This window comes from Trichosurus vulpecula, chromosome 8, assembly GCF_011100635.1.
Source record: "Trichosurus vulpecula isolate mTriVul1 chromosome 8, mTriVul1.pri, whole genome shotgun sequence".
Lineage (NCBI taxonomy): Eukaryota > Metazoa > Chordata > Mammalia > Diprotodontia > Phalangeridae > Trichosurus > Trichosurus vulpecula.
In genome coordinates, this window is record NC_050580.1 from 214,400,876 (window position 1) to 214,472,964 (window position 72,089).

General features: G+C 40.4%; 1 protein-coding gene and 2 pseudogenes across 1 annotated transcript; all 3 read right to left on the minus strand.

Annotated features, from left to right (window-relative positions):
• Positions 1–250: 250 nt before the first annotated feature.
• On the minus strand, positions 251–46,306 carry LOC118829847 (annotated as a pseudogene).
• A 9,734-nt stretch (positions 46,307–56,040) lies between these two features.
• LOC118827866 lies at positions 56,041–56,489 on the minus strand (annotated as a pseudogene).
• Positions 56,490–58,725: 2,236 nt separating this feature from the next.
• On the minus strand, positions 58,726–60,608 carry GPR135 (G protein-coupled receptor 135). The gene has a single exon (XM_036734199.1). The coding sequence runs from the start codon at positions 60,603–60,605 to the stop codon at positions 58,959–58,961; it is 1,647 nt and encodes a 548-aa protein (XP_036590094.1). The 5' UTR covers positions 60,606–60,608; the 3' UTR covers positions 58,726–58,958.
• Between the last annotated feature and the right edge of the window lie 11,481 nt (positions 60,609–72,089).

The following is a 72,089-nucleotide window of genomic DNA, read 5'->3' on the forward strand; positions in this document are numbered from 1 at the left end:
GCTTTGGTCAAGAATGGAATGAAATGGCCCATCAAAAAACATCACTGCTGATTAAAAAAAAACCTAATACATTCACAAATTATGTTCAAAGAAACAAAAACAAAACATCTGCAAAGGGTATTTTCTCAGTATTGACTTGTGGTCTTTCCTATCTTCATGCAAATGCTGAAGCAGCATTCTGTCAAGTGTGTGTCATACCAGAGAATAGAAATTCAGCTTCACATGATTCATAGCCCCTGGATCAAAGACTCTATAAAGTCTTGAAATCCCACATTCTCATCGTTCCATCAATGCCAATGGTGCAAAATTTGTGGTAGTTTTGCTTGTTCACTTTATAAATAGATACTTGGGTGATACTGTTTTGGTTCTTGGAGACACGGGTGAGAGTTGGGTGAATCAGGTGGACACCAAAGGTGGATGAGCAGCCCTGAAAAGGGCTCAGCCAGCCCTCACACCAGAGGTGCTAGTCCTCAGCCACCCCCTGGTAAAACCATCTTCGCAGACAGGAAACCAGATTAAGGATAATTGACAGGCCTCAAATCCATTGGTGAGTTAGGGGTATGTCTACCCCAAGCATATGAAGACTTCTCCTGATGTAATGAGCAGATGAGAATAATTTGTTCCAATGACCATGGTTGGTCAGTCATCAAAGACAGCAAGGTCATCTACTGCCTCCTGGTCCATCTCCAGTCATTCTCACTTTTGTCTTGCCACTGGACTTAAGTGACTTGGAAGAATGAGGCTGACAGCTTTGTGCAACTCCGCTTCACTTCAATTCATGCACAAGTCAAGATATCACCCTGTAATGTCATTAGTCCTCTTCAGAAACCAGAGTGAAACAACTGTTTTGGGGTCATGTGTCTAGAGCAGTGTTATGATCCTTAGTTGTGGCCTTCCAGTCCATGCTGCAGAAGTGTTCCATGGCACAGAAGTTCACTGGATGCTCAGATGTCTAATTTGGAGTCATGATCATCATAATTAAACAGTATTGGGCCACAATCATGGCCAGCTAGCTATTGTCATAAACAAACAACACACTCAGGAGTAGCAGGAATTCTGTTTTCAGCTTTGCAACCATCATATTTTTGGAGACATCAGAAACTGACAGAGTACTACCATGGCTGACCCAAGCAAAGCAGTTCCCACTGGCAGAGAAACTGACCCGATGGACTCAACCAACACTTCCAGTACCACCAAACTATGACATCGGTTGATAAAAAGGCATCTTGGTAATTCATGGCCATGGCTGGCTTTTCATTAACTTCTTTAGTGTAGGCAAAAAAAACTCTGCATTTGAAGTCACTAGATCTGGCAGCCAGTAAAATGCTATTGGGATGCCAGTCCAAACTAAGGACAGTAGAACAAATTAGCTTTTTTTATGTGTTTGCTCACCCATCAGTCATTCTCAAATTCAAAATAGCACATAGCAATCGATCAAGTTTTGCTACCCACAGCAAATTCATTCTCCAAAATTTATTCCCTCCCAGGACACTAGCAAATGGTAGAATCAGGACAGACTTTCTATAGGAAGTGGTACTTGAGCTAAACTTTGAAGGGTGGAGCAGAGATGAAAGAGTGTACTCCGGGCATAGGAAAGGGAAGAGCTTGTGCAAAGACACTCAGGAGATGGAATGCCGTGCATGGGCAATTGCAAACAGGCAAGTCTGGCTAGAATGTATAGTGTGTAAATTAATGAATGAATGAAAAAAAAACCCTGAGGTATTAAGTACTGACTGTGCAAAACACTATGTTAAGTGCTAGGGATACACACAGAAAAGTGAGGCAGGCTCTGCTCTCAAGGAGCTCACATTCTAAATAACGGAAACAACTGATATAGAAGGTTCTAGCTACAAGTCAGATGGAAAGGTCTCATGGTCCTTAGAATGTGAACAGCAAATTAGGTGGTGACATCTCTTCTTTCTTTTTATATTTTTCAGGGTGGAAGGCAGGGCAGTTGGGGTTAAATGACTTACCCAAGGTCACACAGCTGGTAAGTGAATCACATGTCTGAGGTCAAATTTGAACTCAGGTCTTCCTGACTCCAGGGCCGGGGTTCTACTCACTGCGCCACCTAGCTGCCCCAATGTCTCTTCTTTCGTGTCATTTCCACTGACAAAATGATATCAGTTTCAGATGTCAAACCATGTGACACTACCAAGGACTTTGGTCTTCTCTGGGTTGTCAGTAGAGCAGTAGCCTGGCCACATCTACCCAGGATGATGACAACAGGCACTATATTGGAATCATAGCTATTTTTTAGGCTCTTGGATTCAGAGTCCTGGGCTAATTCCATCAGGGTCTGAGGGAAGGTGGTAGTTTGACTTGCATGGCACATGCTGCCTCTTGTCTCTCCAGCATTATATCTTGCCTCTTCAGCTTCTTGCCTGGCATATGTATGGCAGCTGATTAGCACTTGATGGGGCTGGCTGGCCCAGTAAGAGCAGGGCTGGGGAATAATGTAAAGTAAGCCTGGAAATGTATGCTGGAGTCAGGTTGTGAAGGACTTTTAGAAGCCAGACAGAGGAATTCATATTTTATCCTAAAGGCAGGAAGAAGCAACTGTAGCTTCTTTTAACAGAATGACAAGGTCAGCCCTGTGCTTTAGGTTTATCTTTTTTTTGGCAGACATGCAGAGAATAGATCCGAGAAAGGAGAGACTATAAACAGTGAGACCAATTAGGAAGCAATTTCGATAACTCAAGCAAGAGGTGATGAGGGCCTGAATGGGATGCTGGCTATGAGTAGAGAGAAGAGGGTAGATTCAAGAAACTGCAGATATAGAGTTGACAAGAGTTGGTTATTAACTGAAGGGATGTGTGGGAGAGAGGACAATCCAAGATGATTCTGAGGGTGCAAGTCTGACTGCCTGGTAGTTCTGTTAGATATTGGAACAAAACCAGATGCTTGTGGAGTCATCCAGTAGTTAAGAAACAGAGATTTATTTAGCCATAGCAGAAAAACATTTAACTAGGATAGCTATTGAGAATATCTCAATGTGGTTCAGCAGGGGGAAGCTCCCTTTCTTCACTTGTCCATCATGATCAACCAATGTCCTCGTAGGTCTTTTTGGCTGCTTTATACTCAGGCAACCAAAAAGTGATGTCAACAACCTGAATTCCCTGAGCCAACTAAGACTCAAGAATGGCTTCTACACTTTTTAAGGAAAAATTAACTTGATTTGCAGGGAGTAGGGGTGGGGTGGGGAAGTGTTAGAAAATTGCTCCTATCTCAATGGTGGTGCCCTCAATAGGAATATGGAAATTAGGTTTCGGGTGGGTTTTGGGAGAAGGATAATGAGTTTTGTTTTGAAAATGTTGAATTTGAGATGGTAACAGGATGTAGAGTTGGAGGTGTAAAATATTGTTGGTGATGTGGTACCAGAGGTCAAGAGAGAAAGACCAGGACTATATTTGGGAACTGGTGGTATAAAAGTGATAGCTGAAGTTGTGAGAAGATGAGGTCTCCAGAAAAGTGTGCAGAAGAATGAGAAGAAGGACTGGAAGAGAGTTCTGAGTATACCCATGCATATGTGGGGAGACCAGGGTGATAGTCTTGCAAAGGAGACAAGAAAAGTGGCCTGACAGGGGCAAGAACATTATCATGAAAACTCAAGAGAAGAGAGTTGTCTAAGAGAAGACCAACATTGTCAGATGTTATTGCAGTGAGGTCAGGAAGGATGAAATTTGGGAAGATGCTATCGGATTTGGCAATTAAGAGATCATTGGCAACGTTGAAGAGAACTATTTCAGTTGAGTGATTAAGTCAGAGACCAAAATGCAAAAGATTTGAGAAAGGAGCAGAAGTAGAAGCATCATGTGTAGATGGCTCTGAGGGCTGAGTCCTAAGGGACAATCTAGAACATATGAGTGGGGGTGTAGAGAGTTATGAGAAGACGGATTCTGGTTCAACATAAAGAGCTTTCTAACTACATTAGAGCTATCCAATAATTGAACTGAGGTATGTTCTCCATCCTGGTAGCATTTAGACATAGACTGGGTACCATCTGTCAGAGATAATAGAAAACATTATTACAAGACAGAGATTCTGGTCTAGATAACCTCTAAAGTTCATTCCAAATCTTAGATTCAAGAACTGTATGTTAAAAGAAAGTATGGTTGCAATCCACTTGGAGCTTTCTTTTTGTAAAGTCTATGGTCTTATGTGTAACACCTGGTACCCCCTCACCCAGGCTACCCAAGAAAACTTCCCCAAGTAGGTCATGATATCTTCCAAAGCAAAGGTCACAAATCCCCACCAATGTGTTTACTTTTACTAGTTGGCCAGCAAATACAGTTAAAAACAAAGGCATTTAATGAGACAAAACAGTAATAAAATTAAAACAAAGCATACCTCCCATAAACCTTAAGCTCATTTTCCCACATGTATGGAGGGTAGACTGCATCCGAAAAGGAATCATGCATAGGATATACCCATGTGGGAAACATGTGGTCACAGCACACATGTAGAAGGCCATTTCACACACCTGTTTGTTTGGTGATGTTACTGAGCCTCTCTAGGCTCTCTACTTGGCCACCTCTTCACCATGTGTTGCACTGTGCTTTTCCAGTTATCTTCAGAATCAACTAATACCCTGATCAGCATCCACTAGAAATGTTGGGATTAATTAATCTCTCTTTCAGAGGAAGGCAGTACAACTTTCACACTCCTACTCTGCCTCAGCTGTCTACAACTGAGATGCCATGTTTGGGATTGGGAGCTAGGTGGAGTAGCAAGTAGAGCACCTGATCTGGATTCAGAAAGACCTGAGTTCAAATTTGACCTGTGATACTTACTAGCTGGATGATCTTAAGCAAGTCATTTAACTTTGTTTGCCTCATTTTCCTCATCTGTAAAATGAACTGGAGAAGAAATGGCAAACCACTCCAGTATCTTTGTCAAGAAAACCCCAAAAAGGGTCACAAAGAATCCAACACAACTGAAAAAAATCTTAGTGTTCACCTGCTATTTTGGCCTTCATTTAATGGGGATTGCTATAGTTAACTTCTCTTATATCTGTCCCCAGTCAGCCAGTGGTAATAAAGGTCTTTCTTTCAGCCAGTCAGCTCACCCAAACTAATAGATACCCAGATTAAGAGTATGTCTACTCTTTAAATTTGTCTTTGAATTCTTCTTTAGATTTACTTGTCATTTATTTTCTCCTTCTGAGTATCTGCCTAATTCTCCTATGACTTATGATCACAAATCTATTTTAGTTTAGGTTTTATTCCCTTGGCTACACAAATGTCCCCAGGGCTCTACTTCCTCAAGTGGAAATGTAGTTTGTTGATACTATAGTGATAAAAATGGCTTTTAACCTCTCCCATCATCCCCCTCTTTTCTATGCAAATGACAAGGACCGACCTGGTTAGGGAAGGCTTAAAAGGATGACAACCTTTGTCCTGCTTCACAGCCTGGCCTCTCTGTCATCTTTCTGTATATATATTAAGTATTACACATTATAAAGCAAATCCCAATTGATATTTTTGTATTGTACGTAAGATTTCAATTCTTCATGGCATATATTGCCAATAAGTCCAAAGTCCATGTCTATGGCTCACTTGCCCTCCTTTTCCCTGATAATGACTCAAGGGTATTGTATTATGCTTTTTAAAGGAAGTCATCTGATTGGCACAGGTTTCCTAACCATCAGAGATCCTGAGTGTAAAGGAACCAAAGGCATTAGAGGGCCCTGGTTTTCAGGGACTCAAGCTGGCAGCCAAATGCTAGCACCATGCATAAGGGATCTACTGGGCATACCTCATCTCCTACCAGTTTGAAGCTATGGGGCTGGTACCAGAAAGAGTTCAACCCACCATTCCATAATCACTGAAGTTGACATTTGCTACCTTCCAAGATCTTAGACTCCAGAGAGAAAAAAAGGGGAAAAAAAGGAAAAGGAAGAAAAAAAGAAAAGAAAAAGAAAGAAAAGAAAAAAGGGGAAATGTCCAAGGTAACTCACATATATCAGATCATCGAAAGAGATTCATTAGGGATCCTTAATGTCAGGATATCAAAGGTTACAAGGGTCTATGCTTTCAGATATCCATAGCAATGTCAAATCAATGAATTCCTTTTCCTAATAAAAATCTATCCTTCTATTTCTTTTGCTGCTGCAGCCTTCCTACCCTTGTTCATCTCCATCACATTTATTGTTTTCACCTCTCGCTGATCTCCCAGTCTATTACATCTGCCTTACTCACAGTCTTGACTCTATAGTTGATAGTTTCACTTACATGTTGGCCTACACCCTTTAATGACTTAGCCACTTGATTGACTGCCCTCTATACCCTGACAATCCTCAATGCTAGATTATTTCATTTGCTTTTTCTGATGCTACTAAATGCCTCTAGAGGATGTCACACACACAAGCATGCTTATTGCATCTATTATGAATTTATATTTATAAATTCATCACAATTGGGCTCTCACAATTGTGTGGCAATTCTTTTGTTCTTCCCTGATTGGCCATCATGCCATTCTAGACTGCCTCCTCTCTCCAAGCCCCCATATCCCTTCACTACCCTTTCTGTCTCAACAGATGCCCTCACATCCTACTTTGCAGAGATAACCTGTCTTCACCTGTCCTTTTCTCCTTTTCTCAAGTCTCTGTGGTGTTCATCTTTACAAAGGCTAATGTCTCTTTTTATCCTTGATCCCATCCCATCCAATCTGCTCTAAGAACTCTGATTCTTATCTTCAGTCTGTCTCCTCTGCTGCCTACAAACATCCCGTCTCTCCCATATATATAAAATCTTCGTTTGACTTCACCATCCCATCAAGCAATCATTCTATACCTTGCACTATCTGTCAGTCAGTCAGATGATTGTTGACTCACTGACTGACAAGTTAGGGAGATATAGAGGCCCTACCACTCAGTGGAATTTACTTGAATTCCCAACAGTTTCTTAACTATTAAATCTGATGATCTTTTCTCAGCCTTCATACTATTTGAAGTCTACAGCTTTTGATTATTCTGTCTTCCTGAATATTGTCTCTTCTCTTGGCTTTCTTGCACAGACTGTTTTCTTTTGGTTCTCCTCCTACCTGTCTAACCAAACAGGTTTTTGACCTCCTTTGCTGGCTCACCATCCATTTCCTACCGTTTAATGATGGTTATACCTCAGGGGTCTGTCCTGGTCCCTCTTTTTACTTTGTTCTCTCTCTCTCAGTAATCCTACCAGATAATTCCCAGATCTATGTGTCCAGCCTTAATGTTTCTCCTGTGCTCCAGTCTTGCCTCAACAAATGATCAAATGGACACCACCACCTAGGTGTTCCATCAGCATCTGAAACTCAACATATTCAGAACAAGCTCATTCTCTTTCCATGAAATTCACCCTCTCTTCCTAACTTCCTGTAATGTTAATGCAATGGGAAGATCTTTCTCACTCATTAATAGGCCTATATGACCTGCTTTGAGCTTGGGCCCAGTCAGCTGGGTCACATGGAAGCCTGAGTCACGTGGAGCATGTGGTGGGAGGAGCTTACCAAATGGGTGGGGCAGGAAGGGGTGGAGCAGGAAGTGTGTGTGAGACAGAGCTGAGAGAGAGGCAGAATTGGGAAAGAGCAGGCAGAGCAGCTAGCGTGAGTGAGAGAGAGGGGAATTTTGTCTAAGGGAGCTTGTTTGTGAGGAGGCCTGATGGAGGGAAGGCTCGCGGATGGCAGTGGTCCCTGCATTGATAATGTGTATGAACTTCTTTATTACCATGGCAGATTTGGCTCTCTGGTATATCAGTAAATATCTTGGTTCATCTTTGAGGAAGAGAGGCTGTTATATTTTGCTACTCACACCTGGAAATACACCTGCATATTCGTAGCAGCTGCTGTGGGTATTGCATTGATATATACTTCCCTGTTTCTTTGCAGAGTGCCACCATTCTTCAAGTTACACATGTTTGCAGCCTCAGGATTATCCTTATCTCTTTGCTCTCCCACAGCCTTCATTTCTAATCCATCACCAAGGCTTGCCCAATTCTACCTCCACAACCCATCTCAAGTCTATCCCCTTTTCTTTACTCATAGAGCAAATACCCTAATTCCGGGCCTTATCTCCTCTTCATCTCTCACCTGCACTATTGCAATTAGCTCCCTAAAACAGGCAATTTCTTTTTAACTTCCACACAGCTAAAATAACCTTCCTAGGACCCAGTCCTGACAATGTCATCTCCGCTCGAAAAGTTTCTGTGGTTCCCTGTAGCCTCTAACATGATATAAAAGCTCATCCTGACATTTAAAGCTCTTCACAGAACACTTCCAACTTACCTTCCCAGCCTTTTATCTCATTATTCCATCTCACATACTCTAACCTGCAGCAAAGCTTGATTAGTGGCTGGTCCCCAAATTCAATACTCCATCTCCTGACAGGACACATTTGCACAAGTCATTTCTCATTCCTGGAATACATTTCTTCTTAGAATTCTTAGCTTCCATCAAAGCTCAGTTCAGGTCTTTCCACATCTTCCTACCCCAGTGGTTAGTACTTTCTCCTTTTTCAGATAACCTTACACTTAATTATCTATTTATATGTTGTGAACACATAAACTCCCTGAAGGCAGGGACTGGGTTGAGTTGTTTTGGCCTTTCTATCCCCAGCACTTTTCATAGTGCCTTTTACCATGAGCATTTGACAAAATGTCTGTTGCATTGAACTGAACCACCAGATGGTACCATCTGTTATACCATTAACACACGGGGACTGGGATGTGTCTCACTGACAGCATGGATGACTCTTTTTTTCCTGCAACTCTTCCCAATGACCTCAGGAACAGCTGTGAGAATATATGGGATGAGTTTTCCATCATGACCTTAGGTTCTTCCCCCTGGGACTTACTTTCCTGAGACATGTGCTCTGAGTTCTTTGGAGCCCTCTGGGACATCCATGTTTTTAATTAGAGAGAGTTGGAAGCCTTAGTTACCTGGGATAACTTTAACATTAGATTTTGTCCAAACAAACAAACTTTTGAGAATACACATTTCTAAGCAAGGATTTCAGAATATTCTTAGAGTATGTGTTTAATTCTGTTGTGCAAGGCATGGAGTAAAACTTAAGGTCATATGGGGTACGTGTGGATGAGAGGCAATCTGAACGCTAATTTGCCTCTTAAGACTTGTTCTTCGGGCTATCTTGTGTGCTTATCTTTGAAGTGATAGCCAGATAAGGAATCAGGGGTAAAATCCCTGTTTGCTTATAAGAACAATGCCACCTCTATAGTCATGCGATTGGAAATGTCTGGGTAAGGCAAGGGCACCTGCCATCCCCTCCTCCTCCCCCTTACTTCCCCAATACTGGTAGAAGATCTGGAAATTACATTACTGTGGCATATGGATCTTCATCACATGACCCTCTAGATTAGTCCATCAGCCAGTCAACTAGCACTTATTAAGTACCTACTATGTGCCAGGCCCTGTGCTACCTGTTGGAGACACAATTACATGCAGATCAACAAGAAGGGAGACCTTCAGTAACTGAGGATTAGCTGTGTAGTGCCCCATTCTCTCCCTCAATCTTCTCCCCATGATAGGGAAAACACTTTTATCTCTGAAGTAGCTAATACTTCAAGATTAAAGAGTTGTCCGAGATGCCAGTGCTAAAGGCTGATCTTGCTGGATTGGGAAAGATGTTAATACGAGAATGTTAATATTCCTGGGGGCAGCTAGGTGATGCAGCAGATAGAGCCTCAGGCCTGGAGTCAAGAAGACCTCAGTTCAAATATTACCTTAGAAATTTACTGGCTGGGTGACCCTGGGCAAGTCACTTAACTCTCAGTTCCCTCATCAATAAAATGAACTGGCAAATGGTAAACCACTCCAGTGTCTTTGTGAAGAAAACCTCAAATGGGGCCACAAAAAGTCAGACAAAACAGTAACAAATATTCCTGGAGTAGGAATATCCTTTTTCTGATAGGGTTTGCATTCACTAATGGAGGCACATTGTCTAAATTTCCTGGAGAATAGGAATTGCTTAATTTTAAAAAATATTTCTATCCCCAGCACCTAGCAAAGTACCTGCCACACAGTAGATGATTAATACATGCTTGTTGATCGATTGACATGTGAAGCTTGATTCTTTTTGCTTTTGAAATAGCTACTCATAAAATCATAGACTTGGGAGACAAGAATGAATGAGTGAATGAATGAGTAAAACCAAATTATTAATGAAGCACTTATTAAGTGCTGGAGATATAAATACAAAACCAAGGCAGGGCCTACACTCAAGGAGCTTATGTGTTCATAGGGATAGATGACACATAAGGGAGTGATGGCCAAGGAAAGGTGTTTCCATTTAGAAAGTGGTGACTGGAGCCACAGGGAAGAAGGGAAGGAATGAAGGGAGGAAGGAAGGAAGAAAGGAAGTGAGGGAGGGAGGAAGGGAGTGAAGAAGGAAGAACTAATTAAATGTCTGCCGTGTACCAGGAACGTGCCAAGCGTTTTACAGATACTTAATTTGATTTTCACAACAATCGTAGGAGGTAGATGGCATCATTGTCCTCATTTTAAAGATGAGGAAACGGAGGCTGACAGTAGTTAAGTGACTTTCCCAAGGTCACACAGCCAGCTCGTATCTGAGGTGACATCTGAACTCAGGTCTTCCTAACTCCAGGTCTAGCATTTCATTACCTAGTTGCTTTTCTTTGTATCCTCAATAGTTAGCACAGTGCCTGATAAAGCATAGGTCAGGGGTGGGGAACCTAAGGCCTTGAGGCCGCATGTGGCCCTCTAGGTCCTCAAGCTCAGCCCTTTGACTGAATCCTAAGGGCCATTTCCAACCAGTTGCCAAATCTTGGCACCACAATTACCTTCCGTTGGGCCTTGACTGAGTGACTGCGGAAGGTTCCTAACTGGTCTCCATTTCTCCAGTCTCTCCCCTCTCTATTCTTTCCTACTTATAGGTGCTAAAGTTGATAGTCCTGAAGATGGCTCTGAACAAGTCACTCCCGTACTCAAAAAAGCTTCAGAGGCTTCCCATATCCTCTAGGACAAAAGGCTAATCCCTCTGTTTGCCATTTAAAGCCCACTTTTCTAGGCCATGTCTACAGTAGACTGTAGAGGGCAGATATTCTTTAGCTTTTGTCTTTGTAGACCCAGTACTTAGCTTCAGCACTGAACAAATGCTTGCTGATTGAATAATATCCTATGGACTTATAACGGTATTATCAACATTTCAATTTTGAGAGCTTCCCACCCTTTTTGAGTCATCCGTCTAGGCAGGTAGGCCACATTGTGTACTCACAATGATACTGCTTCTCTCTTTAACTTCAACCAGATGTTCTTCACCACACTTCCTCTTTCAGGTTTACGGGTTTCCATGCAGGTAAATTTTCTTAACATATAGTGCTACTGTGCTACCCCACCTATTGGATTTGTCCCGTTTGAGCGAGTCACCTTTGCAGTATTGTAGACATGACTCCCATATAACCTCTTAGGTCTTATAGAAGAGACTTGCTGTTATTTACCATCACAAGACAGTGGGTTCAAATCCCATACCACCTGCTACTTCTGTGACCTTTGACAAATTACCTAACCTCTTTGACTGTCAGTTTCCCCTTCTGTAGAATGTGTTCAGACTAGATTTGAGATTTTAACCTTTTTTGTGCATCATAGACACCTTTGGTAAATCTAGTGAAGTCTATGGATCCTTTCTGTGATTAATGTTCTTAAACACATAAAGTAAAATACAAAAGATTGCAAAGGAAACACATTTTACTGAAATAGTTTATTTTAAAAATATATTTTCTTTTATATGTGTGTAAATCATATTTTATTTTTTTACAATTACATGTAAAGACAATTTTCAACATTCATTTCGTATAAGATTTTGAGTTCAAAATTGTTCTCCCTCTCTCTCCCCTACCCCCCCCCAAGACAGCAAGCAAACTGATATAGGTTATACAAATGCAATCATGTTAAACATATTTCCACATTAATTATGTTGTGAAAGAAGAAACAGAACAAAAGGAAAACACACACACACACACACACACACACACACACAAAACCCCAAAGAAAGTAAAAATAGTATGCTTTGATATGCATTCAGACTCTTATCTGTTCTTTCTGTGGATGTGGATAGCATTTTCCATCATGAGTCCTTTGGAATTCTCTTAGGTCATTGTATTGCTGAGAAGAGCTAAGTTTATCATAGTTGGTCATTGTACAATGTTGCTGTTACTGTGTACCGTGGTCTCCTGGTTCTGCTCACTTCACTTAGCATCAGTTCACATAAGTCTTTCCAGGTTTTTCTGAAATCTGCCTACTCATCATAAAATATGTTTTCAAGAAACAAATTTACAAACCCTAGGTTACAAAACCCTGGTCTCTAAGATACCTTCCAACTCTAAATTTATAATCCTAAAGCTTGCCATTCATCCTGCATTTTAGAAACTATCTTTTGGACGCAACTCAAAAAATATTTATTTATTGACTGCTACATGCTTGGTACTTTTTTATTCTGACTACTTTTTGTGGTGATACTTCATTAGGGATTAACATCCCTATATTATTGGATATTAATGAGCTGTATTCTACCAGACTGTAGTGTTTGAGTTGCTATTATTTTCCTCCAAGCTCTTCAGCTTGGAGGTATCTTTCCAATGAGCAATAACAATGGTTTATTATGTTTTCATCCTCTGTGGACTTTCATGTATCCTGGTTCAACTCATGGGGATTTCTAATGGCAATTTACCTCTCTTTGGCTCATTTTTCCCCAACTCAGAAAACTGGAAGTTTTGGGGTCTCATTATTCAGTTGTTCTACATACTAACAGTCCAAAGCAAGGAGAAGCATTGAACAACAATGCTCCTGCCAGTGTTTGCTACCTTTATCTTGTCCTTGGGTTGCTTTGGTTTCTGATGGAGCTTCTTGTCTTAGGTAATCGTGAGTATTCCCACGTGACATGGTCTTTATGCTGCCACTCACCCAGCTCATGGTTGCTTCCTTATCATGAACCCTAGGAGAGACTTCTGTTAAACCTCTATTTTCTTAGTGAGAAAACTTTTACGTTTCTCTCATCCCCAGATGCTTAGTGAACCTATTTCCCTCTTGGAGAAAGGGATGAAGGGGGAAGTTTGTTCATAGGTTAGCCCTAAACTCTGAGAGCCAGAGACTATATGTTTCTATGGCATTTGTCAATCATGCCACCTTTAGATATTCATGGGGCAGAATGTCAATATTTAAGACACAAATCCTTTGAAGAAGTTTATGATTTACTTGTCTCTCAGAAAGAAGGAATTGTGTCAAACCATTTGGAAAATGAGATTGAGATTTGCCACAGCTGTTCTATCTTTATGGCAACATTCTGATTATTAGCATTGGATTAGCTGACAAATCTCAATTTGAAATAATATTAAATGGGGAAAAATCCAAAACCTTCATGGAGTATTTCCTTGATAGTAAACACAGGATATCCTGCACCATAAATGACTTCAGCAAATTGGTTGTTCTCCCATACAGGCCAAGTAACACATTCAGACACCATTCCCTGGGGTTCAGAGAAGATTCAGAGTGAAAATGCTCTTCTGATTGAAGAAGGGGCTTTGCCAACTTGGCTGAAAACAGACTTTAGGGAGTTTTCAGATGAGCTTATGGATTCACAACATTTGATATTTAATTTGCTATCTCTACTCTTCTTATCTCAGGTACCATGGAGGACAAGTAGGACATAGAAATTACATTCTATTTTTCCCCCACTTATGTGACTCTTTTCTCCCTAACTAGACTATGAGAACCATAAGGGTGTCTCGTGCTTTGTTGTCAACAAGAAAATAGCAGATGCTTAATAAATTATTCATTGATTGACTCAGTTTTAGGGCACAGGTGAAGCAGACAAACTGCAAAGTTGATTCTAAGTTTCCTGTTACCAGGCTTTCTAATACTGACATTCATCTCTGGAAAGGAAGGGCAAAGTGTGCAAATCCACATCTTGTCAGGAAGGAAATGTGTTCAGTCTGTGAAGAGGCAGGAATGTTTTCCTCTCAGACAGCTAGACTCTGGTCACCCCAGGACACTTCATGGGTCTGCTTTAGGAAAAAAAATCCTCTTTCCTATTTTACCATTTCCTATAAAGTGCTTATGAGGGAGAGATGTCAGCCCACCACTGGCACTCTGTGTTCCAAAGTCCATCCTCTAGTTTGTTCTCTTTCTCAAGCATATGATATTGTAGTATATATGTGTGTACTCCATAGTAGCCAAAAAACTCAAAACTATGGCTCCAAACTCACTTTTATTTAGTCATTATTATGTATGTGTCCTGGAAAGAGTGCTCAACACCTAGGTTCAAGTTTGCTATGAGACAGTGGGAAAGTTACTTACTCCCTTTCAGCCAGTCCTTAGCTGTAGAATGAGGGTAGTGATAATTGCATCACCTATTATTATGAAGGGTTGTGGCGAAGAAAGTACATTGTAGAATGTTATATGAATGTTTGGTTGTTCTGTTACTCATAGAATTTGTTCTACTTTTTTCCAGAACATGAAGCTACAGTTAAACTCCTAGAAGAAGTAATCTAAATTCAATACTCACAACTTCCAATAACCAAAGGTGCCACCAGCTTTGATATGGGTGAGAGAAAGTAAACCCTTCATAGACGAAGGGGAGGGGGAAAATCTAGAACTCAAAATCTTATAAAAAATGAATGTTGAAAACTAAAAATTAACTAATTAAAAAGAAAAAGAAAGTAAACCCTTCAGTTCACATAACATTGATAATATTGAGGTAGAAGCTCAAGTTAATAATGTGATTTTACTAATTAGCATCAAAGTTTCAGAACATGACTCCTTAATATACGTATCTTAGCACCCAGGGTTCTAAAACAAAAAAATGTTTATAATGTATTAGCTGTGAGAAAGATCATAGCCAAAGTTACCTTTAACTCTCAATGCAATTTTTGACTTTTCAATTTTGGAGAAATAAACCCACCATTCAGTTCTCTCGATACCAAAGTCTTTTCTCAGGAAGAGATTCAAGAATTCTACTCTTATTTCTTTACAAGATGAGAGTCAAACTTAGTTCTTTCTGAAAATAAGTTCTCTAAGACCTTTCTTTCTCTCCCAGTCATTTTTCAGCCATCACAAAATAAATTTTTAAAAACTGTTTATACTCATTCCTTCCTTTTCTCACATCTCACTGTCTTCTTAAACTCTTCCAGCTCCTTACAACTTAGCTTCTAATCACTCTGTATCAGTAAGGCAAGATTCATGATGTTGAAGATGACCACAAACAGGCCTGTATAGTCTGGAATCACAAAGTATAAGGGATTTTCTAGGTAGAAGGCAGGGGAATTATAACATTTATTTAGACACCAGAGGATCAGATCCCAAAACCAATAATTCCAATTTGACATAGCAACGATTGTATTCCAAAACCAGCAAGTCTACCTCAATGTAACCACAAGGAAATTATAACACAGTATTATAGCAAAGAACCCACTCATCCTATAACCTCTCCCCACCCCCCCCCACCCGGCTGGGGCCTCCCTGTAAACACTCAGAATCCCAACTGTCTGCTTGCCTGCATTCTCTCCCCCCTCAGTTCTCTGGTCTCCGAAGCTCCCTGGTTTTCACTCTGTGCTCCACATTCTCTCTGCAGTTCTGTCATCTCGGAGTTCTTCTCCTCCTCGGGCTGAATTCTGACCTTACAATTGCTACCTTCTAGATATGTGTGTGTGTGTATATATGTATATGTACATGTATATGTATGTGTGTATATATATATATATATATATATATACACTCTTTCTAGGGCCCAAGGGCTTTATGCCCAATGAGGGAAAGGGTGTAGGTCTGGGGCTTAATCCTTAATAAGTAAAGGGTGTAGGCCTGCCTGCAAACAAACCTCTAATCAAGCTTCCCTTAACTGGCCCAACCTGAGGCCTATGGAATGGGGGGGGGGGGCGGGGAATATCTTTAATCACTAATTGGCATCACACCCTTTCCTCATCTGAAACTGCCTGCCAATAATCTCTTAATTGCTAAATCCAATGGCCTTTTCTTAGTTTTTAAAATCATTTTTTTTTTACCTCTCTTCAGTGTTTGACCCTTTTGATTAACCCTCCTCCTAAATATGCTCTTCTTCCTGGGCTTTCACGATTTTCCTTTCTCCTGTTTCTCCTTTTGCCTAACTCATTCTTCTCAGTATTCTTTGTTGGGTCATCATCTATGATCCCTGTGTAACTTCTGCCCTAAGGCTCTTACCAAGGTCCTCTTTTCTCTTTACATTCATTTAATCAGCTCTAATGGGTTCAATGATCATTTCTATGTAGATGACTCCCAGATTTATATAACCAAGCCCTTACCTCTCACTTTACATTTTCACACTCTGCCTGTCTGCTGGAAAACTCCACCTAGATATTCTACAGGGACTTTAAACTCAATCCCTCAAAAATGGAGGCAACCACTGCATATTGAATGAAGTGAGGAAGACCTAGGTTAAAGTCCTTCCTAAGACACTTACTAGCTGTGTGACTCAGGACAAATTATTTAAGAGCTTTCAGACTCAGTTTCCTCATCTACAAAAAAGGGGACAATAATAACACCTCCCTCATAAAATTGTTATGAGGAATAAATTAGATACACATGTAAGTTACTTTGCAAACCTTAAACACTGTATACATATTAGCTGCTACTTTCTTGAAACCCACTCTTTCTGACTTCCTTTTTTCTATCTTTTCAGTCACCCACCTTTACAATCACAGATTACTCTATCACTCCCCTTCTAACCACATAGCCAATCAATTGCTAAATATTATTGATTTTTTTCCTCCAGATCTCTCATATCCATTCCATTGTCTTCACTCACAAGGTCACTACACTAATTCAGGTCCATTGTACCTCTTGAGGAGCAAAATGATAACTTTAGGGTTCTGGGGCTGTAATAGTAATTAAGGTGGGACTTTATGCTGTTGATGTTTAATGACTCTGGCCTTTGTTTGAAGGGGGCAGATAAAGTGGGATGTTTTTGTATTTCTCAGCACTGAGACAATTGGGAGTCATTGATTTGTATCTGATATGATATTGGGGGTGGGGAACTTCTCCACACCCAGCCTGGGTGAGGTCAGGGCCCTTGGGGCCCTGAACAGGATATATAAGTGCAGAGGTTGGGTTCTCTCTCATAGCTCTTAGCCACAGCAGGAGTGGCGTGTGACTCTGGGCCAGCTGTTGTAATGAGCTCCCTGGCTGAACACTCAGATGTTGATAACTACGAATTGTATTTGGTCTGTAATTCAGGGTGCTGGCTTTTTCCCCTGAACCAGGTGGGTGTTATTTGTATGCTGGATTAAAGTAAGATTGTTAACCCCTTAACGTTGCTTTCCTTAAGTAAAGCAGATCAAAAGCACCTGTGTTGGCAGCTTTCTGGGTGCTGGTTGTTGGTGGATCTTACACCCCCACAGGAGCTGCTAGCTGGATTGTTGATACAGGGGCTAATGAGAAATATTAACTTTCCTCTCTCCCTGTATGTCCAAGGAGAAGCCATGTTTCTTTGTTTCTTTTCCGCAGTCTGAAAATCAGTCTTTTCACAACACCTTTCCTACCCCTCCTCAGCTGTTAGGCAAAACAGCCGGTATGGGGGTTGTTTTTATTTTCATGTTTACTTTCATGTCTATGCTTTTAAATTGTTGCTATGAAACTTAATGCCCATCAACCCTAAATGTTTGCATTGTGCATGGGTTGGGAGCGGGATGGGAGGAAAGAGTGTGTTCCAAGACTTTGATCCACTGAGTTTTCTTTGACTCATTTGATGTAACTGTAGCATGTAAAGGGGCTGGTAACAGAGACAACTCAGTGTTTTTGTTTAGTTGCTTCTCAGTCACGTCAGACTCTCTGTGACCCCTTTTGGGGTTTTCTTGACATATATTGGAATGGTTTGTCATTTCTTTCTCCAGCTCATTTCACAGATGAGGAAATTGAGGCAAATAAGGTTAAATGACTTGCGCAGGTTCACACAGCTAGTAAGTGTCTGAGGCTGGATTTGAACTCAGGTTTTCCTGACTCCAGGCTTAGTGCTCTATCCCATTGCACCACCTAACTGCCCCAATTCAGTGTTAGTGATTGTTTGTATCACCAGTGCTTACCATCACGTATAATAGGTCGTTAATAACTTTATTGGCTGACTGACTATAAAGAAGTGTTTACATTTTATTATGAGCTTTGGGAAGTGTGAAGAAGTACCAATCAATTTGATGGAAATTATTGATCAGGTAGCCATTGCTGACCAAAGGGTCAGTCACACCCCCTAGTTTGGAACCAGGCAGTCAGCTCTACGAACACATATACTCTCTAGAAGTCAGTTGCAATAGGAAAAAACTGTTTAGAGTGTGAGCTCTGGCAGTGGAGAAGGAAAGAGGGAATTTATCTCCCTCCTTCATTCCCTCCCCCCAATATTGACAATAATCTTGTAATTACATTGGTAGAATACTCTATAGTAAACAGAAAGCAGGCCCATAAAGCCCAGCTGCAAAGGAGGCAGACAGGGTGAAAGAGACAGGAAGTTAGTATTAATATTGGCAGTCAGACCTTGAACTGCAAAGAGGTACAATCCCAGAAGCCCAGGTAAATGAACTACCCAGCAGAGATTGCTGGGTTCAGTGGAGAGCAGCATGAAGACACCATGATGAGAGAAAGGACATTGGAGGTCTGCAGCACTGGACACATGAGCTGCCTTGATTGTATGTGTTTCCTATTCCTCTACATGTGTGGCTGCTTTCCCCATTGATATGTACAATGTGTATTTGTGGGTAAGTGCATTGCTTCCATTTGAATTGTCTTAGGAAGACTTTGATGATCACCTGGCAGGATAAGGTACCAGACACTGAGGTCCTTACTTGAACTAAACTGCCAAGGATTCAAACTCTGCTTCAGAGAGTGCAACTCCAATGGGCTGGCCACATTGTTTGAATGTAAAACCTATGCTCACCAAAAAGACTATTTTATGGACAACTCACACAGGGCAAGCACTCACATGGTGTTCAGAAGAAGTGATACAAGGACTCTCTCAAGGTCTCTCTTAAGAACTTTGGAATTGATTGTGTGACATGGGAGACACTGGCACAGGACTGCTAAGCATGGTGTGCCCACATCAGAGAAGGTGCTGTGTTCTATGAGCAAAGCAGAATTGAAACAGCTCAAAGGAAACACAGGATGCTCAAATTTAAAGTACTACCCCAAATGTTCACATGGACTATTTGTGCCTGACCTGTGGTAGAACATTCCGAGCTCTTATTGGTCTGATCAGCCACAGTTGGACACATTGAAACTTGACTCTAGCATAGTGATGTCATTTTGGACCTCTTCGAGAACAAAGGACAACAACCAACCCCAGATTTATGGGGAGAACATTTTATTACTGCTATTCATTCTGTGCCCTTTTAGTAAATGCCTTAGCTTTGAGTTAATTATGTCAACTGACTGACCATTCAAGGTAAAGGCCCCACTGGGGACTTAGGAGCTATAGTTTTAGGAGTTTAGATCCACAGAGTAACTTGAACATGGGGTGATTGCCCCCTGAGTACCTCACCTATGACAGGAATGTGAATTGGAAGGGTATCCCCAGAGGAGGTGCCACAATTGGTTGTTAAATGAGGGGAGAGTGAGAGGGAATGAGCCAAAACCCTAAAAGTAAAAGGAAGCTGCCAATAAGCTGATGTGGGGTTGGGGTGGACTGAAAAGAACGATTATTTGTAACACTTTTTAAACCCTTCAGGAATTCTTATTAGTTCTACATCATACCTTAAATATAAAAAGGAAGGTTCATATATTTAACCTGTGTGCTGGAGAAAAGAGCCACTTTTTTTCTGAGAACACTTTAGGGGTGCCACTGCCTGAAGGAGTAGCCTCACCTAAGAGTGAAAGGTAGCGACTTCTTGCATGTTTGAAGCTGAAGAATTCCAGTTAAGCACACCAACTTTAGCAAAACTATGTATTTGGGGATGCCATCAATGTGGTTGGATCTGGAGGTCTCTTGGCCTTGCTCAAGTATTCCCCCTGGTGGTTAGAGAGAAGTTGAAGAAAAACAAACTACATAATTAACCTGTGCCTGGCAGTGAGGACAGTCTCATAAATACTACCCTAATTGAGGCTTTATGCCTCAGGAGACTGAGGTAGTTTCTAAATTTATAAAGAGGCTGTATTCCAAAAGTTTTTCTGGGGCAAGTTTTCCCCTAGAATTAATACTTTATGAGGCATTTATGTTCCCAGGTTAACTCACCAAAAACTATTTAAATCATAATGTGTGAATATAAGGCTATGGCCCTGGGCACAGTTTTGAAACAGTCAAAGCATGTTTTTGATGTTCTCCCACCACCATTTCTAATTCCTTCCTCCTCAGCTGCCAGACACTCAGAGTAGTAAGACCCCGCCATCACAGCACCCCACCAAAGTCTATCCAGCCTGAGACCTGCTCTTCTAAACTGTTCTTAATTACTTGCTTTCTTCCATTTCTAAACTCACAGATTCTTTTTTTTGTTTGTTTGTTTTTGGGGGGGGGGCAGGGCAATTGGGGTTAAGTGACTTGCCCAAGGTCACACAGCTAGTACATGTGTCGAGTGTCTGAGGCCGGATTTGAACTCAGGTCCTCCTGACCCCAGGGCTGGTGCTCTACTCACTGCGCCACTAAACTCACAGATTCTTTAAGAATACCTAGAGCACACCCTCCAAACTAACTCCCCCACCCCCAAAGGCTTCCATGTTTGTGGTATGGGGAATGGGAAGGGTATAATTTAGCTCATATTCCTCATTCCTCAGCCTTTGAACCCTTTCTGAGCTTTGAGGCTTCTTTTCATCTATAAGATTAGGGGGTTGAATTAGATAATCTTTAAAGTCCATTTCAACTATCAAATCACTGATCTCATACATTGGTCATTTGTAAGTCAAATATTACTAGTTCTAGAACTACTTTTATCATTCTTTGGCTTCACTGCTGGAGGCAATGCTTCTAGGTATTTCTGATAACATCAGAACCTTTCTGTTCCTGTTGTCCAACAAGATCCTAATTATTAGAAGACCCAGTTCATCAGAGCAAAAAAAAAAAAACATGGATCATTGTTTTTGTTTTTTAATATATCTTTGGCATACAGCAATTCAGAATGTATATGTATTGTAATTGACTAGAGTGATTTCTGGATTGCAAAAGCATTTGAGAGGTGTTATATCAGTGACATACTGTGGGCTTTGGAATGGCCACTGTATCTCAAATGCCTTGTTCACAATCTTGTGCTCTCTAAGTGTAGACCAGAACTATCCCAGCATTTACAGGAGGAATCAGTGGGTCTTGTAAGCTTTCTGCAACACATTGTGATCCTCGATTAATGTATATAGAGCATGGGTCCCGGTAGCCAAACATGACACCAATTCCATAGCTACTCATATTGCCTTGCACATTATGATTCAGACAACCTTGGTGAATCTGAGGGCTACCTTAGGAAGTCAGCACTAAACATGATTAGTTTCAGGGTCAGGTAGAACAGTGTTCTTTCAAGTGGGGCTGTGGCTTGGCTTGAAGGGATGTATGATCGATCAGAGGGTGGAAAGGATTGCATCTCACTCTCCCATTGGGACTTGTTTCCAACACACCCACAGCAGCTGTTCCTTATTTCCCAACACTTCTCCCCACTGCCCCCTTCCTCTATTATGAAAGCTTTCAAGCTCCCCAATTCTGATCCAGGCCTTAGCTCCTCTAGCCAATTATAACCTAACTGTTACCTAGAAGGCATTCACAGTAGCAGCTGTAGGTACCATTGGGAAAATTATCCACCTCCCCAGACCCCACTCAACTTACCTCTTGTCCTCATGCCTCCTGCAAGCACCACTGAGGGTGACAAATCTGTCCTCCAGGACAGTGACCAATGAATGAGAGCCTCACTTCCTACCTTTTTGTTTTGTGTGGGACAAAGTGAGTTTTATAGGATGAACAAGCATGGACAGATGGAAATCTCATTACATTGTCTTCCCCCCAATATCTTTCTTCCAAACTTCCCTATTAGCGTCAAGAACACCATCACCCTTCTAGTCACCTAGGTTCACAACAATGGTGTCATCTTCGCTCTCCCTCATCCCACATATCTAATCACTTTCAAAATCTTGTCATTTCTGCCTCTAAAACGTCTCTTGCATTTGGCCTCTTTTCTCTATTTACACAGTTACCACCCTATTTCAGACCTTTACCACAATCTCCTAGTTGATCTCCCTGCTTCGAAGCTCTCCAGTTCAGATACATCCTCTATACTATCCAGCTGCCAAAATGCTTGTCCTTAAAGGCGGGTTGGACTGTATCACTTCCCTAGTCAGTGAATTCCAATGGCTCCCTGTTGTTGATACTAGGATAAAATACAATCTCATTTTATCTAGGCCCTTTTAATTTTAATTTTTAAATTACAGAATTTACGTTTAAATTACAGAATTCTTAAAGTACAGAAGCACATATAGGTGTTTTATAAGCAAGTAAATATAGATATATTAGGGGAAGGGAAGTGAATAAGCATTTATATAGTACCTGTGTGCTAAGAACTTTACAAATATTATCTCATTTGCTTCTCACAATAATCCTTCGTACGTTTGAGACAAACAGAGGTTGTGACTTGCCCAGGGTCACATAGCCAATAAGTGTCTGAGGCCCGATTTGAACTGATTAAAAGTACACGTTCAAAAATATTTTTAGCAGTGGCATATGCTATCAAAAAAGTTTGGAGACCACTGTACTGTAGTAACTTTTGCATAGTGGGAGGGGAGGTGGAAGATATCCATTGGGGTATGAGAAGAAAATATTAGACCTGCTATTTATATTTATCTTTTATCCTTAAAAATTAAGAGTTACTAATAATATGTAGAATGCATTGGCACTCTCATATGGGCTGCATGCCAAACAGTCACACATCATTTATGGTACTTAGAGAGCTATCCTGAAGGAAGAATGGGGATTCCACAATGAAGAAAGGTTTATAAGGGGAAATACTTGTTCATTTACTTTCAGCATTTGGTTATATCACATTGCAACTTGCCCCTCATTTAAGTGCATTTACATTGGATTATATATTATATACCCCAACATAATTGGATAATATAACTGGTTATATTATCCAGTTTTTTATTAAAAAACCAGAGGGTGCTCTGCCCAAAGGAAGGTATATTTTGATGGCTGAAAGCTGCATTGTTAACTTGGGGTTTACTGGCTAGATTTCTTTCGAATTTCCAATTCACTCTAGAACTCTTAGATTGGACAAAAATATGTCTCTGCCCTCCTAGCACAGAGTGAATGTAAATAGTAAATACTAACTGTTTCTCTTTTGGCCAGCAACCCTGAGGGTCTTCCCCTCCCAGTTTGTTTGTTTTTTTATTAAAGAGGCCATCCCTTGACTCACTTCATAAAGAAGCCTATTTACTGAATGGGTGTCACCTCACTCAAAGTGAGAACCTAGGCAGACCTTGCCCTAAAAGGGCCCAGGGTCTCCCAATGCATCCTGGGCCATCTCCAGTCATCCTGATGAATATCTGGCCACTGGACCCAGGTGGCTCTGGGGGAGAAAGTGAGGCTGGCCTTGCACAGGCCTCCCTCACTCAAATCAAAGTCAACTGCAAGTCATGTCATCATCTCCCTGATGTCATGGTCCTCTCCGAGAATAAAGGACAAACATAACCTACCTTACCCAATTGACAAGTAGATTAAAAAGTTTCCTGCAAGGAAACAGATGATTAGAGATAATAGGAATAAAATAATCCGGAATAAACAATGGGACAATGGCATAGATGACACTTTTCCTCCTCCTAGTACCTGCTCATTATCAGCCATCTTGTGAGTGGTAAATCAGATCTAATCAGATCTGATGAAGTCAGCCCCTCTTCCCTCATCTGAGATTCTCCAGAAAATGACTTGAAATATGAATTTATTTCCCTCTTAATAATTACGAATCTCACTCCAAGTATACATTGTACCTTGAAATATTAGCTAATGGTAATCTGAAGTCATCCTGTTATCAAGACACTTAAATTTAACTTTTTACTGCTGAAGACAACATAAAGGTATCACTGAAAGAGTCTGATATCTATTCATTCTTAAAGCTTGGACACAGAATTTTCTTTTTAAAATAGTTTTTATTGAGATATTTTGTTTGTATACATCTTAGACTTCCCTCTATATCCCTCCTCTCCCCTCTTCCCATCCCTTTTACAGATTTTGAAAAAATAGGAAAAGGGGAAGAAAAGGAAAATTTAGTAAATACTGATGAATACATTGAAAAAAAGTCTGACATTAGATGCTGTTTCATACCCTTGAACTGCCCCTCCCCCCACCCTTACCCCACCTTCACCTCTGCAAAGGAATGAAGAAAGATATCTTCCCCAATCTCTTATCTGGGGCCAAGCCTGGGTCTTTGTAATTGTGCAACATTCAGTTTTGATAATTTAAAACAAAGCCATTAGAACAGTCTTGAAATAGATTGAACTTAGAAATGGCCCTTTGAGCCACTGTATTATAGTGTTAAACCAAGATTTCCAAAAGTAGCAAAGCATATTTTAAAAGATTAATGTTTTAGTCACATTTTTCCTGATAGTGGCTCATGATCAATGGTTATAGAACACAGTGCTCTAGGATTCTGAACCTAGTGAAGAAAAGCCTTATGGGGAACAAGGGTGTTTTAGACCAATTTCACTCTGTGGAGAATACTTTTCTGCCTCTGTTTCAAAAACCTTGTATTCCAAGTATTTTCAAAGATTAAGTTAATGTATGTGGGCTGAATAGCCTCTTTTAGGGGGTCAGAGTGTCACTACAGCTTTAGCAGTTAATGAATAAACTTAAGTATTGTTTTTCAATCTAAGCCCCACGTGCTATGGCTCCAAAGAGCAAAGAATCAAAGAAAAAAAATGAATAATCAGAAGGCTTTAACTGCTGTCTCAGCTCTATGTCTTTCAGTCCAGAATCCTGGCTAGGGAAATCGGGAGACTTGGGTTCCAGTTCAAGTTTTGCTTCTAACTGGGTGACCTTGGGTCAGTTGTCTCATCTCTCTGGGATTCAGTTTCGTCATCTATAAAATGATGAGAATGATCTTTAAGACTCTTCCACATCAAATGATTCTGTGACCTTGAGATGTCACTCAGCTTCTCAATTTCATCCTCTGTAAGGTGGGAATCCCTGTCATGATTGCTTCTCAAGGTTGTTGTGAAAATTTGTGTGAAAGTTCTTTGAAGCATTTCGGTGTGGTTATACCGATGGCATAACCATTATACCAATGAAAAATATATTGTAGGTATAGGGAAAGAAAAATTTAATCAGAAAAAGATGCTCATATGGGAGACAAGTTTTCTTGCTTTACTTTTCAGTGTCAAAGATAAAATAAACAGAAACCCTGAATACTCAGAAGGTTGGTAGGACATCGGGGGAAGATGACCAAGACTATTCATAGGCATCAGCAAAAGAAGCCATAGGAGTATTTAGCATGTTTGTGAGAGTGGGCTTCTCAGTGGGCCTTTCTTGGGGATACTCTGGTAAATGTTCAACAACTGAATCTCCATGAAAAGAAAATGTACACATAACATACTTTTAAGCTTAATCTGCATTATTAACATTTTCTCCATCACTTTTTAAGTCTAGACCAATCAGCAACACAATAAACCAAGCCCTGATTTGTAGCTCCAAGGGATAAATGCCACCCCTGAAAATGCACAATTGGCTCTTGCTAGCTAGTTTGAGCTGTTCCTAATATGCCTTTGGTTAGAAGAGACCTTCAGCAATCATCTAGTCAGGTGCTCCATCAGCCAGAACCACACCATCCATACGTGGAACCATCAGTTACAACAAATGGAGAAGTTCTGAATGCTGTGGATAAGTTCACTCACCTTGGTAGTATACTTTCCAGGGATGTACACATTGATAATGAGGTTGATGCTTGCATTGCCAGAGCTAACTCCTTGTTTGGGAGGCTCCAAAGGAAAGTATGGGAGAGAAGAGGTATTAGACTGACTACCAAACTGAAGGTCTACAGAGCTGTTGTGCCGACCTCATTGTTGTGTGCCTGTGAAATCAGGAAAGTCTACCAGCTCCATGCCAGGAAACTGAATCACTTCCATCTTAATTGTTTTGGGAAGATTATGAAGATCATCTGGCAAGATAAGGTACCACACACTGAGGTCCTTTCTTGAACTAAACTGCCAAGCATTCAAACTCTGCGCAATGCCAATGGGCTGGCCACGTTGTTTGAATGCAAAACCTGTGCTCGCCAAAAAGACTATTTTATGGACAACTCACACAGGGCAAGCACTTACATGGTGTTCAGAAGAAGTGATACAAGGACTCTCTCAAGGTCTCTCTTAAGAACTTTGGAATTGATTGTATGACATGAGAGACACTGGCGCAGAACTGCTCGGCATGGTGTGCCCACATCAGAGAAGGTGTTGTGCTCTATGAGCAAAGCAGAATTGAAACAGCTCAAAGGAAACGTAAGATCCACAAATTCAGAGAATCCACTTCAAATGCTCACATGGACTTTGTGCCCAACCTGTGGTAGAGCATTCTGAAGTCATATTGGTCTGATCAGCCACAGTTGGACACATTGAAACTTGACTCTAGCATAGTGATGTCATTTTGGTCCCGTTTGAGAATGAAGGAGAACAACCAAACAACCAACCAGTCCAACTTATACGTGAAAGGAATCCCCACTATAACAAACCAGCCAAGAGGTCACCTGACTTCTGTTTGGAGACCTCCATGCAGGGGAATCACCACCTCTAAATCTTATTCTTTTCACCTTCCACCCAATGCTCTTGATTCCACCCTCTGGGGGTGGAAATCCTCCTCCTTATTGCAGTCATTATGTCCCCTTGAGTCTTATTTTCTTCAGTTCCTTTAATTGATCTTCATATGTCATGAACTCATCCTTCTTTGGACACCCTTTCCAGCTTATCGACGTCTTCCTTAAATCCTAGAGCCTTAGAACTGAATAAAATATTCCAAATGAGATTTGATAAGGGCAAAACTACAGTGAGATTATCACCTTCCTATTCCTGAAAACTATGTCTTTCTTCTTGTACCTCAAGATTCCATCAGCTCCTTTGGCTGCCACATGGTACTGCTGACTTATACTGAGCTAGCTAATCCACTACAGCCCTCCTGCATTCTTTTCAGAATTACTGCTATCTCTCCATTCCCCTCTCATCTTATATTTGTGGAATTGATTTTTTTGTACCCGAGTAAAAGACTTTACATATATTCCTCCTACATTTCATCTTTGTGGATTTAACCCTACGCTCTTCAGAGATGCCAAATCAGAAGCCTGTAATAAATTGGTAAATGTTTAACAAATAAATAGAAACAAAATACAACATAGATGATGTTAATTTGTGTTTTTCTTAGCCAATATGTAGGAATCTGTTTCAATAGTTCAGCTAGCAGCTACTGTGGGGGTGAAAAGCCAACACAAGCCCAACAACAGGAATGCTGCAAGCCCAGGTTCTTTTGTTCTGCTTTACTAAGGAAAGCAACATTAAGGTGTTAACAATCTCAATTTAATCGAACATGCAAATATCACTCTCTCAGTTCAGGGGGAAAAGCCAGCACCCTGAACTTCAGAGCAAATACAAACATATTACAAACATACATTTATGAGCAGACCAAATACAATTCATAGTTACCAAGGAACCTTCAACATCTGAGTTCAGCCGGGAGCTTGACAAGGCTGGCTCAGAGTCACGTGCCACTCCTGCTGCAGTTCAGAGCTCCAAAAGAGAAAACCAATCTCTGTATTTATTTATCTTGTTCAGGGTCAAAGGTGAGTCACACATGTGACTCACCCAAATGACCTAAAATCATCACAGAAATGCAAGTTAAACCCATGTGTTCTAAAAGCCTCTGATGTCGCAAACATGTCACTCAAACCCATGTAAACTAGGCTTTCCCGTGAGGCAAGGAGGTCATCAAGGACTCCTAATTTAATCAAGGAAACAAAGGCCAAACTCTTCAAGCCCATCTTGATTCCCAATACAGCAGCTAGGTAGCACAATGGATAAAGCACCACGTCTGGAGTCACAAAGACTTATTTTCCTAAGTTCAAATCTGGCCTCAGACACTTACTAGCTGTGTGATCCTGGTCAAGTGACTGTTTGCTTCAGTTTCTTCCCCTGTAAAATGAGCTGGAGAAGGAAATGGCAAACCGGTCCAGTGTCTTTGTCAAGAAAATCCCGAATAGGGTCATGAAGAGTCAGACATGACTGGAAAATAACTGAATAAGTCAATGTGTGGCCCACAAGGATCCATTTCTACTTAAGTTTGACATATTGAGAGTCTCTCACAATCCTTTTGGATCTTGACTTTCTCATCCACTCTTAGCTATTCCTAGCTTGGTATCTTCTGCATATATAATTAGCAGACCACCTAGGCCTTGATCCAGGTCACTGAAAAAAATGTTAAACAGCATGGAGCCAATCACAGATTCCTGGACTACTCCACTGGAAACCTCGTGTTATGTTGACATTGAGCCATTAACAATAACTATTTGGGTCCAGCCAGACAACCACTTTTATATCCCTGTGATTTTTATTATCTTCTAATCTATCTTCTCTATATTTTCCACAAGAATAGTATGAAATATTTTATCAAAATGGTTTGCTAAAATCTAGGTTAAACTATATTCATAGCATTTCCCTCATCTAGTAGTTTAATAATCCTTACAAGAAAAAGGAAGTAAGACTAGTCTGATGTGACCTGTTCTTGATGAAAACAAGTTTGCTTTTTGAAATCACTTCTTTCCTTTCCGGGTATTCACCAACAATGTCTTTAAATATCCTTTCTAGAGACTTCTAGGATTCAAAGTCAAGCCCACTTGCCTAAAGTTTGCAGAATTTATTCTCTTCCATTTTTTTTTAAACTAGAAGCTCATCCTGTGTTCATTAGAATATCTTTGTTCAGTCAATAGATCAGTTAAGTGACAATTTATGGTGGTAGGCCCTGGACAATCGATTAAGGGTAGGGGGTATATTTGTCTGGATGGAATTTCCCTACAAGCCAGACTGAATATTTGAATATTACAAGCACTGTGGCAATAAAATATGTATGTCGTAAGCACTGAGTATGTCAGCTTCTCAATTTCATCCAGTTACTTTACCTATACAATACACATTCATATTTTATAGGTCAGAGAATTTTGCTAATAATTCAGGGATCAGAGGCAGGATTCATACCCAGGTATCTCCTGACTACATGCCCTGTTCCCTATTATATAATAGTGCCTCTCACAAACCCAATAAAATATAATTAGGTGGAGACATACTAAACATTCACCACATTTTTAGAAAGCCCACCTCTTCTGGTCATGCAGTTATAACTATGGAACCACTATCCATCTTCTGTCAGCTTGCCTGAATTCCAAGGGTAATGAGGGCTACTCTAAGAATAAAACTAACCTTCCTGCTTTCAGGCAACTGCTATCTCAGGACTAAAGACATGGGTTCTTTGAAATGACAAATCAACCCCCTCGTTGGTCACCGAGCAAGAAGAGCAGATGTCAATGAAACTTTAAAAAGAAAGACAGCTTCCAGGTTGATCTTTCTTTACTCCCAAGGTGTTATCATATACACGGGAAGAGAGAATGGTGAGAGAATTAAGGGGTTTCATCGGCCACAACTGATACTTCTCTATCTTGGCATCTTGGTGACTGTGCCCACATGGTAGCTAGAGCAGGGTGTCTCAGAGGTAAGGCATACTTTGCTCCGGCCCCTGGCTGTCTTTTCTGTTTTCTTTCCTGAATAGATGACCAGACACTAGCTTGGAGCTGAATGTGTCCAGGCTTGGAGGTGACCTTATGAGGTCCATCATGTCCATAAGGTGTGGCTGACTAGTGACCAGGGGAGGTTCTTCATTTTGAGAAGGTGACTACCAGCAAGAAGATGTCCACAGTTTATCTAGACAATGCAGATGCTACGTGAAATTTGGCCATGCCTATTGGCAGTTCCACAGACTATCAAGTGCTCTGATGTGGTTTAGATATAAGTTTCTTGAGAGACCGTAGTTATGTTACTGATTCTTGTTTTAATTTACTCTATCAGTATGGGCCACGAGTCTTTTGTGTCTTTTAGCGTTACTTTTCAGCAAAGGAAGTAAATGTTCTCCCATGCCTGATTAATAATTTATGTTATTACCTTTCTACTCGCTCATTTTGGGGGGAGTCAGAACCTAAGTTTTAAATAATATATACCCAGGTGACAGGATGGGGGTTTAATGAGCCAAACAGTGTGAGAAATACAAGCACATCTTCCCTCTCATTAGAAGCCAGGCTTCTAATGTTTTAAGTTCTGGCTTCCTCAGAACTTAAAACATTCCAGCGGATGTAGCTGGGTCCAGAACAGAGGAAGCCCATGGGGAAAGGGAGGGAATGCAGTGCCCCAGCCCCCTGTTCCTTATTGTTAGACAGGAATGGTACCTAAGGGTGAGAAGAGCTTTTACAAAGATCAAACTATGACTGACAACAAATATCAGACTCTAAATGTGGCCTTAAAAACAATGTTCTCAACATGGTAAGCTATATTTGCATTGATTCCTCTGTGAGAAATCTGCTCCAGGCAGCTTTACAAGCAACACAGAAATTTTCCCCCTGTTTCTTTCTTAAATGAAGGGTGACCGCTCAGTGACTCCTTGCTGTGAACACAGCACTTGGAATGGGATAGGCCACCAGTGTAGCTGACCCAGATTTCATTGATGTCTATGTGAAGGAAGTTGTTTTTCTCTCCTTGATTTATCTTTTGTTTATAAGAAAAATTATTTTATAGGTCAGAGGATTCAGGGTCCCCACCATCACCAGCTTTGTGCTGCAGCTGAGATCTTCTTTGGTTGTAAGTGACAGTGCCTGATGCTGGCCCAGGATTTTTCATGGCCCACTTACTGTGCTATGTGGAAGCTGACCATGAACTGTGGGCTGCTGCTCTGTTTCTGGAGTCAGGGCAGAGGTGTCATTTTAAATCTTATTAAAGACAGCAATAGACTGACTAGCCTGCCTGCCAAGTTGCTGTGAGGATGGGGCAAAGATCTGCTTTAGCATTTGAATTCCAAGCTTGCCAGTTCATATTAACATCTGAATATATACATAAAGTGGCAATGTCAACATTTCTTAGGACTTAAAATCAGGTTCAAATAGGGACAAAAGATTCACAAGCACCAATGCTTAGAGCGGCCTTTAATTGAGGGGTGGAAGAAGGATATCCTTATACAAAGGCAAGTATCCCTTTCCAAGCAAGAGGGTTACTTACCTAAGACTTTATTTTCTAGGAGCCTGGTGCTTAGGTGCAGGTATGACTGAGGATTAGATAAGGCACAGGCAGAGTTGCCTGCCTGCCTTGTATGTGTGTGTGTGTGTGTGTGTGTGCGCCCATGTACATGGGTACACACACATACATTTGGGTGCTTTGGGCATCAAGGAGTCATCCCTTTGTAGATAATGAACAGGAAGAGCAGAGCTGCCTTTCACTAAACTCTGACAGGGAGAGTAAAGGAGAAGAGACACCCTTTTCCTTAGCCCAGCACCTAGTACCCATGGCAGTCACCCCCAAATAGCCAGTAGAGCAGGGGGACTCAATTAATCAAGCTTGGGCCTGGGACCTTGGCTACTTTCTCACAGTGTTTGCTTGTGTTTTACATTTACCATTTCTTTTGTGTGTAGGAAATAAATATTTGTCCCATACTTGATTCATATTTTATATTGAGTGCCTTTCTGCTCCTTACCTTAGGAATATTCTAGAATCCTAGACACTGACCAAACCTGAGCTTAAGCAAATCTTGCCCATGGTTCTGGGATGGGAATATAAACCGAAGATTATGAAAGAAGAGAGCCTAAGGGTGGGGAACCTGTGGTCTTGAGGCCACACGTGGCCCTCTAGGTCCTCAAGTGTGGCCCTTTGACTGAGTCCAAACTATATAGAACAAATCCTAAGCCTTCTCATTAGGGGAAAGGCTCCCTTAAAACCGAACCAGATCCTTGTCCTCAAGGAGGAGAAGACAATGGAAGAGTGGTGGCCATAGAGGGGCGATTTAGGCTGGGAAGTCACAAGGATGGTTATTGGAGATATAAATGGAGACTTGGAGACAGGGCACTTGATTAACACACTGATTTGATTACTTTTCTAAATATCTATTAACTATCCCTCTAATGATACATTCTGATATTTTTCCAGGAAATGAAGTCAAGGTCACTGGCCTATAGTTTGAAGACTCCTGCTTCTTCACTTTGAAAATTAAGGAAGTCACATAGCACAATTCTATTATTCACAGCCTTCCTTTAAAAATGTTTAAATAAATATTTCATATCTTTTGTTTTTACGTCACCTACATTTTTCACTGTATTCCCCTCTCAGAGCATCATCCCTCATGACAAAGAATAAAAATAGTTCCATAAAACTAGCCAATACTGACATCTTCAGTGCTCCACACCCACTGTCGCCAACTTCTACAAAGGAGGAGGGAGGTGCATCATCCTTTGTCTCTTCTTTGAAGATAACCTTATTCAGCATGATTTATAGCATTATTTAATTTATTTGGTTGCTTTTTTTCTTGCCATTTACATTGTTATGGTTACTGTGTGCATTATTTTCTAGATCCTTAATTAACTTTGCACAAGAAGAAGGAAGAATCCAAGGTTGGGAGCCTGGACAAAGGGAAGTTTCCTTTTCAGATTGTCCTGGGGAAGAAAGGAGTGAGAATGCACTAATTTGGAGAATGCATGCTCAGAATATTTTTAATATTTGTTTTCTGTTCCAGTGAAATGTTTTCAATAATGCTATGCTGTGATTTGTTCAGGTGTTTTTATTAGCACAGTGATAATTGAATACCTAAACCTAGCTTGACTGTAGAGGTTCCCAATTTTATAGTAGGGTGGGTATTCAAGCCATAGCTGAAGTGCCCTTGGTTCTAAAATATTCCACATTAAACCAAGTAATCAGTAGGATGTCCAGAGTGATGTGAAAGGTGGGATATGCCTTACCAGGCTGCCTAGGTGGTCACCTACCTGGAGACAGCTTGATATATGAAAAAAGCACTGGACTGGATGGAGTGAGAGAATCTAGATTGCTGTCAGTGAGCAGTTAGGCATTTATTAAGTTATTGTTATGTGCCAGGTGCTGTGCTAAGCCCTAGGAATACAAAGAAAGGCAAAATAAAATTCATGTTCTCGAGGAGTTCATAGTGGAACATGCAAACCACTATGTACAATCAAGATATTTATAGGATAAATTGGTAGTCCTCTCAATTTAGGGAAGGCACTAAGATTGAGAAAAACTGAGAAAGACTTCTTGCAGAAAGTAGGACTTTAGCTAGTACTTGAAGGAAGAAAGGAAGTAGAGATAAAGAGAGAGGGAGAGTTCCAGGCATGAGAGGGTCTTGTGCAAGGAACAGCAAGGATATCAGTGTCATTGGATTGCAGCGTATACAGAGAGGAGAAAGTTATAAGATGACTGAAGATGTCTTCAGCAGGGGCAGCTCTTTGGGGACCAGGTTATTTAAAGCTTTAAAAACCAGAAGATTTTATATTTGATCCTGGAGATAACTGGGAGCCACTGGAACTTATTGAACAGAGGGCTGATATGATCAGAGTGGGAAGAGAGTTGAAGCAGGGAGGACAACCAACAGGCTATTGCAATAGTCCAGGCATGAGGTGATGAGGCCCTGCACCAAGATGGTGGCAGTGTCAGAGGACAGAAGGTGGTGTATATGGGAAATGTTACAATGGGAAATGTTGCAAATGACAGACCCTGGCAATGGATTGTGTGAGAGTGAGGAGTTAAAGATGGCAACCCTGGGAGGCAGGTAATACAAGTATTGATATCCTAATTTTAGAGTTTAAGAAAATATAACGAAGTTAGGTGATTTCCACTAAGGTCATACAGCTAGTAATCAGCAGAGCCAAAATTCAAACACTGATTTTCCCATTACAAATACAGCATTCTTTACACTGTCATACTGCTTAAAGACCATCAATGACTACTGATTCATGCCTACTTTCTCATCTTCATAACATTATTGGAACTACAAACCTATCAAGAGTATGGCCAGAATTGAAAATTAGTAAGAGAGTAAGCTCAGTTGAAATTGGAAAACTACAGTGTCTTCAATGATCCTAAATTGCTTCCTACCATAAAAACCTATCTTTTCAATATGTAGATTCTTCTGGTGATGTTGAATGGTTTTAAATCTTGAAATGCGACAATTGCCATAGAATTAAAGTTGTGCTTGACCCAAAGGTCAATAGAAAGATGTATAGTGGAAACAAGTAGGCTGTAATGTATTTCTAATGATATCCTAGGGGCCATAAGTGGCATAAGGAGTCTCATTAGGAAAATGTATGGTTGGAAAAGGTTGGGTTAAAAAAAACCCTGGGGTTATTGGTGGGCAATTATGTATCCACATATGGTAAAAAAAAAAGGGGGGGGGTGGACAAAAACCACTGTATTGGTTAGACCTCATTTGGGATATCTATAGGAGAGCATGGAATCACATACTATGGATATAATGATGGGATGTGATCAACACCAGTTACTGAAACACCCATGTCAATGAGATCTTACATCCACTAACGTATATGTGTAAGTTTTGGAGATTAATTTGAATTTTAAAATTCAAGGATTAAGTAACTGTGTTTTTATTACTATGATTAATTCTATGAGAGATACTGAGAGTACAAATCCCCAGTTTCAAATACCTTCTTTTCTTGCACCCTTAAGAATGTATTTAACATCTTTAAGGTCCATCTGCCACAGACATTTACTAGTTCATGAATATATCTAGGCTGTAAAGCAGTGTGTCAAACTCAAATAGAAAAGTGGCCATTAAATCATTCATAAGGATTCCTGCAGGCTGCATATTGACTCAGAAACCCACGTATTAATATTATCTGTGTTTTATTGCATGTTTATTATTTTGTTAAATATTTCTCGATTACATTTTAATCTGGTTATGATATAGGAAATGATGAAAGGAAAGCTTTCACAAAAACCTAGGAAAACTGGTATGGAGAGTAAAATAAACAGAATCAAAAGAACAATTTGTACAATACCAATATTGCAAAGACAAATTAAAAAGATTTAAGAACTTTGATCAACAATCACCAACCACAATTCCAGAGGACCATTGATGAAGCATGCTACCCACCTCCTGCCAGAGAAGTAATAGACCCAAGATATGGAATGAGGCATTTATTTTTGGATGTGGCCATTTTATACATCTGCTTTGCTCGACTGTGAATGTTTGTGTTTAAAAAATGTTCAAGGATGGGACAAATTTGGGAAACGCCAAGTTTGGAAAGAGTGTAGTGATGGGAAAGTTGCATGATATCAGGCTGGCATTTCTACCTGACTGAGGTCACCGGAGTAGAGAAGAAACCTTCCATCTACCCTGGCTCCTTGCCACCTCTGGAGCAAGAAGAAAAGCAATGGTCCCTGGTACATAGGGAATCCTGATTGTTTCAAATGACGGCTTCCCCTTGCAAATGGGAATGGCCAGTCAACCATACCGCAATTTCCATGTATGTTTGCTTTTAGGAAAAGGATAAAACCAAGTGTTTAGGTTGCCTCAAATACATCACATTCACACATAATCAGCATGGTCCCTGAGATTTCCCAGGCTCTACTTTCCTCCTCTTAGAGAACTTAGAGAAAGTCGTTTAATTGAAAGATGAAGTGGGTCCTAGAATTCAGGCCTGGTTCTTCCACTTACTATGTGTGTGGCCTTGGAGAAATTATTGAAACACTCGGCCCTCATTTCCTTATCTATTTTTTTTGGAGAGGGAAGGCAAGGAAATTGGGGTTAATTGACTTGCTCAAGGTCACACAGCTAGTAAATGTCAAGTGTCTGAGGCCGGATTTGAACTCAGGTCCTCACTCCAGGGCTGGTGCTCTATTCACTGCTCCACCTAGGTGCCCCTCCTTATCTACAAAATGAAAATTTTTTACTAGACAATTTCTAGGGTCCCTTACAGCTTGGAAATAATGATCCTTCCCAAGGTTAGAGTTAGTTCCCCAATGTCTACTAGTAAAGTACACTATTTCTACTGATGATTACTATATGAAGATTCACCCAGCTCATCAAAAATCTCTATTGGATACATCTTCCTTTCTGTGTGGTCACAAATGGAATTTCTGTTTCTTGGCAGATAATGGATATGCTTGCTATTTATAAATTGTTTTTCCATGTTATTCACTTAAGGGAAATCTTGTGATCCATTATCAGCCCTGCTCCAGTTGAACTGGCGTCTGTAATGGTGATTAATACCACAGCTGCATGTTTCAGAGCTTTAACACTTAAGTCTAATTGTGTAAAGACTTAGGCAACTTTAAAACAACTTTTGTAAAAACATTAAAAGACAATCCTAGATAGAGGTAATATGTTTCAGAGAACTAAGTAAACACACCTTTAAAGATCTCCTTCCGTTAGAAGTTTTCTTCAACCTCATCAAAGTCTGTGAAAGGAAGGAAGGAAGGAAGAAAGAGAGAGAGAAAGTGAGAGAAAGGAAGGAAGGAAGAAAAAAGAAGTGAATTTGCAAGGATTCTTCTAAGGTGTTTTTCTTTTTCTCCTTCCTCCCTTCATTTCTTCCTCTCTCCCTCCCTTCTTTCTTCTCTCCTTCCCTCCCTTCTTTCCTCCCTCCTTTCCTCCTTTCCTTCCTTCCTTCCTTTCCTCCTCTCTCCCTTCCTTCTTTCTTTCTTTTTTTCCTCATCTCCCTATCTCACCTAAACTGGAAATACAGCAGCCACTGACAGCCCAACCTCGCTGCTCACTGACACATAAGCTTTGTTTGAACTGTTCCATTTCAAAACTCAAACAGTTCACTCCTTCTTAGGCAGCATGGTGACCTCTTGCTCTCAGGGGCTCACCATATTGGTACTAGACTTAGTATGGACTTTTAGCCTTCCTGTAGTTCAGAACTCCTGAGGTACTAGCCTCACCCTCAGCCAGCTCTATCACCAGGGATTAAAGGCTGTGCTCCTGCACCCATTTATTCATCCAATGTTGAATTTTCCTTGTCAAATGGGTTTTCTAAAGGCTTATACAATCGCTTTATTGTATCTAACCGTACTGCTCCTCTTTCCAAAATAACTGTTGATTCCATAGGATGATTGTAATGGAATTTTAGTGGAGAGAGTGACAAAACTCCAAATTTCCTGGTTGTCAAACATGATAAAGAGAATATGTATTAGAGATGTTTCCCATGAGTTTAAGAAGAAATCGATCCTGCTATCACTGTTATATAATTCCTTTGTTAATAGATTATGATCTAGGTAATAAATCACCATGAATTTATAGGCGAGTCAGCATCTGTAGTCCAGAGAATCCTTGTCTAATGTAGTTAACAAACCATGCTAAGAGATAAACCAGGTGCTCCATGGTTGAAGTTTACATTTTGCAACCTTCCTCACCCCCTACCCCTTCCCAGATAATGTTTCAACAAGAACTCTCTTATTCTTCATCTCACTTCTATACCTCCAGCAGAGAACCTCTGCAATTTAAGATCTACTTGGATAGTATTTATACTTTTCCCAGGTCTTATGTTTAGGTGTTTATTTCTCAGGGTATTGAGACCTATTTGACATGAAGTCCCCTTTTTTCTTGTTTGAGATTCAATAAAGATGCCACTCCCCCTCCCCCCGCATTTTACCTATGGTGTGCAGCAGAGAAATTGAATAATTATTTTTTATATGAAAGCATTTACTCCTTCATATATGCCATGCTGACCAGTTGCCTTGTATTGTTCCAAATGTCTTTGAAGAAACCAGACTGAACTTGAATGTAATAATTTATCTGGACTGTCTCATACAGCAAGATCGTATTACAGAAGCCAATGGTGCCATCTACTGGCTATTTCTGGGAACACAAAACTTCTCAAACATTCTTGTTCTGTCTAATGTATTCTGTCATCTAGAATTATTTAACCGTCACCAAGACTTCTTTGTTTAATGGTTCATAATCAGGCAAAGAATTGGCAGATGGGGCGAATTCAGTTGAGATCGGGGGATGGTGGTGGTGGAGGTATCATGGTACTTGGTGGGGAAGCCAAAATGGTAGAGGTGATAAGACAGCTGAATTCTCCCAAGATTCCTCTCCAAATAACTTTAAAATAACACCTTAAAGGGAGTTTTGGAGTTGCAGAGGCAACAGAAGGTCAGGATAAGGCATTTTTCCAGCCCAAGACAGGATGTCAGCAGGAGAGGTCTGTGACACCAGGTTGGGGCCCAGCCTGGAGCACCTGTGACTGCAGCACCAGTGGTGAGTCTTGGAGACAACTGCAGCTGTGGTGGCTTTGAGAGATTTCAGCCCAGAGATGGTAAGGGGGTTTGAAAACTGGTAAGAAAGACATTACAGGGGCCTTTTGCTGGCACTGGGTGCAGCTGGTGCTGATTGGCACCTGTATCACCCATATACAGTTCTGAGTGGCAATTCCAGGGCAGAAAGGAGCACTTGTGGTCAGTCAAAAGGCTGTAAGACAGGGAGAGCATTAGCACTTGTGGCTGCAGGAGAGCAGGGGACTTGGTTACAGTTCCAGGGCAGAGAGGAGTGCTAAGGCTTATAGCTTCTGCGGGACAGAGGCTGTTCTTGGGTAAAGACCAGAGAACAAACTGAGAGAGCAATGGCCACATTTTTCCCTGGGCCATACCACCTTGGAAGCATAAAAAACTTCCAGACCCTCAGAAGTAGAAAAACCTGAAGCTTGGCACAGTGCCTCTTTGTCCCCAGTTGAGCAAAGCCCAATTTTAACATACAGTTCAAAAGCTAAGAAATAGGCTGGAAAAAATGAGCAAAAAATATAACTTGACCATAAGTAGCTATATGGTGGCAGGGAAGACCGACAAACTCAAAAGAAGAAAACAATGTAAAAACAACTACAAGCAAAAGCCTCAAAGAAAAATGCAAATTGTACACAAACCAAGCAAGAATTCTTGGAAGACTTAAAGAAAGAGATAGGAGTGGTAAAGGAAAAATTAGGAAAAGAAATAAGTGATGCAAGAAAATTATGAAAAGAGAAAGGTGTGGTAAAGGAGGCACAAAAAATACTGAGAAAAATACCTTAAAAACCAGATTTGGCCTAATGGTAAAAGAGGCACAAAAATTCACCAAAGAAAAGAACTCCCTTGAAAGTAGAATAGGCCAAATGTAAAAGGAGGTACAAAAGCTCACTGAAGAAAATAATTCCTTAAAAATTAGAATTGGGCAAGTGGAAGCTAATGACTCCATGAGAGTTCAAGAAACAAAGTGAAAAGAAAGAAAAGATAGAAGAAAACATGAAATATATCATTGGAAAAACAACTGACCTGTAAAATAGATCTAGGAGAGAGAATGTAAAAATGCCTAATGGCATTCAACACCTCTTCCTCAGTTGAAAGTTTGGCTAGGGAGACATTGACTTCAACCTCAGGTACCTTCAACTAATAGTCAACATTGACTATTTGATCAATGGCTTCAGCATCTGTTTATGATGGTGTGTTGAGAGCACTATGGAAGTGTTCAGCCCATCACTTATCACTAAAGTGGCTCCATCAAGACTGAATTGTTGAGATGTACCATAGGTCTTTGACCCATTAATAACCTTCAAGGCACCGTAGAAGCTCTTTGGATGGTTGCTATTAGCATAAAATTAAATCTAATCTGCCTTCTTACTAGCCAAGAATCCTGCATTTTTCTAAGTATTGCTTGCACTTTATTTTTGATGGAGTTCAACACTCCCTCCTTAGAAACTGATGAACTGATGCTGGTAAACCCTGTGGAGTTCTTGTTTTTGATTTAGTAGCTTCTGAATTTCCCAATCATTTTCATAAAACCAATCCTAAAGTTTGCGAGTGTTCTGGCCCGGATGAGTCAATGTGGTGCCATACACCAAAACTCTGAAAGCTGCCCACTCCTTTTCTGCTCCACTGTTGTGTGTTATTTCAGTTTTCCCTCTAAGTCAGCAATAAACTGTTCAGGAATGAAGAATTTCTCAATCTATTGAAGCTGAGTCTCCTCATAATTGTCTTGCCTTGGGGCTGCTGCTTTTGTTGAATGTGAACGTTGAGCTTGGTAGACGATAAATCTGTATAAGCAGATCAATACTTTATACCACACATCACCTTCATCACTCATATCCTGTCTGTCTCTTTCACTAGTCTGTTAAATGACAGTGCTTGCTGCAAATGATGTTTCATTGTGTTTAGGTAAACAGAAGATAGTGTTGATGATGAGAAGGTCATGAGATGCACAAGTCTTCAGTAGTAAGTGGCCATTGCTGTTGCTGTTTCTAACTCCTTTCCTCCCAAGGACTCCCTGTCATCTCTGATAGTCTGTGCCTGCTCTGGCATTAAAGTCACCAGAATTATAAACTTGTCTTCTTTCAGCATGTTGATGATGAGGGTTGCCAGGTCTTCATAAAAATTTTTATTTGACCTCATCATGGTTCATCATGGTGTCAGGATATGCACTGATGATGGTGGTATGGAGCTTCCCTGCAAGTAGCAACTGTATTGTTATGAACCTGTCATTCACTCCTTTTGGGAGGCATACAAGCTTGCTGACTAGTTCTATTGCAAAACCTACATCAGCTTCACTGAACTCCTAAACAAAGTGGCCACTCCAGAAGAATGTGTATTCAGCTCTGACTTTGGTAAGCTAGCTTTCATTTGCCAGCCTTGTTTCACTCAGGGCTGCTATTTGGATGCAATACCTGCTGTTTTCTCTTACAACAAGAGCTATTCCTCTTTCAGGTCTACTGGATTTTGTGTTGCCCATGAGCATGTGCACATACCATGTACCTATGGTGATTAGAATCATCTTCTCAAAAATCTGTGTGCATTTTTTTGTGTTTCAGTCTCAGGGTGAAATCCCCATTTGCTGCAATAAGCAGCTAGGGCTAGATGAAGCAAGCAATTTTTAAGGTACCTTTTCTAGCCCCTTTGTCACAACAGGAGGTGACTAGTGTGGTCCTTTAAAAAAAGCTGCTAAAACATCCAAGTGGCTGCTGAATCTCATTGCAGCTTCAGTCCAGTGAGGAGATAACCCTATGCCCTGGGCCACCTGTGTGCAGGATTGTGACCACAGCTCCCTAGTGTACCTGCACCTGCTTCTTCATCGCTCATCTGTCACAGGACTTCAAGGTAGGTAAAATAGTGAAATTATAACATGGTAAAATAACAAAATGGTAAAGTAGTATAGGTGATGTCTTGACTTGTCTGTAAATTGGATCTAAGTAAGCACAGATGTGCTCTCTTCCATAGTCATAGAAGTCCACTAGGAAGACAAAAGTCAAGAGGACTGTCAATGGCCTGGGATGCAGTGGATAGCTTTGGTCTCTTCAGTGTTTGACTGATCTCTAAGTGCTCCACAGCGCTTACTTCCATCACCTTCATGGCCCATTAGAATAAATTGCTCTCATCCTCTGTTCCACTGGGGTAAGTCTTCATATGCTTGGAGTAGACATCCCCCTAATTCACTGATGGGTTGAAGATTGTCAGTTACCCTCCACCTGGCTTAGCCCACGTATGAAATGGTTTTATTGGGGTATGACCAGGCATGCTATAGCTTCTTGGAGCCACAAGTGAGAAATGCAAATTAAAACAACTCAGAGATACCACCTCACACCTGTCAGAAATAACAAATTCTGGAGGGGATGTGGGAAAATAGGCACACTAATGAACTGTTGGAGTTGTGAACTGGTCCAACCATTCTGGAGAACAATTTGGAACTCTAAGGGCTATAAAACTGCATACCCTTTGACCCAGTGTATCAGTAATTAAGGTGGGACTTTCTTTTACTCTTTTCTCTTTTAGCACTTATTTAATCAAGAGCCCTTGAAGAGTCTGGTCTTTGTTTCTTTGATTGGATCAGGAGTCTTTGATGACCTGCTTGCCTCAAGAGAAGCCCAGTTTACATGGGTTTCAGTCAGATGTTTCTGAGGCCAGAAGCTGTTAGGCCATGTGGGTTTGAGTTGCACGTTGTGATGGCTTTTGACCCTGAACAAGATATATAAACCCGGAGGTTGGCATTTTTCCTTTGGGGCTCTCACTTACTGGAAGAGTGGCATGTGACTTGATGAGACTCTGGGCAACCATTAAGAGCCCCCTGGCTTGTAAACCCAGATGTTGGGACTTTGTTAAACCCTGGTAACTATGAATTGAGGTTTTAATCAGACAAGGTCTACCTGTTGATGTTTGTAATTTGTTTGCATTTGCTCTGAAGTTCAGGGGGCTGACTTTTCCTCCTGAACTAAGTGAGTTATATATGTGTGTATGATTAAAGTGAGATTGTTAACCCCTTAAAGTTACTTTCCTTAGTAAAGCAGATGAAAAGAACCTGTGCTGGCAGCTCTTGTTGCTGGTCTTGTTGGGTCTTACACCCCACAACAGCTGCTAGCCGAATTGTTGTTACACCCCCAGTAATACCACTACTAGATGTGTATCCCAAAGTGATTTTTTTTTAAAGAAAAAAGGATTTAATTATACAAAAATATATATATAGCAGCTCTTTTTGTGTGGTAAAGAATGGGAAATTGAGGAGATGCCAATCAATTGGGTAATGGATGGGCAAGTTGTGGTATGTGATTGTAATGGAGTACTATTATTCTATAAGAAATGAGGAGGAGCATGTACATCCAAAACCTCAAGGAAAAATGTAAATTAGTTTCAGGCCTAAAAAGAATCCTTGGAAGAGCTCAAAAATGATCTTGAAAATCAAATAAGAGAGGTAGAAGAAAAATTGTGAAAAGAAATGAGAGTGACACAAGAAAATCATGAAAGAGTCAATAGTTTGGTAAGGAAGGCACAAAAAATACTAAAGAAAATAACAACAGAATAGGTCAAATGGTAAAAAGAAACATAAAAATCTACTGAAGAAAAGAACTCATTAAAAAGCAGATTTGGACAAATGGAAAAGGAGGCACAAAAAATTCACTGAAAGAAATAATTCCTTAAAAATTAGAATTGGGCAAGTGGAAGCTAATGACCCTATGAGACATCAAGAAACAATTAGAAAATCAAAAGAATGAAAAAATAAAAGAAAATGTGAAATATCTCATTGGAAAAACAACTGATTAAAGAGATATAATTTGAGAATTATTGAACTACCTGAAAGCCATGATCAAAAAAGAGCCTACGTATCATATTTCAAGAAATTATCAAGGAAAGCTTTTTTGATTACTCTAGAACCAGAGGGTAATATAGAAATTGAAAAAAATCCACCTATCACCCCTTGAAAGAGATCCCAAAATGAAAACTTCCAGGAACATTATAGCCAAATTCTAGGTCAAGTAGAAAATATTTCAAGCAGCCAGAAAGAAACAATTAAAATATCGTGGTGCTACAGTCATGATAACACAAAGTTTAGCAACTTCTGCATTAAAGGATCAGAGGACTTGGAATATGATATTCTGGGGGGGGGGGCACAGGAGCTAGAATTACAATAAAGAATCACCTACCTAGCAAAACTGAGTCTAATCCTTCAGAGGAGCAAATAGATAGTTAATGAATGAAACAGAGGACTTTCAAGCATTCCTGATGAAAAGACCAGAGCTGAACAGAAATTTTGATTTTCAAATATGAGACTCAGGGGAAGCATAAAAAGTAAACAGGAAACAGATAAGTGATTCAATAAGATTAAATCATTTACATTCCTCCATGGGAAGATGGTTATTATAACTCCTAAGAACTTTGTCATTATTGGAGCAGTTATAAGAAATCTACATAGACAATGGGCACAGGTGCGAGTTGACTATTATGGGACAATATCCAAAAAATAAAACTAAAGAGTCAGAAAGAGGGATTCATTGAGAGAAGGGGGAAGGGAGAGGTTGAATGGGGTAAATTATCTTAGATAAAAGAGGTGTCAAAGAGCTTTTACATTGGAGGGGAAGATGCGTGGGATAACCTTACTGTCATTGGAATTGGCTCAAAGAGAGAGTAACATACGTACTCAGTGGGTGAAATACATCTTAGACCCTACAGGGAAGTAGGAGAGGAGGAGAAATGGCTAATAGAAGGGAGGTCAGATTGCAGGAGGCAGTAGTAGGAAGTAAAATACTTTTGATGAGGGGAAGGGTGAAATGAGAAAGAGAAGTATAAATGGGGAGGGGGGAAGTAGGATGGGTGGAAATACACAGTCACAATCATTACTGTGAAAAAAATTTTACAGCAAGTTTCTCTGGTAAAGGCCTCATTTCTCAAATATATAGAGTTCGGTAAAATTTATAAGAATATAAGTCATCCCCCAATTTATAAATAGTCAGAGGATAGGAGCAGGTTTTCAGTTTTCAGATGAAGAAATCAAACCCATCTATAGTTGTACAGTTAAGGTATGGATTCGCACAGACAAAACACTCTGCACTCCAAGAAGCCTGAAAGGATTTTTTTTCTTTTATTAATAAAATACAGGCAAGAAAGACAGAAATTGAAAGTAGCAGAGAGGGAGGCTTAAGAATAATGATAGCAAGGCAATTACTAGATTAGAGGAATGGCTCAAGAGACAGGGCTCCAACCGCCTCATCACCATCCCACAGGCAAGTACTAAAATCAACATATTTACAGTCATCACAGATGCGGGGAAGCACCAACACCTGACCACACAAGCTGGGGAATCCCGGGGTATAGCCGTCGGGGTCCCGCTCGTGGAAGTCCCAGGCCAGACGTCTCTGCCATGGGTGAGATTCCAATTTGGGGTCCGAATCTTATGGCATAAATAGTGCTGGGAACAAAGAATGCATCAGGCCAGGTGTTTTTGGCAAATGCTGCATCTTATGCAAGGCCCTGAAAGGAGGCCAATCCCTTCAAGGTCTCAAGCGCAGCGCATCCTTGGAGTGGCTGGTTCCCAGGACACTGGTCCATCTCAGGGTCTTGGCCAGGACCCAGGGAGGAACCTCCTTCTTGTGTTCCCGGGGCTTTCTACTTTAGGAGATAAGACTTGTGCCAGATTTGCAATTGAGTCAAGTTAAGAGGGGCTAACTTTGCCATTGAATCAAGGCCTCGGTTTGTATAATCTTATGTACCTAAGAGGGGTTAAATCTTACCCCTTCAATAGTCATATGAAAAAATTCTCTAAATCACTATTGATTAGAAAAGTATAAATTAAAAAAACTCTGAGGTACCACCTAACACCTATCAAATTGGCTAATGTGATAGAAAAGGAAAATGACAACCATTGAAGGGAATATGAAAAAATTGGGACAGTAAAGCATTCTTGGTGGAGTTGTGAACTGATCCAACCATTCTGGAGAGCAATTTGGAGCTATGCCCAAAGGGCTATAAAATTGTACATACCCTTTGATCTGTGTCTGATCTGTATCACAAAGAGATTTTTTTTAAATGAGAAAAGGACCTTTATGTACAAAAATATTTACAAAAGCTCTCTCTTGTGGTGGAAAAGAATTGGAAATTGAGGTGATGCCCATCAATTGGGGAATGGATGAACAAGTTGTGTTGTATTTTTGGGATGGAATACTATTGTGCTGTAAGAAATGATGAGCAGGATGGTTTCAGAACAACCTGGAAAGACTCGCATGAGCTGATGCAAAGTGAAGTGAGCAGATCCAGGGGAATAATGTACACAGTAATAACAATATTGTGCAGTGACTTAGGAGTGACTTAGCTATTCTCAGCAATATAAAGATCCAAGATGATTCTGAAGGCCTAATGACAAAAAATGCTATCCACCAGTGAAAGAACCGATAGAGTCTGAATTCAGATTGAAACATACTTTTTAAACTTTATTTTGGGAGGAGTTGTTTAGTTTGTGTTTTCTTTCACAACATGACTAATATAGAAATATATATTGTATGACTGTACATGTATAACCTATATCAAATTGCTTGTCTTCCCAATGGGGGGGGAGAGAGAATTTGGAGCTCAAAAATTTTTTTAAATGAATGTTAATGTTTTTACTTGTAATTGCAAAAAATGGTATATTTTTAAAAAAAAGGTTTAAAAAACCTCCCACAAAGCAACTATTTCTGGTAGTGATACTACCATTTATACAGTTTCCAATATTTGAAACTCTTGTGTTGTGTTTGTTTCATCTCTCTCCCTCACCACTCATCCACTCAGTTATGAAATCCTGTCAATTATGAAATACGTCAATAAGAAATTCCTACAACATCTTACATCCATCATCTTCTATTTCCACTACCACCTCTTTACTACATGCCTTTATTACCAAGTGCCCCTAGACTATTACAACAACCTTTTAATAGTGTTTCCACTCTCTTCCCACTCCAGTCTTTCCTTCATACCGCTTATCAAAGAAATCTTTCTTACTTATAGATGTCACTCCTCTCATTAAAACCCTTTCATGGCTTCTGATGCTTGTTGAATACAGTTCATCCTCCTTGGACTGGCATTCAGGATTTTCTGCCATCTTCTTCTACCCTACTCTTCTAGACTTATCTCATACAACTCCCCTCTAGATACTAGAGTGCACTCTAGTCAAACTGGACCACTTGCCAACCCCTGTGTATAAACTGCTTTCCCACCCCATTCCCTGTGCTTGGAAATTCTCTTAACCTATTTCTCTATCTTTTGAATGGGATTCATTTTTTAACAACTTGACTCAAATACCACTCTCTCAATGAGGCCTTACCTCATTTCTGCAGTTTTCTGACTTTCCTTGCCCCAGACTTCACATACACCAGTGCACTATTTTGTGAGTGTATCATGCATTGTTTTTTTTTAAATAATTTCTGATTGCTGTTACTCATGTGCTAGTCAGTCAGCAAACACTTATTAAGTGCCTACTATGTGCCAGGCACTATGCTAAGCATAGAGGATACAAAGAAAGATAAGAAATAGTCCTTTCTCTCAAGGAATTCACAGTCCACCGTGGGAGACAAGGTGCAAACAATTATGTACAAGCAAACAAGCTCCACCAGAACAATGGCCATGCCTAATCAAACGTTGTAACTCTTCCAGAACTTAGCTCATTGCCCTGCCCACAGAAGGTACTTAATGCTTTTTTAATTGTATAGTTCCCACCTCCTCCTCTTCCATTTCTTCCTCCTCCCCCTCCTCCTCCTCCTTCTTCATCCTACATTCTCAAAGAAGACCAATGGTTTTTTTTTCCAGCATGACAATAAGAAGGCAAGGAACAGTGAAGAAATTAAAATGATTCTGTATCATTTAAAATGGATTTTGTTCTGCGACTGATCCTATTCGGTATTACTGTCCCATTTTGTATAATTGCTTAAGCTACATTTCTTTGTCTTTGCCTATAGCTAAGTTTAGAAGTGTGGGGTAAGGTATGGGGACTTCACGGGGGACTAGCACCTCTGGTGTGAGGGCTTGCCAAGCCCTTTTGGTGTCCACCTGATTCACTCAGTTGTCACCTGTGGCTCCAAGAAGCCCCGTGCATGGAGGACCCTCCCCAGTAAAACCATCTTGACAGCTGGGCTAAACCAGGTTGAGGGTAATCAACAGACCTCAAACCTATCAGTGAGTTAGGGGGGTGTCAACCCCAAGCACATTAAGACTTCCCTCTGCAGAATGAGTGTATGAGAACGATTGTTCTAACATCCATGAAGGTGGCTGAAGCAGGTGCTGTGGAGCACTTAGAACCTGGACAAACATCGATGACTCCTGGGCTTTGATTTTTGTCTTACCATTGTACTTCAATGACTCTGGAGAGAGAGAGCCAGGCTTTTCCTAACTTTTCCTCACTTAAATCTAATTCACAAACAATTCAAGATATCACCCCATGACATCATCAGTCCTTTTTGAAAACAAAGGACAAACAACAGGTTTAGAAGTTCATTTCTCCTACTAATCATTGTTCTATTCTTGCCTCAAGGAAATCTGAGGCAAGGTTCTCCTTGGGGGATGTGGGGACCACCGGAGAGTCTGCTCTAGTATCTTTACATCACCAAGCTATTCTTCAAGGATGTCTGGCTTGTTTTCCAAAGAAGTCTGGTCCATTCTCTCTAACCTTGTAGGTGGACACAAACACTGAATGTTTCTTAGTCACAGGAGGGAAAAGAGGAAGTTGTTGTTAGCCCTCATTCCCAATGTCCAACCAATCATGTGGTCCTCAATCCCATAATGCTGCCAGTCCTATAACCAATTGCACTATTTTCCTCACCTACTTAGTTTTTTTCTTTGTTCTATGCTTATAAAAAGGAGCCATGCCTCCTCTTTTGAGTCACTGGCCTGTCATTTGACTCATTTTGTTAACAGGTTTGCCCCCTGCCAATAAACTGATAAAGCTCAGAATTCTGTACCTCATTTTGTTGTTCAGTCTTTCCATTCATATCTGACTCTTCATGACCCCATTTGGGGTTTTCTTGGCAAAGATATTGGAGTAGTTTGCCATTTCCTTCTCCAGCTCATCTTACAGATGAGGAAACCAAGGCAAACAGGGTTAAATGACTTGCTCAGGGTCACAACCTAGTACTTGTCTGAGATCAGAAGATGAGTCTTCTTGACTTGACATCCAGCATTCTATCCACTTTACTATCTAGCTGCCCACACCTCATTTTACCCTTATTAAATTCTATTGAGAGAGCAGGAACAGCAGCTTAGAAGTACACTACAGTGGGATTATTTAGGCAGGCCTGAAACTGAACCTTAAGTCCTGGGCTGCTTTACTATTTTCTTCCCAGAGTGCAGATCAGCCACTAGTGATCCTTAGTAATGGCTATTTCCATTCTTGGCAGTTAACTAATAGATCCAGAGAACCCAAGTTCAGGATGTGGACACTAACCAACTAGATAAAGAGAAAATATCCTTAATAGCACACTTCTAGGAGGAGAAGATGGTTACCCCCAAGGATCATCCTGTAGCTAAAGGGCTAAAGAAAGCCATGTCCTGGCCAGGAAATCAATACCTTATTAGTTGCTCTTTGTCTGAGGTCTGAGTTTAATGTAAAATATTTGTTTGGCAGTCTCCCAAACAGCCTTTATATCAACATAAATATTCTTTTGCACAATTGTGAAGAGGTTAGAGCCTACTTCTTGCAGATACCAAAAAGAGTTCCCATCATTAATATGAAGAGAAAATTTTATGCTCAGCCTTGGGGGAACATAAGAAAAATACGATCTCATAATTTGGGAGTTTCTAGAAATTACTAGAAAAATTTAAGATGCTCACCAGCAAATGGGTGAGGCCTCTTCTCTGAAAATTACTAGTTTTCCCAGATGTTTTTGCCCCATATGGAAAGTCACAAAAGTAATTATATTGGATCTTTATTCCGGATGAGAAGAATTTACATAAGGAGTACTCTCAATTTTTAGTTTCAGGAAATGCCAAGAGTGTAGCACCATCATTTGGGGATTTACACTGTGATTACCTTCACAATCTTATAATGGTACATATGTTTTTATGAGAGGAATCACCAAAAAGAATACCAAGGGAATTACTGTTGCATTATTAAATTTCAATCTTGTTGCAGTCAGTTTTCTTTGTCTTTGATAATCCTTTTGCTTACAGGTTGAAAAAGACCCTTTAAAATGATGGCTAAATCAAGCAGAAATATTTGGCAAACTTTGTAAAATGCTTCATATTTTGTTGAATCTGAAAAACTTTGTATTTGAGGCTAATTTTTTTTCATCTGTACATGGGGGATTGTATATGATCATAGAGTACTGGCTATTTTGAGACTTTACTGTACAAAACTGGAAAAGTAAGTGAAAGGACCTTGCTTATGCCTCCCTAGAGACCACAGAGAACTGTTCTGAAGGCACATTTGGGATGAGGACTGTGTTATGAAATATACTCCTGACTATGTGCTGGGGATGGCAAATTTCCAATGGGGAAATGTGGAAAGGTGCCTTTGGAGCAGGCCCAGACCACTTAACATGGAAGTATTTCTAAAGGGCTTGACTGGGCATGGCCGAATCTCCTAAGATGGAAGCACTCTGCATCCCCTTCCTATGGGAGTTGGGCATAGCCTCCTTTGATTGACTGAACAGCTGAAAAGTCTGCATCTTTAAAACTGGCCAGAGTGACACAGTCACTCTTTATGGCTTTTGCCTCTTCCCTAAACACTCTTTCCTGCTATATCCAGAGGATGAAGATCACAGCTCACCCACAGAGTAGATGCCATGTCCTAAGCTGGTGAACTTCCTTCCCCTGCTCCCTGTTTTACCCCAGCTCTGGAGATACGGGCCTGGGGGTGTTTGTTTCTATGATGTGTTGTTTAGCCTTCTCAGTTTCACCAAGGTGATCCTTACCAGACCAGATGAGGGAGTTCAAGCCTTATGACGTTGAAGCCAGGATTCTGAAGAAGATATTGAAGCCAGACAGCCTAGCAAGGAAGGCTGGAGAAACCAGAGTACCCAGAACTTGAGTCTGAAGGGCGATTTCGGCCAGGTATTATGCTCAATAGGAAATGAGCTAAGCTATGAGCCTGATCCCATTCCCCTCAGAAACTGAGGTAGTATGGGGTTTGAAGAGGGGAGGAAATTATGCCTCCCACATGTTGGGGAGTAAATTTGTATATTTGTGATTATGCCTTTTGAATTAAGTATTCCTTTTGTATGAGCTAATCTGTTAGTGGCCAAATGGAATTGGGGAACAGGGGACTATGCCCTGTATTTTAAGAGAATACCATCATTGGGGGCTGGAGACATTTGCAGAGCTCCTAGACACCTCCATCCCTTTAAGGGCACAAGAGAACCCTGAGAAGGGATGAAATGGGACACAATTTGCCTTCAGGCAATGGGGGCCATGGTAGTCAGTGTTATAAAGTGTTTGTTGTCTTTCAAATGAGAAAAAAAACCTTATAACTATTAAAGCACTAGGTATAAGCAATTACTTTTCATCATTCATTGTTATTTTTAATCACTTGATACCTAACCACATTTTCTAACTTAATTTTCATTGTTATCCCCTAAGTTGATTTTTACATTGAAGTCACTGACCATTATGCATGTTCCAATTTATTTTTGTCAAAGGACTGATTTAATACTCTTCATTTTCATGGCCTAGTTAAATTATTTTTATTACTTGTGTACACAAGGCAGGGCAGCTAGATGGCACAGTGGACAGAGTGCTCAGCCTAGAGTCAGGAAGATTCATCTTCCTAAGTTCAAATCTGGCTTCAGACACTAGCTGGGTGACCTTGGGCAAGTCACTTAAACCTGTTTGCTTTAGCTCCTCATCTGTACAATAAGCTGGAGAAGAAAATGGCAAACCACTCCAGCATCTTTGCCAAGAAAACCCCAAATGGTGTCACGAAGAGTTGGATGTGACTGAAATGACTGAACAAAAATAACAACAACACAAGGGGAGAAGTGAACCGTGGGCACATCAGCAGGTTTCATGGCCATGTTCTCTCCCCAAAATGGAGGACGGCTGGCCAATGTACTGTCTCCTGAATAGGTTGAAGAGACAAAGAATAAATCGGGATGGTATGCAGTTGAAAAGTGAAGGCAGGGTAGCACACTACTAACAAGAGACATACAGAGTTAAGAGATTAATGAAGGCATAAGTAGTAGGACACAGTGACTAAGTTGTGATTAGAATATTCTAGAAAGAAATAGTTCTAGTTTGGGCAAGTGCTTTCCATTATCCTGACTAGGGACACCATCTTTTCCCATAGAAACATTTCCCCATAGTTTTAAATGTTAGCATTCCCTAATCTACACATAGGCCTCTGAAGTGAGTTAGTCTTTCTAGAAGCACAACTGTTTAGATAGGCCTAGCATCCTGCCTCTGTAGTATGAAGGATTTTGCTAAGTTCCTGCCTGAATTTTTCTATTTTTTTATCCTCTCCAACAGACATTAGCTGCTCTCGCCAGAGTTACCAGGAATTTCTTAATTGCAAAATCTAATAGTCTTTCCTCAGTCCTCATCCTTCTTAACCTGTCTGTAGCCCGTGATATTGCCATCACCCTCTTTTCCTGCATGCTTCTCTCTAGTTTTTCATGACACTTCTCTTTCCTGATTCTTTTTTTTAAATTTATTTTTATTTTTAGTTTACAACACACGGTTCTACATAATTTTGAGATCCAGATTTTCTCCCCTCCCTCCCCCTCCCTCCCCAAGATGGCATGGAATCTCATATAACTACCATGTATAACTTCGCATTGAATTAATTTATACACTAGTCAAGTTGTGGAGAAGAATTATGACCAATGGAGTGAATCATGAGAAAGAAGAGACAGAACCAAAAAAAAAAAAAAACCAAAAACAAAAACAAAAGAGAAGAAAAAAGGCGAGAATGAAGTGCGCCTCAATCTGCATTCAAACTTCACAGTTCTTTCTCTGGATGAAGATCGCATTCTCCATCGTGAGTCCCCTGGAGTTGTCCTTGCACCTTATGTTGCTGAGAAGAGCGAAGTATGTCAGGGTTGGTCCTCACAGAATCCATATATCTGTGGTTGTGTACAATGTTCTCCTGGCTCTGCTCCGCTCACTCAGCATTATATCGTGTAGGTTTTTCCAGATTGTTACGAAGTCCGTATCTTCCCCATTTCTTATTACCTCTTTGTTTGCTTCTTCTCAACATCCTTTACTGAATTATCATGCCCACTGACTGTGAATATCTTTCACAGGTCCTTCCTAGGTCCTCTTTTCTTCTCCTTCGTACTACTTCACTTGGTGACCTCAACATCAATTATTGATTATCATCTGTATGCAGAATATTCTCAGCTCTATTTATCCAGCCCTAGCCTTTCTCTTGAGGTCCAGTCTTGCATCACCAACTGCCTATCAGGAGTCTCAAATTGGACATTCTATAGACATCTTAAAAGCAACCTCTCCAAAATTGAATTCGTATCTTTCTATCCCAAATCTTCCCCTCTTCTAAACTTCCTTATTACTGTTGAGGGCACCACCATCCTTGCAGTTACCTAGGTTTGGAATCTTGGTGCCTTCCTTAAGTCCTCACTCTCATTCACTCTACATATCCAATTTGTCATCAGGTCCTATCGTTTCTACCTTCACAGCATCTCTTGATTTTATTCCCCTTCCCTCCTTTGACATTGTGGCCACTCTGGTGCTGGTCCTCATGACCTCATGTCTAGACTACTGCAATTGCTTGCTGGGTTAGTCTTCTTGCCTTAAGTGTCTTGTCACTCCAGTCCATCCTACTGTCAGCTGCCAAAATGATTTTCCTAAAGCCCAGGTTTTGCCATGACACGCTTCTACTCAGTAATTACAGTGGCTCTCTATTATTTCAAAATTAAAAGAAAATCTTATTGAGTTTTTAAAGCCCTTCGCAATTAGGTTTCTTCCTCCTCTGCCAGTCTTCTATACTTTTTCTCCCTTCTCCATCATCTACTATCCACGGGCATTAACTTTCTAATGATTCCTTGTTTCTTTGGTTTTTTCCCCTAGCTATTCCTTGTACAAGGCACTCTATTTCCCAACTCTGTTCATTTTATTGGTCTTCCTCCCATGCCTAGAATGCTCTCTCCTCACCTCCTCCTGGCTTCCCTTAAAATTCGATTCAAATCCTACCTTCTGCAAGAAGCCCTTTTCAGCCCAATCCCAACCTTCAAAGATTACCTCCAATTTATTCTATTATCTTGTATAGTACATAATTTTTTTGCATATTGTCTATTAAGCACAGTGCCTGTCTCCTCCTCCTCATCCTTCTCCTTAATCTTCTTCTTCTCCTCCTTCTCTTTCTCCTCCTTGTCCTCCTCCTTCTCTCCCTTTCCCCCATCTCCCTTTCCCCTTCTTCTCCTTCCACTTTCCCTCTCCCTCCTCCTCCTCTTCTTCCTTGTCTTTATAGTTGTATATTTGCTTATGTTTATGTTAACTGAGTGTTTGTAGACTGCCTAAACCTGAGATTTTTAGTACCTTCTGATCTCCCCTTTTTTTGTCTTTGCCAATCAACATGGAAATAGTGATTTCTATTAAAATCCTATTCTGATGCTTCACTGTAGCATGACAGTGACCCTAGGTACTCCAAGGCTATGCCATCAGAGTACACACAGTACCAAACTGAAAAAACTTTGAATGTACTCCTGGTGAAATATATGCCTGTTGTTTATCCTTGATCAGTCAGTACAGAGAGGTTAAGAACCAGAAGGCTGCTTATTAGGTGATGAGGGTTTGTCTTTGCTTATTTCTTTTCTTTTCTTTTTTGGCCAGATCAATCGGTAACAAAACAGCCCTCAGTCCTAGACATCTTAAAAGTTGTTAAAATTTCAAAACCATATTCCCTACATTGCAATATTCTATTTTAAGTAACTTCAAACTAAAGAGAAATTTGATAAGATACTTTAGCTGATATTCAACAGAGGTCGCCTTGATAAATTGCTAATATATTTTCTGTTCTTCATATAGCTTTGTCTTGCTTTGAAAACCTAGACTTTTGTAAATAATCTACTTTCATCTCAATAAACCCCTCTTTTCCTTCATACATGCTGAAAAAACCCCAAAAGTCATTCAGGATTTTTCTTGGATGGATTAAGTCTAACATCCCCTATAAGTGAGTTCCCATTCTTCTTTCTCTTGCTATTGCTTTCTCTTTCTCTCTCTCTCTCTCTCTTGCTATCTCTCTCTTTCTCTCTCTCTCTTGCTCTTACTATCTCTCTCTCTCTCTCTCTCTCTCTCTCTCTCTCTCTCTCTCTATCTCTCTCGCTCTCGCTCTTGCTCTCTCTCGCTCTCTCTGTCTCTCTCTCTTGCTCCCTGCCCCCCCCCACACACACCTTCTCCTCATCCTCATCAGAAGACTTTCTCTTTAGGAAGAGGTTGGAGACCTCTAGTTCAAACCATCCGGGGTAGCAAAGACTATTAATACCCTTTTCGAAAACCTTAAGAGACAAGGATTCCATAAATGCTTATGTTTGTTACCTTCATGATTAGGCTTCTTTGTGTTTAACTGAAATGTCTTCTGCTTTAATTTTCCTTTCCTTTTGTTCTATAAAGACTAATTGCTCAAAACCATTATTTAAAAAGAGTAATAATAGTAATAGTTATAACAGTGATAATAATAACAGCTAACATTTGTATAACACCTACGATGTGCCAAGCACTGTGCTAAGTTCTTTATAGTTATTATCCCATTTGATCCTCACAACAACCCTGAGAGGTAGGTGCTATAAGTGTTCTAATTTTACAGTTAAGGAAACTGAGGCTTTTCTTCTCGAAGTATAAATAGCTTAATTCCTTTGACCTTTACTTGAAACAGATATTTTTCCATCTGTATAGTTTTCAGTAACTATTATCTTTTGAGATTCCCCAAATTTTCCATATCCTTTTTAAAGTCCAAAGAACCCCTCAGTTGAAATGAAACACTCCAATAAGAGTCTGATTTATGAGAAGCATAGCAGGATTGTTTTCTGACCCTTGTACAGTATCCTACTTTTATCAGACACCAGTAATGTGTGGCCATTTCCCCTTACAGAGACAATGGATTCATCCCAGTCCCTTTCCAGATTCTACTGTTATTTTTTCTTCTTGATAACACCTCCTGGAAGCTTTATTATCCTTTCCGTGCCTACATCTACAGCCTTAGTCCTCCAGCAAGAGATGAGAATCCTTCTATTACACTGTAATACCATACATGTTTTCTTATTGGTCATGAGGAACTAGTGCAACTTGATGTCCTGAATTTGCCCACCTATCAACTTCTACCTTAAGGTCACCACTATTTTCTCTATAGATTGCTTTGACTTAACCTCCCCTTTTCTGTAGACATATGTGGTAGATAAAGGACAGATTAGCATGATCTTCTGGTATTCAGAGCCTTTCATAGCAGCCTATCCCTTTTGTTCCCAGACTCCCCAGATTGTCTTCTTTTATCTGTATATTATAAAATTCCTCTGTCCAGATTGATTCTTTTATAAAATCAAATTTGGCCTTCTTTTGCCTTAATTCTTACCTAGCTTTTAACTACTTAAAGGGTATTGTCTCAGACAAATTGAGACTTGGGAAAGACCTTAGCTTATAGAGGACAAGTCTTCTACTGCATCCTGGGCCATTGCCACTGGACTGTGTTGACTCCGGAGGAAAGAGTGAGGTTGATGATTTTACACAGCTCTGCCTCACTTAAATCCAATTGCAAGTCAAGACATCACCCTCCTGATGTCACTGGTCCTCTTCAAGAATGAAGGATGAACAACAAACAACAACAACAATTTAGTTTTATGACACTTCTGTCTTCAAATTCTCTTCTCAGGCAGTACCCTATTTTTTTTTGGTTTTTTTTTTTGGTTCAAGTTTTATTCGAGATCATATACAAAACGTTTCCAGACCCAAGAGGGTTTAATCCTCCTCCTCTTCCTCTTCTTCATCCTGGTTGATCTGGAAGTACCGTAATTCGTAACTCTCCTTGCTATTGGCCACCACCCGAAGCCAATCTCGAAGATTGTTCTTCTTTAAGTACTTCTTTGTCAGGTACTTCAAATACCTTTTAGAAAACGGCACCTCTGACGTCACGGTGATCTTGCTCTTGCTTCTCTCAATGGTCACAACTCCGCCCCCGAGGTTGCCAGCTTTTCCATTCACTTTGATTCGTTCTTGTAAGAACTGCTCAAAATTAGCTGCATCCATAATCCCATCTTCCACAGGATGGGTACAATCCAGGGTAAATTTGAGGACTTGCTTCTTTTTTTGCCGCCCTTCATCACAGATTTCTTCACGGGCGCCATGGCGATCGAGGAGCCAGAAAAGCAGTACCCTATTTTTGAAACATCCCAACATTTCCCCCACTTAACCAGTTCTCTTAGCCTCTTTTCATCTTTTATTCAAACAGCTACTGAAATTCCTCTTTTGTCCCACTAACTGGGACAGCAATTTGTCCTTATGTGCAGCCCATGACTCTTTTTTTAATCATAACTCCATTAAGTGAACTAAAATTCTTGCATCTACACAATATAAGAACAATACTTCTGGTCACACTTGAGGCTACTTTCCTCACTGTGGAAAGAGCATAAGTTATGAGAGAGGGCTGACTGTACAATTTACTTTGTGACTTAGCAAGGAACTAGAACCCAAGACATCCTTAATACATACTTCTAATAGTTACTCCTACTCTCATCTACTATTTTTATTTCATTTTCCCCAAATCTTGATTTTATTGGCGTGGGGAACCCCCTGGGTAGAAACTTCCCAATCAGCAACACATGTATAAGTTTTAGTCTTAGGGAGTTGCCTGGGACCCTGAGGTCAGTGACTTGTCCAGGATCACCTAGCTAGTAGGTGTCAGAGGTTAAAACTTAGACTCCGGTCTTTTGGACTCTGCAGTTAGCTAATTGTTACATTATGAGGCATATCTCATTATCCACACAGAAAGGAATAACGAAATTGCATTTGTAATTTTTGCATAAAAGACCATTTATTGTAGGTTTTGATTACAAAATAATGATGTATACTGACTTCTCACAAACAAAAAATTATTAAAACATCTTTTAGTATTGTATAAGAAAAATACTGGATACCATTTCACATTTAAGTCTTCAGAAAGTAGGATGATGATGAATATCATGCCTAATTTTCAGTGTTAAATTAAGGCTACGAAGTCCTGAGCCTCTTTGGGGTGAGGGAGAAGAGGGAAGGGAAAAGAGAATAGGGAGAAAGAAGGGGATTGAGGAAGAAAACACAAGAGCATCTCTTAAAAATTGAGTCAAAGAATTTGAGTGCAATGGCATTTCATTTGAAAAGTTTCCTAGGTTGTGCTTTTTTTGGTATTATTTTAACTGTAGCCAAGCAATTAATTTTTAAAGAACTTTTCAGTAATTTCTGGATACATCTAATTAACCACTTGACCAGCATAGTACAGCTATCATTCTAGACCTACAATGCCCTTGAAACATAACCTATTTATAGTTATTCTCTCTAAAAAATATGACCAAGATATGCCTGGAATGTGAGCTGGGCTTAAAAATTATAGTTATATGGACCATTTAACTATAGAGCAATGAGACTGACTTTTTAAAAAAAATGTCAGAATGTCTACTTTCAAATGACCATTGTCTTTCAGAGTAGTCAACCTGGGAAGCCACGGAATTCATCAAATTGTGTTGCCACTGCCCCAAACATTTCTAGAACTCTTCTTTTGGAATTGCCTTCAGAGTTAATTTATATGCTACACAACAAAACCAATATCACTCGTTATTTTATAGTAATATTGATCAGCTATGAGATTATCTCTGTTTGATCACCCACCTTATTCATCATACTTGCTTTTAACTTTATCTAAGAGTCATATCCACTTTCAAAGAACCCAGATTTGCTGCTACTAAGGATATTCAAAAGAATGCACTGCAAATTCTAGGTCATACCAAAGAAAGGAGCACCAAATATGTTTTAAGTCTTCCTAAGGTGACGACTTGAAAAGTCAACATTGAATTAGATGTGTATTTTGCAGTTTATCTAATCAGTTATGTTTCCTTATAATCATATCTTGCAGTTTTTGTTCTTCCTGAACTGTTTTTTTGCATCTAACACCTAAATATAATATTTTCCTGTTTCTAAATTTGGTCCAGGCCAGGACTACTTCCCCCATAAATCCATGAGGAAAGCATAGTAAGATATGTGAGGATAAGAACTGTTCTTTCCTTATACCCTATGCCAAAATACACAAGTTGTATTTTCTATAAATTGGTAGATTCTGATTGTCAATTTTGTTAAATATGGGTCATTTAGAGGCCAATCTTAATACAAGTTGATCAAAGTATCTAGTTTTCCATCGCATAGCTGGAGACCTTTTGTGCATTTGAATAAATAGCAATAACCTCTTTCAAAGACATTGTATTTTTGTTTTTCACAGTGTGGTTCCTATACATATGGGCTTTAGGTGGTCTGGTATTTGGTTTTGGTCTTTTTTTTTTGGCACTTACAATTCACCATGGTCAGTCATGTTGGTTTAATTTTTTTTTCTTTTTTGCAATTTACATCAGTCTTGGCACTTTTGCAAAAACATAAGTGTGTGTGTGTGTGTGTGTGTGTGTGTGTGAATCAGCCTTTCTGGAAACGGCAAGTACTACCCTCTCTTGTTTTCTTTCAGCGTAAAATGTTTGGTTCTCAGGGACTCCAGTGATCCTCAATGGAATTCCCCTAGCCCCAAAATGTAAAGGATGGAATACTCCTGTTGGTAGCTCTTGGTTTGATCCATGCACACACTTTTAGAGACTAGTGTCTGCCGTTTTACCCTGCATGGCTACTTCAGATGAGGTGTCTGGCAGGCCATCTCGGCAGAAGAGTAGGGCTGGATTTCTACAAGCCCACATGGCCACATCCCCTCCTCCTCCGCCATTAGTAGAACTGCAAGAGGACACTCTAGTGCACACGCCAAGCCTGTGGGTATAGCGTTCTCGGAGACGATTAGCCACGCTTCTGGCCTCCAGATTTCGGTTGTGGCTAGACAAGTAGGCGGCTACATTTCTAGTCCTGTAGCCTTCCTCCCGTTTGTGCCTCAGCAGTATGGAAATGTTGGGGTTGCGGATGGCATATATGAGAGGGTTTATGGCTCCATTTGCCCAGGCCATCCATATGGCTATGGTATTCAGGACCGGGTGGAATGGAGGTGTCTGGGCACCTGCAGCCCCGGCTGCAGCTGTGAACAGCACCAGGAGGCAGTAGGGTCCCCAGCAGAAAATAATGAAAACAATCATGATGAGCACAGTGGTCGCTGTGCGCATTTCTCTGTAGAAGCGCAACAGGTGGGCGTAGGTTGTCACCGGCCGCACTCTAATTTCCGACAACCTCACGGTCTTGCAAATCTGATAGAGACAGAAGCACATGATCCCAAAGGGAAACAGGTAACAGGTCACGATCAGCCAGACGTTGTAGGTGGGACCCAGGCGGGAGGGACCCGGATAGGAGATGTATAGGCAGCGGTGGAAACTCTGCTTCGGTCCGACTTGAGCATCCTCGCCCCACTCCCCCTCGGAGCCCCCCAAGAGATCCCAAGGGAAAGAGAGACCCACTGCCACGAGCCAAACGGTGACCAAGAGCAGCAGGGCCCTGCGCCAGCCAATCTTCTCCCCGGGGTGCCTCACGATGGCGTTGTAGCGGTCCAGGGAGATGAGGGTCATGGTCAGGGTGGACACGATGCCGAAGCAGGAGCCGAAGAAGCGGCTGGCGGTGCAGAAGCGCTGCCAGGGCCGGGCCGCTGGGGGGCCGTCTAGGCGGCCGCCGTGGGGAGTGAAGAGGGCCAGGAAGGCGGCGGGCAGGCAGAGCAGGGCGGTGAGCAGGTCAGATAAGGACAGCGACAGGATGAAGGCGTTGGTCACGGTTCGGAGCTGCCGGTGCTTCACGATCACCCCCATCACGGCGCAATTGCCCAGGCTGGAGAGCAGGAAGATGAGCAGCAGCACGAGCGCCTGCGCCGCCACGGCCGCCCAGGGCTCCAGCAGCAGCCGCTTCGCCCCCGTCGCCGCCGGGACGGGATCCTCGCTGGAGATGCTGCTGCTGTTGGGGATGCCGCTGCTGTTGGAGATGCTGCTGCTGCTGGGGATGCTGCTGCCCGGCCCGGCCTTCTCGGCCCCAGCCAGGCCGCCGCCGCTGCCGCCGCCGCCCCGGCTCTCCCGCGCCTCGGCCGCCACGGCCGCCACGGTAGTAAAGGAGATCACGGCCGCGTGGAAGCTCGCGGCCCGCGCAGCGCCAGACGAGGAGCCTGAACCCAGGGCCGCCTCTGGGCGCAGGCTGCCCCCGCCGCGGGCGGCGCCCAGGCTCGTCAGGTTGCTCATCTGGGCGATCTTGGAGGCGGAGAGAGGGGGCGGCGTGGGCGTGGAAGGCGGCAGCGGCGGCGGCGGCGGCTCCTCCTCCATGGGGCTCCGCGAAGACCGGACCGTTCATACCTCAGCCGGGCCAGAGCCGAGGCTGCCCCTCTGAAACCCGAGGACACCCCTTGACCTACAGGGCAGGTAGGGAGGAGGGAGAAGAGGAGGAGCCACAGACCCCGTACCCATCGCCCCAGGTCTGCCGCCCCTGGGGGCTCTGGGAGCTGGTGACGGCTGGGCTCAGGCGGTTGCCATACCAACCGGGTGTTGACGCACAACCAGCGCGAGAAAGCGCTTTCTCGCTTGACACACCCAAACCTGACCTGGTAAGAGGGAGCGAGATGTGGGCTGGTCAACTGACAATGGTGGAGTGACCTTGGTCTTCCTGCGGTACTCCTGCTTCCACGCGGCTTAGGGAGAAAAGTACGCTATCTCCAAACTTAGGAGGGGCTTGCTACACATTTGCTGCACTGAACTGAATTTGACCAGTTTTTGCCAGTCTTCTTTCATTCTGTCTTGCTGGGCGGCAAATTCGGCTCATTGAATCCAGTGCTTCACCTTCCATATGAGCAGGATAAGAATATAATATTATATTCACTCACAAAAATGATTATGAAAGTCTTTGAGGTTATCCCTTGAGGGCAAGACCAAGTTTTCATCCTGTCTTCATATCTTCAGTGCCTCGGCACATTGCCTAATAAATTCTTTTTATTTTTACTGGGTTTGCTGATGATGCGGCTGAAAAAAACTAATTTCTTGAATAAATGGGCATTTCTTTCCTTACCTTCCCTCCCCTTAAGAAAAAGAAAACCTTTTTTAAACAAATGTGTATAATCAAGCAATATAACTCCTCACATTAGTCATATTCAAAAATGTATGTCTCATTCTGCATCTTCAATCCATTACTTTTTATTAGTTTATTTATTTTTAGTTGTCAACATTCACTTCCATAAGTTTTAAATTTTCTCCTCTCCCTCCCCCCTCCCTCCCCAAGATGACATGCAATCCGACATAGACTCTACATATGTGTGTGTGTATATTACTACCAAACATATTTTTACAATAGTTATATTGTACAGAAAAATTATAACAAATGGGAGAAACCATGAGGAAGAAAAACAACAAAACAAAACAAAAATAGTCTGCTTTACTCTGCATTCAGACTCCATACTTTTTCTCTGGATGTGCATGGCATTTTCCATCGTGAGTCCTTTGGAATTGTTTTAGGTCCTTGCATTGCTGAGAAGGGCTAAGTCTATCAAAATCAGTCGTAGCACACTGTGGCTGTTACTGTGTACAATATTCTCCTGGTTCTGTTCACATCACTCAGTATCAGCTCATATAAATCTTTCCAGGTTTTTCTGTTCATCATTTCTTATAACACAATAGTATTCCATTACATTCACATACCACAACTTGTTCAGCCATTCCCCAATTGATGGGCATCCCCTCAATTTCCATTCTTGGCCACTACAAATAGAGCTGCTATAAATATTTTTGTACATGTGAGTCCTTTTCCCATTTTTATGATCTCTTTGGCCTACAGGTCTAGAAGTGGTATTGCAGGGTCAAAGGGTATGCACATTTTTATAGCCCTTTGGGCATAGTTCCAAATTGCTCTCCAGAATGTTTGGATCAGCTCACAGCTCCACCAACAATGCATTAGTGTCCCAACTTTCCCACATCTTCTCCAACATTTACCATTTTCTTGTTTTGTCACATTCGCCAATCTGATAGGTGTGATGTGGTACCTCAGAGTTGTTTTGATTTGCATCTCTCTAATTAATAGTGTTGAATCCATTACTTTTGTCTCAGAAGGTGGGTAGCATTCTTAATCATGGGCTCTCTGGAACTATAGTTAGTTATTTCTTTGATCAAAGCTCTTAAGTCATTCAAAGATGTTCATGCTGACTTCACTCTGCATTAGTTCATACACGTCTTCCCAGGGTTCACTGAAACTATCTATTTCATCATTTAAAATACATATGAAATGATTATTTTATTTTTATATTAATTATTTAACATTCTTTTCTTTTTAAATTTTCAGTTCCAGATTCTCTTCCTCTTCCCCACACCTCCCCCCACCCACTGAGAAGGCAAATAATCTATCAAATATACATGTGAACTCATGCAAAACATATCTCCATGTTAGCCATATCACAAAAAAAGCAAGAAAATAATACTTCAGTTTGCACTCAGAGTTCATCACTTCTCTCTCTGGGAATGGGTAGCATTCTTTTTTTCATCATGAGTCCTTTTGTAATCATCTTGGATCACTGTACTGATCAGAATGGCCAGGTCTTTCACAGGTGATTATCATCACAACATTGCTATTGCTGTGCACAATAGTCTCCCAGATCTTCTTGTATGATCCTGGCTGTGGCTCCCCAGTGTTTGAATTGTTTCTTTCTGGATGCTTGCAATATTTTTTTCCTTGATCTTGGAGCTCCAGAATTTGCCTATAATATTCCTAGTTTTCATTTTGAGATCTTTTTTAGGAGGTGATCAGTGAATTCTTTCTTTTCCTGCTGTTTAATATTTTATTTTTCCCAATTACATATGAAAACAATTTTTAAAAAATTTGTTTTTTTAAGTTTTGAGTTACAAATTCTCTCCCTCTCTCTCTCCCCTCCCCAATATTGAGAAGGCAAGCGGTTTGATATAGGTTATACATGTACAGTCATGCAAAGCGTACTTCTATGTTAGTCATGTTGTGAAAGAAAACACAGACACCCCCCCATTAAAAAAAACAAGAAAAACATGCAAAAAAGTATGCTTTGATCTGCATTTAGAGTTCTTAAGTTCTTTCCCTGGAGATAGCATTTTTCATCATAAGTCCTTCAGAATTATCTTGGACTATTATATTGCTGAGAATAGCTAAATAAATCATTCACAGTTTATATTACAATATTGCTGTTACTTTGTACCAGTTCTCCTGGTTCTGCTCACTTTATTCTGCATCAGTTCCTGTGAGTCTTTCCAGGTTTTTTCTGAAAGCATCCTGCTTATCACTTCTTATAGCACAATAGTATTCCGTCACAATCATATACCGCAACTTGTTCAGCCATTCCCCAATTTATGAACATCCTCTCACTTTCCAATTCTTTGCCACCACAAAAAGAACTGCTACAAATATTTTTGTACAAATAAGTCCTTTTCCTTTTTAAAAAATCTCCTTCTAAGGGCAGCTAGGTGGTGCAGTGAGTAGAACACCAGCCCTGGAGTCAGGAGGATCTGAGTTCAAATCCAGCCTCAGACAGTTAACGCACCTGCTAGCTGTGTGACCTCAGGCAAATCACTTAACTCCAATTGCCCTGCCTTTCCCCCTTCAAACCCCACCCCCCCCCAAAAAAAACCAAAAGTAAAAAATCTCTTTAGGATACAGACTTACTAGTGGTATTGCTGGGTCAAAGGTTGTGTATAGTTTTTATAGCCATTTGGGCATAGTTCCAAATTGCTCTCCAGAATGGTTGGATCAGTTCACAACTCCACCAACAGTGCTTTACTGTCCCAATTTTTTTACATTCCCTCCAACATTTGTCATTTTTCTTTTCTGTCATATTAAACAATTTGATAGGTGTGAAGTGGTACCTCAGAGTTGTTTTAATCTGCATTTCTCTAATCAAACACTATATTACTATAGTCATTACATACTTTGTACTGTGTACCCAATCTATTCCACTGATCCACCCCTCTATCTAGTACCAGATTGTTTTGATGATTTTTGCTTTATAATACAGTTTGAGACCTGGTACAGTTAGGCTACATTTTTTTTTCATATTCAATATTTTTCTAATTGTTCAGATCTGACTTTATTTGTATGAAAAATGCTTTATAATTGCGTTCATATAGTTCCTGGGTTTGTCTTGGCAGATTATTAAGTATTTTGTATTGTCTAGTTATTTTAAATGGAATTTCTCTTTCCATCTCTACCTGCTGGACTTTGTCAGTAATAAATAGAAATGCTGATGATTTATATGGGTTTATTTATATCCTTCAACTTTGCTGTTAACTATTTCAACTAGTTTTTTAGTTCATTCTCTAGGGTTCTCTAAGTATACTATCATATCGTCTGCAAAGAGTGATAGTTTGGTTCCTCATTGACTATTCTAATTCCTTCAATTCCTTTTTCTTCTCTTATTGTGATAGTTGGCACTTCTAGTACAATACTGAAAGATAATGGTGATAATAGGCATCATGGCTTTACCCCTGATCTTATTGGGAAGGCTTGTAGCTTATCCCCATTACAGATAATACTTATGGTTTTAGTATCTATATATTACTTATCATTTTAAGAAAAGCTCCATTTATTCCTATGCTTTCTAATGCTTTTGATATAAATGAGTGTTGTATTTTGTGAAAAAACTTTTTCTGCATCTATCAAGATAATCATATGATTTCTATTGGTTTTGTCATTGATAGGATCAATTATGCTGATAGTTATCCTAATATTGAACCAGCCTTGAATTTTTGGTATAAATCCCACTTGGTCATAGTCTATGATCCTTGTGATGTAATGCTATAATCTCCTTGCTAGTATTTTATTTAAATTTTTTTTGCATCAATATTCACTAGGGAAATTGGTCTAATAGTTTTCTTTGTTTTGGCTTTTTCTGGTTTATGTATTAGTACCATATTTATGTTGTAAAAGAAATTTGGTAGGACTCCTTCTTTGCCTATTTTTCCAAATAGTTTATATAGTATTGAAATTAATTCTTGCTTAAATGTTTGGTAGAATTCACTTGTAACTCCATCTGATCCTGGGAATTTTTTCTTATGGAGCTCATTGAATGGCTTATTTAATTTCTTTTTCTAAAATAAAGTCATTTAAGTATTTCTATTTCCTCTTCTGTTAGTCTGTGCAATTTACATTTTTTTTGGTAAATATTCATTCATTTCCCACAGATTGTCAGAGTTATTGCAATGTAATTGGGCCAAATATCTCCTAGTAATTGTTTTAATTTCCTCTTCGTTGATGAATTCACTCTTTTCATTTTTTAACTAGTAATTTGGTTTTCTTCTTTCTTTTTTTAAATCAAATTAACCAATGAGTTATCTTTTAATTTTTTTCATAAAACCAGCTTCTAATTTTATTTGCTAGTTTGATGGTTTTCTTATTTTCAATTTTATTAATGTCTTTAATTCTTAAGGATTTTCAATTTGGTATTTAATTAGGGATTTTAATTTTTTCTTTTTCTATTTTTTTAGTTTCCTGTCAAATTCATTAATCTACTCTTTCTCTATTTATTTGACATAAGCATTTATAGATATAAATTTTCCCCTAAGTGCTTCTTTGGCTATACCCTATAAATTCTGTTATGTTGTCTCATCATTGTCATTCTCTTTAATGAAATTATTTATTATTTCTATGATTTGTTCTTTGACCTACTCATTTCTTAGGATTAGATTATTTGGATTCCAATTAATTTTTTATCTATCTTTTTATGGCCCTCATTGAATGTAATTTTTATTGCATTATCATCTGAAAAAAATCACTTAATATTTCTGCTTTTCTGCATTTGGTTGTGAGGTTTTTTATGTCCTAATGCATGGTTACTTTTTGTGTAGGAGCCAAGTACTGCTGAGAAAAAATGTGTATTCTTTTCTATCCCCATTCTATTTTCTCCAGAGGTCTATCGTATCTAACTTTTCCAAAATTTTATTCATCTCCTTAAGTTCTTGTTGACTTTTTGGTTAGATTTATCTAGTTTTAAGAGGAGAAAGTTTAGGTTCCCCACTAGTCTGTTTCCTCCTGTAACTCATTTAACTTTTCCTTTAAGAATTTGGATGCTATACCATTTGATGCAAATATATTTAATATTGATATTATTTTATTGTCTATGGTACCTTTTAGCAAGATGTATTTTGCTTCCTTATCTCTTTTAATTAGATCCATTTTTTACTTTTGCTTTGTTTCAGATCATGATTTCTACCCTTGCTGTGTTTTTTTTTTTTGAGGGAGGAAGTCAAGGCAACTGGGGTTAAATGACTTGCCCAAGGTCACACAGCTAGTAAATGTGTCAGGTATCTGAGGCCAGATTTGAACTCAGGTCCTCCTGACTCCAGGGCCAGTGCTCTACTCAATGTGCCACCTAGTCCCCCCCCTCCACTTTTTTTTTTACTTCAGCTGAAGCATAATAGATTCTGCTCTAACCCCTTGCCTTTTTTCTGTGTGTCTGCTTCAAGTGTGTTTCTGGTTTTCAAGATTTTAAGATTTTAAAATTCTGCTATCTGCTTCCATTTTATGGGTGAGTTCAACCTATTCACATTCGCAGTTATAATTACTGTGTATCTTTCTCCACCCTACTCTCTCTCTCTCTCTCTCTCTCTCTCTTCCTCTCCCTCTCTCTCTCTCTCTCTCCCTCTCACTCTCCCCTTTCTTCCTGTGTCTCCTCAAAAGTGTTTTGCTTATGACTACCACCTCCCTCAATCTACCTTCCCTTCTATCAGTCACCCCCCTTCCTACTTCCCTGTAGAGTAAGATGGATTTCTATACCCAAAGTGTGTTTGTTATTCCTTCTCTGAGCCAGTTCCAATGAGAGTAAGGTTTGACGTTGCTTGCCACCCTCCCCCACCTTCCCCTCCACTGTAAAAAATCGTTCCTGCCTTTTTGTGAGATAATTTGCCTCCTCCTACCTCTCTCTTCTCCCCTCTTCCAAAGCATCCCTCTTTTCCACCCCTATTTTTTTTTGGCTATCATCCCATCATAGTCATCTTACACTTGTGCCCTCTATGTATACTCTTTCTAACTGCCATAATAATTATAAAGTTCTTAGTTGCAAGTATCATCTTCCCATGTAGGAATGTACAAATTTTAACCTTATTGAGTCCTTTACGATTTCTCTCTGCTGTTTACCCTTTAATGCTTCTCTTGGGTCTTGTATTTGAAAATCAAATTTTTGGTTGTTTTGGTCTTTTCATCAGGAATGCTTTAATAATTGAACAATTATACTCAGTTTTGCTGGGTAGGTGATTCTTGATTGTTCCTTTGCCCTCCAGCATATCACATTCTAAGTCTTCCATTCCTTTACCATGGAAGCTGCTAAATCCTGTGTTGTCTTGACTGTGACTTCACAGTATTTGAATTGTTTCTTTCTGGCTGATTGCAATATTTTTCTCCTTGACCTGGGAGCTCTGGAATTTGTCTTTAATATACTTGGGAGTTTTCATGTTGGGATCTTTTTCAGGAGGTGATTAGTGGATTCTTTCAAGTTCTATTCTACCCTCTGATTCTAGGCTATCAGGGCAATTTTCCTAATATTTTCTTGAAATATCATGTCTAGGTTCTTTTTTGATCATGGCTTTCAGAGAGTCTAATAATTCTTAAATTAACTCTCCTTGATTTATTTTCCAGGTCAGTTGCATTTCCAATGAGACATTTCACATTTTATTTTATTTTTTCATTCTTATGAATTTAAAAAATTGTTTCTTAAAGTCTCATGGAATCATTAGCTTCCATTTGTTAAATTCTAATTTTTAAGGAATTATTGCCTCCAGTGAACATTTGTGCCTCTTTTACCATTAGGCCAATTCTGTTTTTTTATTTTTTTTTTAAATTATTAATATATTTTGTTTTTATATAACCTAAACTCTCCCTGTATTTTTCTTCCTTTCCCCTTCCAGAAGGCTGGCCATTCCTTATTACAAAGAATTTTTTTAAAAAAAGAAAAAAAGAAGGGAACAAAAATCTATCTATCTAACTGTGTGTGACTATATTTAATGTTCTAACCCATGGATCCCTGTACCTCTGCAAAAGGGTGGGAAGGAGGTGTCTTCTCATATTTCTTCTTTGGGGCCAAGCTTGTTTTTTTTTTTTTTTTTACTTTGGTAAAAACATTCCTTTTCTTTGTTTTGTGGTGATTGTTCTTTGCATTTACATAGTTGTAGTAATTATGTATATTATTTTCTTCCCTGTGCTTTCTTCATTTTACTTCAATTTATGTTAAGTCTTTCCATGCTTCTCTGCATTCATGATAATCATTTCTTATATCATAGTAATATTCCATTGCATTCCCATAACACAATTTGTTTGGATTTTCCCTAATTCATGGGCATCTACTTTGTTTCCAGTTATTTGCTACCACAAGAAGTGCTGCTATAGTTTGGTATATGTCGAGCCTTTCTTTTTATCAATGATCTTGTTGGCATATAGGTAAGTCAGTGGAATCTTTGGGTCAAAGGATATGGCTGTTTTGGCTAATTCATTTGTATAATTTCATATTGTATTCCAGAATTGCTGGACCAATTCACAGCTCCACTAGCAATTCCTTAGTATACCTGTCTTCCCAAAACTTCTTTCAATTTCAACATTTCATTTCAATCTTAATTTCACTATAACCACCTCATGAGGTAGGCCAGACCTCCAATTCACATGAAGAAATTGAGGTTCATGAATGTAAAGAGCCTTGCCTAAAATTAGTGGTAATTCTTGGACTAGGATGAAGGGCCGCATACTTGTAGATTAGTCCTATTTTGATCACAACAGGCTTTCTTCTAGTGATGGAGATCACTGTGTCTGGACTAGACCTCATACAGGCATAAGGGAAGCTCTGCAACAATTTGGTAAAATGGTGATTTTCATGGTCCCTTGAACTTGTACTGCCTATGCCCTGTAGCAAAACTGTATATATCCACAAGAGTCTTGGATACGATCAATTCTGAGAGCCCTGGGGAGTTCTTCTGTTGGAGACACCATATTAGGAAAGTCTTTTGGAGCCTTTAAGACCTGTATGATCAATAATATGATGGAGATCCCCTGATATCACCTCTAACACACCCAGAAACTTCAAGCCTGTGAAAACAGTGACAGACTACCTCCACTTACGAAAACTTTTCATTTGTCTCCTCCTGCTCTGAGGCTCCACCTCACCTCCTGGTAATCAGAGATGTATAGAACAGGTATTGTTCTCCCTCAGCAGCTCCTGAGGTCAAAGGGCATGTTGGTGCCAGGCCCTGGGAGGGGGAATGGCCCTGAGACTGCAGGGGGCCGCAGCTGGGCTGGGGATCCATGGTTGCGGCACCCACCCCACCAATTCTGTTTTTTAAGGTGTTTTCTTCAGTATTGTTTGTGCCTCTTTAACTAAGCTGTTTATTATTTTTTCCATAATTTTCTTGCGTTACTCTCATTTCTTCTCCTAATTTTTCCTCTACTATTATTATCTCTTTAACTCTTCGGGGAATTCTTGCTGGGCTTATTTCCAATTAGCATTTTTTCCCTTGAGCCTTTGCTTGTAGCTATTTCCACATTGCTGTCTTGTTCTGTTTATGTCTTGGTCTTCCCTGCCACCATAGTAGCTTTTAATGGTCAATTCCTTTTTTTGTTGTTAGATAAATTTCTCAACCTATTTATTGACTTTGAACTTTATGTTAAAGTTGGGCTTGGCTGCCTGGGGCTGGGGAGGCACTGTGCCAAGTTTCAGCCTTTTTTTGGGCTGGTGTTTTCAGAGCTAGCTCTGGGGATCTGCAAGTTTTTATGTTCCCAAGGTAGTATTATCCTAGTAGAGGTGGGGTCACTGCTTCCCTGGTCTGCACTCTGGTCTTTATCTACTAAGGGTCCCTGCTCCTCTGCCTCTGCAGGTAGTAGTGCTTCTCTCTGCCCTGGAACTATGAGCAGATCCTGTGGTCTACTGTAGCTTCAAGTAGAGGTCCTCCTTTTGGCCCTGGAACTGTGACCAAGCCCTCTCTTGACCAAGTCCCCCCAGCGCAAGTTCTTTTTACCAATCCCAAATGCTCTTCTCTGTCCTGGAACTGTAATCCAGAACTGCTTATGGGCAATAGAGTTGCCAATCACTGCCAACTATACCAAATGCCAGCAAAGGGTCCCTTGTGGTCTCTTTCTGATGAGTTGTCTGATCCCCTTACCATCTCTGGGCTGAGAACTCCAGAACCTGCTGCTGCGACTGTCATGGCTGCCTCCAAGACCTGCTGCTGCTGCTTCTGCCACACTTCTGGCCTGTCTTCATTCCAGTGTTACAGACCTCTTCTGCAGACCTCCTAAGTTGTATTAAGCTGGGAAAATATCTCACCCTGATTTTGTTACTTCTGCTGCTCTAAAATTTTACCTGAGGCCATAAAGTTGTTTGGAGGGGAATGCTGGAAGAACTCAGCCTGTACTCCACCATCTACCATAATTTGGCCCTTCCCTAAATAATGGGTTCTCCTTTAATTTCCAATTCTTTTTCTCCACAAAAAGATTCTGATTTGCCCAAATACCTTATTTCCTCAGTTTCCTCATCTACAAAATTGGAATTATACTATGTAGCGTTACATGGTTTTATTTGATCTTTCCATTTAGAACACACTTTATAAACCATAAAGCACTATATAAACTTGTTGCCCTTTTTATTATGTCTTAGGAATGCAAGAACATTATGTTAAATGAATGGTCATATGTTTATGTATGTGTGTATATGAGGCAGCTGATGGCTCAGTGGATAGGGCACGAGGTCTAACATCAGGAACACCTGAGTTCAAATCCAGGCTCAGACACTTCCTAACTGAATGACTTGGGCAAGTCACTTAACCTCTGTTTGCCTGACAAAAGGCCCACTGGATCCACTGGAGAAGGCAATGGCAATCCATTCCACTATCTTTGCCAAGAAAACCCCATGGACAATTGGTCCATATATACTCATAGCCTTAGGGAGCATCCATGGTTAGTGGATCTATATCATATATGTATATTATATATATACATATACATATACACAAACATAAGTACATTATGTATACATAGATATACACATATGTCATACATATACTGTTTGTTGTTCATCCTTTGTTCTCAAGGAGGACTAATGACATCAGGAGGGTGATATCTTGACTTGCAAGTGAATTGGATTTAATCAGCCTCACTCTCTCCTCTGCAGTCATTGGAGTCCAGTGGCAAGACGATTGGCAATGGTCCCAGATGCAGTGGGAGATGTTGTTCTTTTTAAGCTAAGGTCTTTCCCGGTTCCAGTTTGTCTGAGGCAACACCCATTCAGTAATTAAAGGCTAGGTAAAAATTGAGGCAAAAGACGGCCTAGTTTGCTTGCATTAAAGAATCAATCTGGGAGGGTGAGACCCTCAGAGCTTCTGGCTAGAATCGAAACAATTGCTATTTACACTCTGATCCATGAAGACCTGGACAATAAGCAAGTGAGGCTTGGCTTGGGATCTATTATTGGCCAATCAGTGAAAGCTGGAGTGATTAGGGAGCACCCGTGGTTGGTGGATATGACCTGGATAAAGATCTAGCAAAGGAAATTGAGACAGGTCAGATAGGGAAAGCAGAACCAGAACCAGGATGAAGCACTATAATAAAGATCTGGAGAAGTGAGAGTATTAAGGAGAAAAGGATGATCAACACTGTGAAAAGCCACAAAGAGGTGAAGAAGGATAAAGATAAGGAAAGGCTACCTGACAATTAAAAAATCACTGGTCATTTTGGAGAGAGAGAGGTTGGAAGCCTAATTATAGAAGGCTTAGAAGCAATTGAGAGGAGAGGGAAATGACACCAAGTGCCAAGGGCTTTCTTTCTCAAAGAGTTTA

Excerpts from the sequence above, each read along its gene's own strand:
- GPR135 (XM_036734199.1), bottom strand. The coding sequence starts at position 60,605 with ATGGAGGAGGAGCCGCCGCCGCCGCCGCTGCCGCCTTCCACGCCCACG.